The following is a 72,089-nucleotide window of genomic DNA, read 5'->3' as shown; positions in this document are numbered from 1 at the left end:
AGAGTATACGTCATCTGTAAATTCCATAATATTTTGCTGTGTTAGTAAAGTTAAGACCATAGTCTAGTTCACAATAGAAGAGTCACATAAACTGATGCCATAATGCATCCAGAAGCCGGCTTTTAATTGGATTCAAACAGAATTATGCATTTCTACGATAAATCACTTCAGCCTACACATGCAGCGCGAATGTTTGCAGAGAAAAAATAGCAAAATGGACTGTAGCAATGAAACCGATAGAGGTCGTTTGCGTTAAATCTCACAATGGAATCAATCAAGCCACGCACGTCTAAGATCACGAAGGTATATATCAATACTGATGTGGACAACATGGATAAGAAGAAGGAAACATAATATTGGGATTCATCACGGCAAATTGTTATTATTTGATCAATCTACATTATCATTATCCAGGGCCAGATTGGAGGCATCCGCCGATGGGGCCACCAAGCACTCATTTCTGTGAATTCGTCCCTGTCCTCGTTTCATACAATAACTAAATTACTCTTTCTATTCGTTGTCAGTACGTTTAGCGATAACCATGTCATGCTAGCACGATACGTCCAAATTTGTTGCTAAGGCCTCGAACGTTAGGGGATTAAACGCAGGGATTAAGTTTTACCGGGGTTTTATCTCTTATTTTTTCGCAGGAGTACTCATCGACCTCGATGAAAATATATACATTTTTTTCCTCTCACCGCTGCCTTCAATATTGGAACTTGACAGCTGAATATATTCCTCAATTCAGTTATTGAAAGGGGACTACTTGCAGGCGAATTTCGTCTTCAATTTACACCATCACGCGTTTAGACACCACTCATTTCGGACTCGTTATCACAACTGAGCTTTATTATTTCAATCGCAGTTGGAATGAAAACGAGAACTCTTCGTCTATTTATGTATTTTATTCAACTCACTCTACTAAATAATCTTATTGTCGACTTATCAGTACACAGCACTTTTATAATTTAATAAAGATCGAGCCAGTATGGTTTCCTCAGGGCCGTTGTACGCCGTGTGTGTTTCCGGTCATCGCTTTAGCCAGCTACCGGCACGGAAGGATTACTGGTATGATAAATCCATCATACCTCGATTAACTTTGGGTTCATTTCAGCTGAATGTCTTTTCACTTAATACGTAAGATGCAGTCTATGGCTTGTTAGTTCGAATGTTTTGTGCTAACGCTAAATTATAAATATTTTATTATAACATACTACCGGTTACGGTTGATTCTATTATACAAAAGATGCCGCTTGTACTAGCATGGGAAGCGATCAATGTCTAATAATCATAATTCGGCTTAGAGTCAAAAGGAGTACTTTTTTCTCACCAGGTAAAGGAAGAAAAAAAACTATGATTTTCTTATAGGTTCGATAGCAGCTGCAGGTGATGGACCAAAATCAAAATCTGCATTGACCTGGATGTGGGAGTTCTCCACTTCTGGTGCAAGGGTTGATGTCAGCTTGTCCTTGGTTTCCTGCTTATGCTCGTTGTAATGATGGTAGTGATGGTTGCCAGAATGAGCCAAACCATGGCCTACTTGCCAAAGAGCTACCCCAGTAAGTATGTTACCCATACTGAACGGGTTTGATCCTCGGTGATATCCATAGCTCGATCCATAGCTACCGACGGTATTATCCATGTACGGACTTTGCAGATTATTGTGATTTGCATTGTAGTCATAGTGTCTTCCTGATGAGGCTACCGATCCATAACTATTGTGCCTGTGACTGGAGTATCCCATCGCTTCGGCATAGCTAGGTGGATTGATTCTAGAGTAAGCAGGTGGAGCTCCACCAACTGGTACCGCATGATGTCCCAACGAGGAATACGCTGGTGGTGGACCAACGGGACCAGCACTATCCACATTCCAGCCGGCACCTTTCGCCGGTTGAGCATCGGGAACGGGAGGATTTCTAACCATTCCGCCGCTTACATTGTCGGACATGTGTGCCTGGTGATAATTCTTTCGCGAATATCTGGATAATCCACTATTGCCGGGGTTCTTGCTGCGCATCCGAATAGCAAACGCACGTTTACCGAATGCTGTATCGACACAGCAGATTAGCAATACGGAAAACAGTACCACTGACCACCCGATTTTCACTTTTCTCATCTCTGCGCAATATCAAATCTTTTGGATAAACAACTACCGACTTCTACCGATTTCAAAATTATACTGAAACGCAACGGATCATCAGCATGTGATATAGTGTAAACACGTAGACTTGATGCAGGCTCCCTGATTTACGCTTAACAGGATAATTGACCACTTGACGCAGATCAGATTTCAGCACGTATACATGAAATAGAAATCTCGATCTCTGCAACAGATTATTTAATTCAATTTAGTAAGTTATCTACACTCGACACTATTTCGGTGTAATTCACTGCTGCGCGTCGTGCTGTTTATCGTCAACAAATTTGAACGCAGCATTTGTACATTCACAGACAGAATGCGCAAAATTTTTGCATGTCATTAGCATCCTCGGGCTCGGTTAAAGTATTGAGGGCAGAAATCTATCAGGTTTTACGACAATACCAACGCCTGATTCAAATAACGGCAATGTTTCGATTATGTGGAAGCATTGACATCTGGGTATTTTACAGTGTAGTGAAAGAGGAAACATTTGTTCGATAGTGGTGGAAAATTCCTGCAGGTTATTTTTGTACAGTGAAGTCACCTACAACGTGGTCCGCTGATGGCATGGAATTTTGACTTGATCTGATAACGAGAACCATCACAGGAGACAGATGAGAAGTCAGCACATCTCCATTGTTCATAGAGAATCAGCCATCCCATCTCCATTGTTCATAGAGAAGAGAAAATGTTGATGCGTCACATACTTTCCGGTAGGACGACGACCCATTGTGAGCTCCTGGTAATGTTTACCACTATTTACTTACAATAAATATTGAGATTTGACCCAATTAACTTTATTCGACTACATTTAAACTTCCCTATTAATTTTATACCAACACGGCAGACTTAAATATAAAATCTGTCATTAGAAAATAAGTTTTATATTTATTTCTAATAGAATCACGTTTTTTTGGTTTCGTAACAGCCTTTCGGCCCAATCGAGGAAAATTTGAGTATTCGAGTACTACGGAAAATTCATTCGTTTTTATGATCTCGATAAAAGTAATATTTTATTTGTAATACTTCAAAAGGCCTAGGTGCACAATTATCGCCACCTCTCCCCTAGTTATCTCATATACGGAAACCATTAGTCAGGAGTGAGATCTGCTATCTCTGCTCGATAGATTGACCTTACGGGTAAGATGAAAATAGGTGCGTTCACTTCGAGTTTTCTCGTCGCTATCACATCAGTGTTGAACAGTTTTGAGTTATTTTTGCTGCAGTATTGCTTCTTAGAGTCGAAGCAAAGATTCAATGTATGAAATTCTATCATAATTCTTTGATTGAAAGTTGAGTAAGCGACAAAGTAATGTTGCGACTGTTCATTTTTATCTGACCCATAAGGAGTCTGATTTATTATGGATTAGGTACTGATAAACATCAGTCTACAATAAATTGTCTTGCTATATGATTGTACCGCGTAACTGACTCATTCGTTTTTAATTAAGTTTCAAATTAAAATTTTCTTATCAGGACGTTGTATTGAATACCTTACCTGCAGAAGGCTTTTCTATGTATCATAATTTGATTTCAGCCATCTAAACTGATTCGAATTCTACTACCCCTAGACCCTGGAATCAAAACAAAAGCACCTACCTGCAAAATTTATAAATTGGAAATGTGTTTGAGATTTGAAAAAAGTCACTTTTTTACGACTATACTTATATCGGGTAATTTTTCAAAAGGGCGTATAAGCATGTGACAGTTTCTCTTTAATCACTCTCTCTTTCGATTATTGTGATGTGATTAAAAAGATTTTCTTTGATATCACAATTCTGTTTGAAAGTCGAATGTTTCGGGTATAATTTCATACAAAGAGTTGAGTGATAAACGTGGAAACCGCTTGATAATTAATAGAAGAGAAAGTAAATAAAGAGAAACTGTCACTTGCTTATACGCCCTTTTGAAAAATTAACCGAGTTATGTGACGGTTTGAGAATATTAACACTCTATACCCAGTGGCTCCGAAGAAGGGAATTTAATTTTTTTTCGGAAAAGTAATAAATATAAACATAAAGTATGTGTTTGTATAAAAATTAAACGTCTGGCAGTACCAGAAAAATGTATTACATCACTTACATCACAAGTCACGATGATCTAGTACATGCAGATAAAAGTAGTTGTCACTCGCTGTCGCGTATATTTCCAATACGCAAAAAAAATAGGTACTACCAATCATTTACTAAACGTGTGACATTAGATAAAATTTAAATCATGTTCTAAAAATAAATAGAAATTGTTATTGATACGAGAATCGAAAACAATAATATTCCATAGTAACGGAAAGATAATCGACGTGCGACTTTCAATTGAAGTATTTATCACTGAGCCACTTACCGATTGGTTTACTTTAGCCTTCAATTTGGGAAGCCCACCAGAAATACGATTTCCACCAGTCATCGACTAATCTTGGGTTGGGTCGCGCCACACGAGGGTAAAGATTCAGGATTGTGCGCTTTTGACTGGGTGCCGCATTACGGTAGAGCATGTGTAAATATTTGTGGTCATCATTCCACCTGGGTGAGTAGACATTCAAAATCGGTCCCGTAATTTCATGTTGGCGATAGCGATACTGACTCATGACGAAACAACCGATTTTTATTGCATTAGATTGACCGTTATTGCGATATTCGAGTCAAGTACAAGGTCCAGCTGGTGTACGCCGGGTATGACGACATTGACGATAAACATCTGTTTTGGGGGCGCATCACTGATGACTGCGTCGTTGGTATCTTATCAGCCTTTTCGATTGTTTAAAATTAGAATGGCAGGGTTTTTCCGAAACCATTTTTAGAGCTCAAGAGATGTTCCGACGTTCGCTACAGTATTTCTCATCTCTTCAAACTTCATGAAAGTTTGGTAGGTAATGGAAGGATTAGGATATTTGAAGTAGGATTTATTTTACGAATAAATCTACATTTTACAAAAAATGTAGATATATTTATGGATGACCCTCGAAAGAGTTATGCTCACTGCTGTCAACCACGACGCCACCGTCAGCGAATTGATAAATATTTGCCTAAGTTAGGATGATCGAACCGAATTTAAAGTATAAAACTGGACTCGTAGTTCGACAGTCAAATCAGTTTATGAAAAGCTTGAATCTGGACAAGAAGTAAATCAGTCTTCAAACTGAACAATTTAAACATTCGTCATCATCGACCTAGGCTTACGGCACGGAATAATGAATTTTTTCATATTGATCATAGTACTGCTTCGGTCGCTGTACTACTGTCAGTGTTTCGTGATTCCGCCCACCAGTTTTCCTGGTGGAATACAGCAGTACCATCACTACAGTCGACCAGTGGTGTACCAGATCAACTATTACTACAACTACTACCGGGACGAGCAAAGTGCCACGCCGAAACAGGAAGAACATCCTGCAGTAGCCGAAGTGCAACCACCTCAGCCCTCGTCGGCAGAGAATCCGTCGGATCAGCAGTCCGATCAGCCAAGTTACGATACTCCGAGTCAATTCACACTAATCGACGCACCGTACGTTTGCCCGCCCGGGCAAGCACAGGACTCGAAGGGACGATGCAAAGTGAAATACTAAGCTGCCGTGCAGTGACTGTTGTGCGTGTAATCTCATACTTTAGGAAATATATTTCTTTATTTATTGAACCCACTAAAAAACTTGTTTCCAATGTGTTGTGGTACTGTATGGAGATACAATCTACGTTCATTCAATCATATACTGTGTTACAATGTAGTCTAGGTCTTTAAAGAGAAGTTACGACTCGATTCCGCTTGACTTTAAGTAATCTGAACTCAATTTATTACGATCTTCGAATCCATTTCCAGTGTTAAGTGTGATAGCAATCTCAATTTAAAAAAAACGTTCGAAGTAAATAATACTTCGGACATTTTAAAATCAAATTTACAGTAATTGCTTTTCTCGGTGAATATGATTCCACAAAATCGGTAAAGATTATTCAACTTCTCAATCAAGGAAACATTTTAAAATTACGAACAAAGAAATTAGCGATAGATTTGACTAAAAACACCAATGAAGGAAAGAGAGATGATAAAATTAATTCACTTCCGATACAGCTTCTAACGAGCAGACACGTCGTTTGCTGCCTTGACTTACCTACCTAAGGATACATCTCTCATCTGGTATCATGTTTTTGGGGATAATTCATTCGTATTATATAGACTTACTCACTCGGAATGTCAGCGATACGTGGAAGATGCGCATTGTTTCATCTGGGAGAGTTTATTTTTTTCTTAACCATAATTTTTCAATTAATGACACGTGAATCTTAGGATCAAATTTTCCATTTAATTTGAAGCTTTATATGATTTGTTTTACATTCCTTAAATTGGACGACGCCACGAGCATCCACTGAAAGATCTCTATTGAGAGTTGTTATTGCGTCTGCTGATACGATGTGAGACTTTCGATCTCCTGCAGCATCCTAAATGTCCCTGATTCAACCTTATTTCTCGACACATTCATGCAGCATGAAGTGCTTACAAAATCCGAACATTTTTACACGTAAATCCAATTTAATTCAAACCCTTGCCCAGTGGCGTACCGAGGAAATTTGTCGCCCGGGGCAAAATAAGTCTTAAAGTTTATTAGTTATACAGAACTAGTAAACAATCAGTTCTTCTTAAAATTCCAACATAAACTGTTGAAATTCGCTGGAAATAAACAGAACGGCCTACCTTAGTCAGCATCATTCATTCCTCTAGCTTGAGTGTAGTGAAATGGCTTAAGTCGCCTAACTTTTACACTAACACGATCACAAAATGAGCGAATATTGAATGACGATCACAAAATGAGCGAATAATGAAATGAGCGAATATTGAATAATGTCACTGTCAATCGGGTTGATCGAGCAGCCAACTCAGGCGAAAATTCTAGCACTGAATCGATCGAGCACTGAAAAATCATGCAGTCGAGTAAGAAATCATTGCTCATTCTGTCATTACGATAAACTGTGCTGGACATTAAGTACGATATGGTAAATTCGCAGCTCCGTCTGTTGTTGACATTCTTCCTCCGAAACTTCTTCGGAAAACCAACACGGGACTTACCGACAAAAAACTGCAGGCGGAAAATCTTCCTACGTGGAAAAGCCAGCGATCACAAAACAACTAAAATATTAGTTTTTTTTCTGAATTTGAATGGTTGAAGTTTGGTACAACTAAAGTGTCATTTTTTATTTATCGTGCTGGAAGTTTAGTAATGACACCCAGCAAAGACACGCACCACAAACGAGTGATGAAACGTTACAGTTGAGCAATGAAATGCACACTAATCGGAAAATGAAACGTTTCAATGAAGTGTCACTCGTGCAACTAGTGATGCAGTTGTGCAGTTATTTGAACTTAAGACGCCTATTGTAATGATTTTTTTACTGCTAGTCTTTTCGAAGGCAGCTAATCGTTCACCGCTTGAACAACGAAATTTTGCTTATAGTTTTATTACTTAACTCATATATGATATAGAATTGCAACATAAGATTAAAATTCCCAAGAGAAAATTCACAAGCGAAATGTTCACAGGGCATTAAGAAATTGTTCATTCACTTACAAAATGGCTCGCTGGAAGAGCTTTTTTGATTCCGTTTTCAAGATTGTTGCTGACGAGCCAATGCTACAGATGCACTTTCAATAAAATACAAAAACTGTCACTTTACTTTAGCAGCAGGCGTTAAGCGCTTTTATTTACATTGACATGAACTGACCGAAAATACATTACTCGCAGATGAAATTACAACATTTATACTGTAGGAATACATATTTAATACATTGAAAACTTGTTTTACAAATAACTCTGAATACTTTCACTTACATGAAACGGTCACTACGTAACCGACTTAATTGACGTTCATTCGCCATTGAAAATTTTCAATATGAAACGTTTCTGGTGAAAATGAAGAGGATTTTTAATCTGCGTTTTGCTGTCTTTTGTTCTCCGCCAAGTGACAGCATTTGAATACAGTAATTTCGGTTACCTGAATGGATATGACAAAATCAACAGATATGTTAGTTTAAGGTGACTATGGAAGCGAGCCACAAATGGCAACCAAGAAACCGCCTACCCTCCCACTCCACCTTCCGCTAATTTGCCTTACTCTTGATGTAAACAAACCATGAAACACATGTTTTCTTCGCGTAGGGGTAAATATGTTGCGTAGAATTGTTACTGCAATTTGGTGACATAATCACTCATCGTATTGATATATGTTTACGATAAACTATCAACTCTGAGGAATGATTTGTGCAAAACTTTTTCGGACCTTCATAAGAAAGTTTCTTCTTAGAATGTTATTATTTTTCACTCACCTCAAGATTTCAACTGCTGTTTATAGCTCTGTGACAGAAGTAAGCTTTATGAAACACTTTTGAGTTGTTCTTCACTGGTGAACTTATTATCTGCTCTAAACATTTTATTATAAAACCTTTGAATAACTCACAGTTCTGGTTTTGAAAATTTTCCGAAACTCCACGATAAAAAGTTTGCCGGCCTGCTTTAGTATTGGTAATACCACCCTTTTATATTGGCAGTGATGCCATACATAATCAGCGAATAAAACCTTGCAATGCACTAAAAATGGCAATATTTCTAATTAGTCGCTCATTGATATAGTTAAAATTACGGATCTAAACTACTTTCGTACGTCACCATTTCAATATTAAAAAAAAGATAACATTTGCTTAATTTCCATTTCAAATACAATACAAATACAAATATCCGCAACCCTGTTGTCTTATTTACCGTCGCTATGGAATGCAAAAAATAAACAAACAGTTCATGTATTGCAATCTTTTCGAAATGCCTCGTCCATATAAGAAGAAGGAAGCAGCGCTCATTCGCGAAAATCAATAGAAAAATACGTTGATAGAGTGTGTTTTGGGTAGCGAGTATGTGCGGGACTCATCAGTTCAAACAGTGGAAGAACTGCCAGAAGTGCCGGTTCAAAACAATACCACGGAATTTAGAAACTGTACTTAATCCAATAATTTGGCATCAATAGGTAAAGTTTTAAAATATTTTCGTCAATATACGAAAATATATCTTCAAATTTGCATGATAAATCTTTTCAGAGCAAATATCCGATTTATCATCAAGCCCTCTCGTCAAGTGCCACTTGACTGTTCTCTGGGCGAGGTTGCTTCCCTATCCGAAAACGATGATGTTGTCGACAAAATGGAAAATGTAGAATTTGTTGGTTTGTATTTTTGGGATATTTGAGCTTCAAATTCAAAAATTAAAATTAATACAAAAAGCCATTGCAACAGAGTTTGTTCTGATTTCGTGTGGTGTTACTGTACTTAATCCATCAATATAACAGCTTCCTTTTTACTTTGTAATGTAAGAAAAATGCGAAACGAAGGCAAATAGTAAACTATCTTCTTTGGCACAATCATTGTATTCTTTTGGTCGCATGATTGCAAATTGTTAACTCCAGAATGAGCATGAAGATGAGATAAGTCCACTCTGTTCTGCTAGGTGATTTGAATAGTTTCAATGTTTACATTTTGTTATTGCAACTGTATTCCTTTCAGCACACAAATATTATTATTTCATTCCTCTCTACTCACAAAACTATTACTATATGAAAAGTATTGTTTCATCAATACTTTTACATTTATTTTCCTTGGCTTCTGTCTACGGTCACCTTAAACAACAACATTTTAGTTGAAACAACCAGGGTGTGAAACAACAATTGCAGTATTGTAATTTTGTGATCTGCGGGTTCTCCGTGTCCACCTGTGGGACTAGCTTGAATTTTTCACGACAGCTCCCTTAATGTTTTGTTAAAGCTCTTCTAGCTCAAAAACCATCACGATAATCGAATTTTTAAATTCGATTTTGACGACCATTTGCACATTACACTCTAATCGTCACGCGAAACCAAATTCTCAAAAGACTAGCTTTGCTTCAACCCACATTACCAATACAGAATGAATTCCGAATCAAATTCAAGTGAGTGAAAAATTTTCATTCAGATTTCCATGTGGAATACAGTATGAATTTCTAATCAAGGCAGTGTAACGACCGATTCCGCATGAATTTCGCCGCCAATCGATTGATTCGAAAATCTGTCGGAATTGAGTGAGAAAAAAAACGAACTGAATTGTCAATTCGTTTTCTTCTTTTCCGATTTTGCATGGTTTTGTGCTATGACAACTAAGACGTATGAATCAAAGAGAATTCAGACTTAAGTGTTCGAAGGATCCGAGAGCAACTTAGACTATATCAATCGTAAGTGGGTACTAGAGTCTGATGATCAAGAAAACACTAACTCACATCATTCAGAATTTACTGATTTTGTTCATTTTATTCTAATCATCGTTATGTTTCCGACACTGTTTTTTAATATAATCACACACTAAAAAAACTTACGACAGTTGCCGCGACGATCAAGTTTTTGTCCAGCAGGACATACTTTTGGGGCAGTTATTATGTTGATTCCCTAAAAACAATCCCATTAGACTAGAGTCATTACTCTACTCAAATGTTAACTTACCGCGATTCCTGACACAATATCTGGATTGTCGTTCTCATTTTCGATTACTTCCGTTGACGGAATCGTTGTGGAATCTGATTCATCCTGGATAGTTGTAGTTTCTTGTACTTGATCTGTAGAATCCGATGCTGCAAGTTCTTCTTCCGAAAAACTGGAAGGAGTAATGGTACACAAAATTACCGCAGAAATCAAAACACACAAAATGCTTGGCTGCATGGTTGAGTAGTGTATAGACTGACAATGAAAATATGCTTTGCTTATCAATTCTGGAAAATACTGGTTTCAATTGGCTGTATGACGAATTCGGACTGATACTCAAAATATTGTGCGCGTTGATGAGATCTCATTAACATAATCAGACTTTTTGTTAAAGTATTTGAAGAGGTGATTTTTTATGTCAGTTTTTTTCGACATCCTACTATGCAGTGGCTTACCGAGGAAATTTGGCGCCCGGGGCAAAATTAAATTTGCCGCCCCCCTCATTGGTTTAGTTAGCAAAAAAAAGGCTGAACTGCATCTCCGGAAAAGATTACTCGGACGAGCAAATGAAAACCGTAATACAAATCGGTAGCTTGTGGTTTTAACTTGAAAGTTTTGCGAAGAGTAAGGCGTCAAAAATAAAATCAATCCGGTAAATCGTGAAAGAAAAAGTAGACAAAGAGGAACTGTCATTTGTTAATAGGCCCTTTCGTCGTGGGACTAACGAAATGTGGAACAAAAGGAAAATTTTAAAAAGTACCGTGGAACGAGTAAGCGCCTCCCTTAACTTTTCTAAGGCTGTGAACCATTTCGCGGTTAATTTTAACTTTTGGTTGAAATCTGACATTTGAGACAGTTGATGTATGTCGCTCATGAAATCGACATTTTTTTTAATTCCGTGTAATTCCGGAGCCGAAAGTCGTATCAAGATAAACTTAAGTAGCGTTCTATAGAATTGTATGGTCTTTCATTTTAATCTAGGTATGTTAAAATTAGCTCTGTCGTCTCTGAGAACTTGGTTCCGTAGCTACCGGAAGTAGGGATGAACTCACGTTGATTTCTCATATCTCGGGTAATTTTTCACAAGGGCGTATAAGCAAGTGACAGTTTCTCTTTAATCACTCTCTCTTTCGATTATTGTGATGCGATTAAAAAGATTTTCTTTGATATCACTATTCTGTTTGAAAGTCGAAAGTTTCGGGTATCATTTCATGCAAAGAGTTGAGTGATAAACGTGGAAACCGCTTGGTAATTAATAGAAGAGAAAGTAAACAAAGAGAAACTGTCACTTGCTTATACGCCCTTTTTGAAAAATTAACCGAGATATATTCATTAAAGGGAATGTGATGTTGCCATCTACTCGGTGGATTTTTTCATCTTGATACATCATGTGAGAGCCGCCAGTGACAGCAGCACGTGTTGGAAGACAGCCGCTGACCTTACAGACGTTACCTCTCTACGCTTAGTTTTCTGCTACGATACAATTTTTCGGGGATTTTATTCAAAGTGCGTAAAATAAGCGAGACAAGCATGTAATTTCATGGTGCAAGTGGCACAAACACGATAAGATAAAAAAAATATCCCGATTACCAAGTTATACCAAGAAAATATCAGAAGGCAAACCTCTAATTTCGTTAGGAGTTCCGATTGAAATATACGATTGGTTTTGGACATGGTTTCGTTATGCCATGCCAATCGGGATCACAACCAAGAATTGTTCCGCGCCGGATGTTTTCCAGAAATCTCAAGTGTTTAAGTTGTAATAGATATTATCACAGCACTCATCCGGCCCTTCAGATTATGAACGAATCTTATCAGTACTTCTGTCTTCTATATGGGTTCGGCCATTATTTATACCTCCATTACCAGCTAGTTGGTTGCTACTGTTCTGGAATTCGTATCGTACTAGACTACTACTACTCCTTAAGACGTGAAGAATAAGTGTGTGAACAATGACTTCTTCTAAAGTGGTTTTTGGTTTACTGGCTTTGGTGTTGATTGTTCAATGCCGTCCTAATTCGGACGAAGAATTGCCTTTAACAGCTGCAGAGTTTCATCAAGAAGACATCATTTCGTGGATGGAATTACTACGTATTGCAGAGGAAAGCGACGATAACGAATCTTCACAAGTTTCTGTAAGATTCACGCTAAACCTAAAGTCATTTTTCATTATGTTCTATTCGTACTATTGCTAACGTCGAAAATTTTTATCGTTAAGTTGCGCTTAAACTTTTCAAGAGAAGTTTAAATTTTTAACTACGAAATTTGACATAGTCTTACGTCTCATTAGACGCTATGCAACAGACAGATAAAATCATATTTGCACTACAAATTAAGCGAAATTCGAGAGTGAAACAGGCAAAAAATATTGTTTTACTCGTGAATATATCCCACGTTTTTTCTGATAACAATCAATAAATCATCTATCAATATTCACTTTGATGAAAAGTTCTGGATGATTCGGTGCACGCTCATAATGGTCGTCAAAGAAAATATGTTCATCCATTATTATAGTACATATTACTTGTTAATACTCGAAGTGTCAACGTTCACCAAAAATTCTTCTTTGATGTATATGTTGACAGATGGATATCGAGACGCGAATTTACATGATTTTTTCCGCAGTGCTTGGGAAAAACTATTGAAAACGATTTGAATATAAATTTTAATCGATATTTAACATAAACAGTAATGAACATAAGTAAGTGTCCCATACTCGACAAAAGATGTTCAAAATGGAAACCATTATCTATTGAACTTGAGAATAATGTGAATGTGAATAGTCTGCCTATATATCTATAGCTATTTCTATATCTCTTTTCAGGATAACGCGAAAGATGCTCCAGAGTTGACTGATGAAGATATCGAATCATGGATGGAATTGTTGCGTACTGTTGTGGAAAGTGCAGAAAACGAATCAGCTCAAGTTCCTGTAAGATTCACAAAAAACCTTTAATAGCTCTTCTTAAACTTACTTGAAACATTTCGAACTGGGAAATTTAACTTGCATGTATGAGCTGGGGGAGTTCTTTAGGGCGCATTAGACGCTTTTTTAAAAGACATTGAAATTTACATTCACTAGCACGACGATGGGATAAAATGTGTAATGTGTTATTCCGTAACAAATCTGAATCTGAAATCTGATAGCAAAACAGACACAAATTATTGTTTTGTTTGTATTTGTAATTTCGTTGGATGTTGGAATAACGATTAAAATAAACAGTTTTATCAGACGATAATGATCTCGGTAAATTTTAGATCTATATACATTCTTGATATTTAAAATCTGAGGAAAAATTTGCGATTGCAAATATACTCGGTTTCTTGCGAGTGAAAAATTGTTGGCATACAAAAATTCCTGCAATGGTTCGTGAAGCCTATGCTTCCTGTTGTGGCGGTGCATAATATTTCCAAATTACAGAAAAAAACGCTCAGAAACTTACTCATTTTATTTTGAAAATAATTAAATATTTACTCGTTCATAAAGGGTTTTTTTTAATACCAGATCTAATACATTGCCAATCGTCAATCTTTGATTTACTAATTTCGGCAAAACTGAAAAACACAATTATCTATGGATCTATAAATCTGGCATCAAATTTTAGATTACTGAGAAAAAGGGAAAATAATATTCTCATTGCAGTCGAAAACTGGAAATTACTTCCAGTGACTATAATTATTATCACGTTCATCGTAAATCGTAATTACACTTCAATGGCACCCACCAAACAGCAGATAAATTTCAAATGTATGACATATAGAATTCAATTCACTTGACACTTACAGTCGAATTGTCATACAAGTGCATAAGAACTGATGAAAAAGCATAGTTTTTAACAAATTTATACCCAACTCTAATGTAGAATGCATTTTTATATGAGGAGCATAGGAATTTAAAATTGAAAAGTGATCATTTAGATATTAGGTTCTTAATAATAGGCTGAATACAGTTTATTCAATACAAATTAGGTTATAAAATTTTATATTATCTAATTTTCGTTTTAGCCGGCTTACACGAACGGATTGAAAAAATTAATGGATTCTGTTCAGCAATCCTCAATTTCATTACATTTTATGAGTCATGGAAATAAAAATAAAATAATTTAAATAAAAATTTTTAAAAGCGCATCAGCAAATGATGTTTCAGTTTGTTTATTTTCTCCTTCGAGTTCAAATATCAACTGATAGTTCATATTTTCATGTTTTGTTTAATGCATGGTTAAAGAGGTGAAAATAAACAAAAAGAATTTATCACTTTGTTGATACGGTATTTCGAAAAGTCACCGATAACTTAATGAATATACTTACTGTGTAGACTTTCTAAGGTATGAGGTAGAAAACCTGATTCAATCACTCCCAATAAGATTCTTGCAGCCATTTTGTTCAAAACTTTTTTCATTATATGCTTGACACTTAGTATTGCCGCAATTGTCAGGAAATATAAGGATTATTAAGTAAATATATATACATCAATACATCGACACTTCAAACTGACATGTTATGACATTGATCTGTGTCATAAAGCTACACACTTTAGTCTTATGTTCAAGGCATTCGATACCAACATGTCTGCGTTTAAGATTTAAATGTGATAATATTTGATTGAGCCATATGACGGCACACTTTATTTGTATGCGTTAGAATTTGGAAGAACAAATGTAGCATACTTGAAATATTAGTGAGTTTAGAACCTAAAATGTATTTATGGAAACACATTTTAGAAAAGTGTCGAAGTGTATATTGTCTCCACATTGTCTCCAAGACCACAGACAACAGATATCCAAGGGAGTAGAAACATTTTCAAAAAAGCTGTGTAAAGCATACAAGTAAGAGTCCGTTAAAAATTACCGTTGCACACGACTTCGAACGCATGAATTACCATTTTATGAAAGCTCTATCGCAGGAGCCTATAAGGGATTACTGGGCTGCTCCAAGCGTCTTTATAGGAGAATTGCTACTTCACTGAAATTCAATTTTACCTATTTTTTGAGGAGAAATCACTCACTGTCGAGCTCTTTTATAAACTATCCAAAATTAGGTCGTTATCTACTCAAACTTTGACTTGATCGTAAAAAATGGGTAGCGAGCTTTGTTATGGCATAACACTTTGGGCAAACTTCCCGAATAAAAAATATTGTAGAAAAACAATACGATTTGTTGTTACAAAACCTTCCACAATTTTGCTTTGATCATTGAAAAACATTTTAATATATTGTTATACACTATTCAATTAATTGTGAACTTGATTTTTACAATAGAATGTATAGGTTGTTAAGTATCGTAACGATTCAAATCATAAAATTCTCTCATACATATTTTCTTGGAAAACAATCAAATGTACAGTTTGCATATTGTTTAAAACACCTCGTGTACAATGAATTCAATAGTTAATCGTAGAAACAATATATTAAATGGTTGGAAATCTTGTCACGATACAATGAAATGTATTGTAACCCATAGATCTAATTGTGAATCAATTGTTTATGCTGAAAAATCAATTGTTTATTTTTTACGGGTTACATTTACCTAAATTTTGAGGTCATCACTCGTTACCTAAAATTGGGGAGATGCACTTTTGTTGATTTTGGGTAGGTTTTGACCCAAAATTAGGTAGCAGCTGGTAAGAGTGTTGGTGATTGCTTTTTTAAAATAACCGTTAAATTTCTTACACAAATTGAGATCTCTACTTGGATGTCTGTTACCTGTGTCCAAGACGGACTGAGTAATGAATTATTAATTAGAATTTCTGATAGCTCGTTTGTAGCCACCAAAGGAAAGTCGTTTGTTTTCTTCAAGAAATGCCACAGAAACAGACTTTCACGATCATCCGCAAGGGTATAAAAAGCGCAGTAAAGCCACAGACTAACAGACATGACAGTATGAGTAAATTCTTATAAAAAATAATTTTTCGTGATGCACTAGCTCCACCTATATTGTACTGCGCGAACTATTTACTATCTGTACACCCCTTGTGTTATGTAAAAGTTTTTTTACTAGTTGGTTTCCCCTCGTTTGTCAACACCGATCAGCTGCTTGCAGGGATGCCTGATTTCATCAAAATATATGAAAATGAATCGTCACAATAAATTATTGGATTACGTTGATAATATATTTAACTTTTTCGCGATATTGGAAGGTAACCATTTATTTGACTCAACGTTGTTCATCTAGACTATTTTTTATTGTGTTGGTAGTTTTCACCCGAAATTAAGTGGCGGCAGACCAGAAGCAAGTAAATAATGTAACAAAACGGGTTCGATTTTGTCTTGCGTTGGAGGATGAGAAATAGGCACAATTATGTAAATAGTTTTGGCAATATGTATTAAATCTGTATCCTGCATGAAATTCGCATGGACGTATACAAATCAATACATTACAGGTAATTCTGTATGAATGGCCACTCTGTTGGTAAATGAAAAAAATAAACACAGTCTAGATGACAGACAGGATGTTTTTGATAGGGTAGCGTGGCGCCATCATGACACATGTGAGTACTGTCCCAAATAAAGGAATATTCGAAATGACCGTTAAAATGATTGAAGAATCTAATTTGAGTGTCCTGTCTGTTAGTCTGTGGTAAAGCTTTCTATACCCTTGTGGCAAGTCACTGACGCTAAGAGATTATGCCTAGAAATTTAAAGCTTTTTGATTTTTTTTGTCTGCAGTCTACATTTCTTTGACGAATAAATAAATAAAAAAATAATGATGTCTTTCACGTAAAAAACATCAAATATTATTCGGCTAAAGTACGATTTACACGTTATATCAGGTGACCTTACTGACAAGTAATGGAAATGAGATGTTTGTAACACTTATTAAAACAGTTTGTTACCCTCACGGAACGTTTTCATTTCCGAACCGTGTATTGGTGTCTATAATGAAAGCCTTAAACTAATCTAAACTAAAGGCGAAGTCTCGTTAACGTTGACGGAAGTTGACTAATCGTTTATATCGTACTTCAAACTGTTTGAGGGTAGGTGTTTCGTGATGAATACAAATACATTTCAAAATGGCGAATTAGGATTAGTAGTTGTAAATGAACTGTCAGAAAGTCTAGCTGAACTATGATATTCGCGAATTGTTATAACTTAGGGTTAAAATTTGAAATTTCGGTAGTTTTTATTTGGTTTGATTTAAGTAATTGAAGGTTTTACGGGTGGAAAGTTTTTCAGACTTATTTTGCAATGAAAATTGAAATGTGATAAGTGCTACACTTTAAAATTATATTCTGATATCTCGGTGAAGGGCATCGTTTTGCTGAAATTCGGCAGGACACTTTTCATTTAATGTCACTGTGGAAATTCGTCGTAAAACGAGAAAATATACAAATTGTGTGAGAGATGAGATCTCGATATTTCGCGAAAAGATAAGCGAGAGAGATTAATCGACCTGCAATTGAGTAAGTGAAACTAAAAATCTAAGAATCCTCCTTTCAAATATACTTTCAGATATCTGTTCATTTACAGATAGAGAAATTGAGATGTACTACAAACAAATTCTTCTTTATATGCCCTTTTACCGATCTAACAGTAAAATTTTTGTGAATTCATTTTTCAACAGTAAAATGTTGAAAAGTGTCCTTTTTCATATGGCTATTGAGGTATGATTGGAATTTAGGCACATATCTGAAATATGCTACCGGTATTGAACACACTTTATAGCCTGAAGACTTGATTTTTATGTATCAAAAACATATACTGAAAATTTACATGAAATGCCAATTTTCTTTCTGTGATAGTACAGGGTGATTTTTTAAGAGCTTGAGAACTTTTTTAAACAATAAAACGCATAAAATTTGCAAAATCTCATCGGTTTTTTATTTTAAACGTTAGATTGGTACATGACATTTACTTTTTGAAGATAATTTCATTTAAATGTTGACCGCGGCTGCGTCTTAGGTGGTCCATTCGGAAAGTCCAATTTTGGGCAACTTTTTCGAGCATTTCGGCCGGAATAGCCCGAATTTCTTCGGAAATGTTGTCTTCCAAAGCTGGAATAGTTACTGGCTTATTTCTGTAGACTTTAGACTTGACGTAGCCCCACAAAAAATAGTCTAAAGGCGTCAAATCGCATGATCTTGGTGGTCAACTTACCGGTCCATTTCTTGAGATGAATTGTTCTCCGAAGTTTTCCCTCAAAATGGCCATAGAATCGCGAGCTGTGTGGCATGTAGCGCCATCTTGTTGAAACCACATGTCAACCAAGTTCAGTTCTTCCATTTTTGGCAACAAAAAGTTTGTTAGCATCGAACGATAGCGATCGCCATTCACTGTAACGTTGCGTCCAACAGCATCTTTGAAAAAATACGGTCCAATGATTCCACCAGCGTACAAACCACACCAAACAGTGCATTTTTCGGGATGCATGGGCAGTTCTTGAACGGCTTCTGGTTGCTCTTCACTCCAAATGCGGCAATTTTGCTTATTTACGTAGCCATTCAACCAGAAATGAGCCTCATCGCTGAACAAAATTTGTCGATAAAAAAGCGGATTTTCTGCCAACTTTTCTAGGGCCCATTCACTGATTTGCAAGCGTTGCTCGTTAGTAAGTCTATTCATGATGAAATGTCAGAGCATACTGAGCAAATAATAATGCATGAAAATCATAACCTCAAAAAATCTGAGCAAATACTAATGCATGAAAATCCTAACCTCAAAAAAATCACCTTTTATAATTACCTTAACAATAAAAATCCAGCATAACCAACTCAACCAGTATCCAGAACAAATAAATTTTTAGCTACTTCTCACAAATTTCACGTGCTTCAAATTAACTACGTGGTCGTAATTGACAGTTGATTGTCATTGATGATCGAATTTACTGAAGTTTGGTAAATGGAAATCAATATGACTATTAATGCGGTTTAGCACATTATAATTTCTATAGTATTTATTGAAAATTCTCGAATAAGTGGTTATTTTCTGTGTCTACGGAAAGTTTTCATCAAAATTACTACCGAATATTGTTTACTTAGGTATTTAGTACATATATTTATATTCTATTTAGGACAACGTGATAGATGCACCAGTAGTTTGCCCACCAGGACAAAAACCAGATCACAAGGGTAAATGTCGTGATGTTTGGGGTAGAAAAACTCAAGAGGGTGCTCAAACCATGGAAGAGTAAATAATGCTTATCAATTCATTTACTAAAAGATTATAAAAATATTGTTAAATATAATCAACAAATGCATTACCGGACCTGTCGGTGAAATGACCTTTGAAGACGCTTTTACTCTTATCGATGTTAAATAATTGTGAAGTGGCCAGTGAATATTGTTATGCACAATAAAAAGAAGTTTAAACTGAGTAAAATGTCTAGTTTCTATCGGAGCTGTTTTCTGCCATTGAACCATGCAACTAGTTGCGAAAGTGATCACAGTCTTTGCAGTTTTAGTACTGTTAAGCAGCGAATTCCATCGGGCTTCCACTTTACCGGTAGATGACAACACAAATGAAATCCATCCGTCAAATCCCAGCGGTTCCAACATGAAAGCAAATGTAAAATCAATCATCGTTGCACCAATCGTTTGTCCACCCGGTAAGATGGTGAATCATCGTGGAGAATGCCGTAATGCTTGGTCTTTTTAATAAAGTGCCGGAAGTTTCAATAAAAGTTTATCTTCCTATAGATATTTTCAGTTAGTTTGATGACATAGATATATGCTGTGATGAAAAAAAAAAGATTATGATACAATGGAGTTTCGAAAGATGTTGTTCTGTGTTATGATATGCCTTACCTACATACACAACCCTTGTATTTAGTTTCTTTGCCTGGTGTATACCGACCTGTATTTCTAACTATGTCATTACTGTCAGAAGAGAATAATAAAAAGTCAATCATTGTTGTGAATTAGTAGAGAATAGACGTCGTTTTATTTCTCTCGTGATTCGGCCAATCCCTGCGTTTACGACAGTTGGCGACGAGCGGACTAGTAATCACGCGTGGCGGAGCTCCCGATATAACGAGAACTGTTGAAGAAGAAAGATCCGGACAAGCGGCGTTCGACATTGGGGCTCATTAATTATAATCGTTGGATGACACTACTTTTTTTTCGGTGAGGAAAAGTACTAACGTACACTACTACGTACGTATTGTCACTGCGCTTGTGTAATCGGTGCGGGACAAACATCAAATGTCCGCCAGTGAAGACGAAGGTAGTGCTGCTGGAGGCCCAGCTGGAGGTACAGTTGCTGCTGCTGCTACGCCATCCACGTTTGCAATCGAACCATTCGACAAAAATAAATCGAAATGGTCCCGCTGGGTGAAACGATTTGAACGAGCGCTGGAGATTTTTGGCATTGGACGACCAAAGAGGAAGAGTATGCTGCTTCACTTTATGGGGATTGAAATCTACAATGTACTTTGCGACCATTTGTCACCTGACGAACCTGAAGATAGAACGTATGCCGAAATAGTTACGTTGCTAGAACAGTATTTCGATCCGGAACCATTGGAGATGGTTGAGCTGTGGAAATTTCGCCAACGGATGCAGCGAGATGGTGAAACCGTGGCGGACTATGTAACGGCGTTGCAGCGGGATGCGAAATATTGTGGTTTTGGAGACTATTTACAAAATGGATTACGGAACCAGCTGGTGTTTGGTCTACACAACCAGCGAATTCGAACCCGGTTGATTGAAGAGAAGGGCCTGACATTTGAAAAAGCTAAACAGATTGCGCTTTCTATGGAGGCCTCTGGTGAAGGTGCAGAAGTTCTGAACCGACGGATGCAAGAAGTCCACTTGGTAGATAAGAGGAAACCAAGAAGAGACGCAGCTACTACTCCAGCTGCTAAGGTAACTAATCCCACTAACAAGTGTATGTGTTTCCGTTGCGGAAGTGAGGCACATTTGGCTGACAAGTGTGAGCACAAAAATAAAATTTGCGGCCTGTGTAAGAAAAAAGGGCACTTGAAACGGGTGTGCCTCAGCTCCAGTGCTAAATACCGACAACTCGATGATAATAAGAACAGGTCAAAGAAACATGCAACGAATCTTGTAGAAAATAATGAAGGGTCGGGAACAGAATGCTCAGACGAAGATGGTGTTTATGTACTTGATGTCTGTAAAGTGGGAAATAAGTTCGATAATTTGTCGAAGATTTATCTTAGGATTAAAGTAGAAAAATCTATAATTAAGTTTGAGGTGGACAGTGGTTCACCAGTATCGTTGATCAGCAGCACTGATAAGGACAAGTATTTGAGCAATTTATCATTACAACCGACGGATATCGAGTTGCGAAGTTATTGTGGGAACAAAATCGGGGTTCTCGGTGTTATCGAAACAAAAGTGCTGTACGGAGACAAAGATAATCATTTGCGTTTGTTCGTAGTTGAGGGTAAACGACATCCGTTGCTAGGGCGCGAATGGATGCGATCTTTAAGTTTGGACTGGAATGATATTCTGGGGGGTTCGGTGAACTCTGTTGACAAAATTACGTTACATCCTCCTCGTCCGACAGCGGTCAAAAGATTGATAGATGAATTTTCCTCTGTTTTCGACAACTCGATTGGCAAAATCGAGGGCATTCAAGCTGCGTTACACTTAAAAGCAAATTCAAAACCTGTGTTCCTTAAGGCTCGCACACTACCATTTTCGATCCGTGATGCTGTAGAAAAGGAAATTAAAACGTTGGTTGAAAGTGGCGTCCTACTGAAGGTTGATCGAAGTGAGTGGGCTACACCGGTCGTTCCGGTTATGAAATCTGGTGGAAAAATTCGTTTGTGCGGTGACTACAAGCTCACACTCAACAAAAGTTTGCTGATCGATGAACATCCCTTACCAACCATCAACGAAATGTTTGCTAACATGGCTGGAGGACAAAAATTTTCCAAATTGGACTTGTCTCAAGCTTATATGCAGATGTCTGTCAAACAAGAGGATCAATTTATGCTAACTTTGAACACACACCTGGGTCTCTTTCAACCAACGAGGTTGATGTATGGAGTGGCATCTGCTCCTGCTATCTTTCAGAGAGAGATATCTCAGATTCTGCAGGGAATACCGGGAGTTACAGTTTTCCTCGACGATGTGAAAGTTACCGGCCCCGATGATGAAACACATTTGCGTCGGCTGCGGGAAGTTTTGAGGAGATTACATGAACACAATATGCGTGTGAATGCATCGAAATGCGAATTTTTCTCGGATAGTATTGAGTACTGTGGATATGTTATCGATCGACAAGGAATTCACAAGATGCAGAAAAAGATTGATGCTATCCAGATGATGCCGCGTCCAGAGAATCGCGAACAAGTTCGTGCTTTCTTAGGTCTAGTGAACTACTACGGTAGATTCATGAGGAATCTGAGTACGAAACTATACCCAATCAACAACCTGTTGAAAGACAAAACCCCATTTGTGTGGACAACAGCTTGTGAAGAAGCTTTTTTATGGGTGAAAAGAGAGATGCAGTCCGAAAGTTTGCTTGTACACTATGACGTGAACCTACCGTTGTTGTTAGCTACAGATGCCTCACCATACGGTGTCGGGGCGGTACTGAGTCATCTTTATCCTGATGGTAGCGAGCGTCCCATCCAGTATGCCTCGCAGACGCTCAACGCTACTCAGCAAAGATACAGTCAGATCGACAAAGAAGCGTACGCAATTATCTTCGGAGTGCGTAAATTCTATCAATATCTTTTTGGACGAAAGTTTGTCTTGATTACCGACAATAAACCGGTAGTACAAATATTTTCACCAAGCAAAGGCCTGCCAACACTCTGTGCATTGCGTATGCAGCATTACGCCGTTTTCCTCGAGTCATTCGACTTCGAAATTCATTACTGTGCCTCAAAGGACCATGGAAACGCAGATGGAATGTCTCGTCTTCCGGTTCCTGATAGGAGCAATCGCAATGTGGTAGAGGAAGTTGATATTGTTGAAATCAATCAAATCGAAACACTTCCGGTAAACACAAAAGAGCTAGGAGAGTATACTATGGCGGATAAGAGTGTCAAAGAGTTGATCCAAGCCTTGAAGGCAGGTAGAGCTATACAGGGTTGCCACAGGTTTGGAATCGAACAAAACGAATTTGGAATGCAAGGTTCGTGTTTAATGCGGGGGATTCGAGTTTATGTGCCCCCATCTCTCCGAGGTCGTGTTCTCAACGAGTTACACTCTGGTCATTTTGGAATATCTCGAATGAAGTCACTGGCCAGATCTTACTGCTGGTGGGAAAACATTGACCGAGACATAGAGGAGATAGCTCGGAACTGTGTGGACTGTGCTCGTGCTAAAGCAAGTCCAGCTAAGGTGCAAATTCACTGCTGGGAACAACCTTCTGAACCATTCCAGAGGATTCATGCTGACTTTGCCGGACCGTTTATGGGACTGTATTTCCTTGTTATCGTAGATGCACATAGCAAGTGGCCGGAAATAAAAATCATTCCGGACTTGACAACCTCAACTACTATCGAAAAGATGAGGGAGTATTTCGCTACTTTTGGATTACCGTCGATTTTAGTTACGGATCGAGGAACACAATTCACGTCGGATCAGTTTCAGCACTTCCTGAAGAAAAATGGTATCGTGCACAAAATGGGAGCACCGTACCATCCCGCAACAAACGGACAGGCGGAGCGTTATGTTCAAACGTTCAAGGACAAAATCAAAGCACTAAAGTGTTCACGATCTGACGTTCAAAAGGAATTACAACAGATGCTGATGGCCTATCGGAGAACCCCGCACCCTGCTACAGGAAAAAGCCCATCCTTGATAGTTTTTGGACGACAAATCAAATCTAGGATTGATCTAATGATTCCCAGTGAACAAAAATTGAGCAATTTTTCTCGAGAGGGAGACAAACCGGTACGTTCGTTTTCGGTTAACGATAGAATTGCTGCACGAGATTATACATCTCTTTCGGAGAAGTGGAGATTCGGTGTTGTTGTAGAAAAAGTAGGAAAACTTCACTACATGGTCCAGTTAGATGACGGCAGAATGTGGAAACGCCATATTGACCAACTCAGACAAGGACCCATTCTTCAAGAGAGGCATCCAGAAATTCGAAACACTACTCATATTCAGCGGTCCCGTAACAGTTCAAGCCCATCACGTTATTATAAGTTTCCCGATCCAGTAAAAGTAGAACTTGAGGATACTGATGATGATGTTGCTCGGAATACAGAATCTCCTACCGAATCCGATCACATCGGACAAAATACACCCCTCAGTGCTGCAATAAATGATACAGGTACAGAACCGAGTCTTATAGATAAGCATGTAGTAGATCCTAAGCTATTAACTGAACCCGCAAGGGGCTCTGTTCGAAGATCTTTTAGAGATAGGAAACCCCCACGTCGATTGAACTTGTAATGTGGTTTAACTAATCTACTAACTCCAAATTTGTGTGACAAAACATGGGACTGAATTCTTTCTAAGGGGGGGAGAAATGTTATGATATGCCTTACCTACATACACAACCCTTGTATTTAGTTTCTTTGCCTGGTGTATACCGACCTGTATTTCTAACTATGTCATTACTGTCAGAAGAGAATAATAAAAAGTCAATCATTGTTGTGAATTAGTAGAGAATAGACGTCGTTTTATTTCTCTCGTGATTCGGCCAATCCCTGCGTTTACGACATTCTGAAATTCATGTCCCTAATATGAACATGAAAAAAGATGATAAATTGCAAAAGATTTTGTTTTTGGGAGCACAACTAGGTTTTACCACAGTTAACAAATATTATTGACTCGCACAAAAAACGTCATTTAGTTCTTTGTTCTAAATTGATAAATACGAAGGATCAAAATGTTGTATGACTCTACAATACTACCTAGCAATAAATCCAAAAAAGTGTTCCATCGTGCAATTATGATCCAATCAAACCCGTGTTTAGCGATTTGTTGGCCATTTACCCGTGTGAAATTTATTCAATACTGCTGTTAAAGCGACGCGAAAACTCGAAGCAAATGCACCTATTATCATCTCACCCTGAAAGACAATCTATCGATTTCGGTTTACAATTGAAAATCATATTTAGTCAGAAACATATCTTGCTGGGGTTTTCGGCTTTTCCTAATGCCCAACTTAGAGGTTCCAGAACTGGAATCACCCAACCAAGCTGGAGCAATCTGAAAATACGTGTTAGCTGTACAAATGCCAAAAATGGAAAGAGGTCGAGTCAGCTTGAGAATCGAGGTTGCATCAACCTCGTGTTATAGCAAGGGCTATATTGTTCTTACTGGTTCGGTTCCAACTGCCATAATAGATCAAATATGAAACTAATGGTAAAATAAAAAGCCGTTCAAGGGAGTGAAACTTCAATTTATGTAATTCCTCTTGAATTCTTGCAGCTGTTGTATTGACCATATTTATGATAGATGTCTTACAACAAGTGAAACGGTACAATAATGCCTACACTTTACAAGTTGTTCTTATCTTTAGTTTACCCTATTACAGTTTGAAATGGGGTTCCTACAAATAGATAAACTACTATTTGTAGTCTTTGCCGTAGGAAGTTCGTTTGAACACAGATAAGCAGAACAAATTCTGCTATAATTTCTATATCTGTGATTTTATGGCAGACCCTACATTATCAATGATACACTTCAACAGTTTTAGCAGTGTTCTTCTACTCTGATTTCGTTAAGGGAATTGAATCATGAAACTCGTCGTACTTTACTCAATCGTATTACTCTTCCTTGGACAAATTAGTTTTTGCTGGAATAAGCCCATAAATGATGCTCGGGTGGAGAACATTTACGCTCCCGTCGTTTGCCGACCTGGACAGAAAGCAGATCACCGAGGAAAATGTCGAGTATTTTGGTGAATAAATAACTCTAAACTGATTTCAATTGTAAAGTACTGAATAATTTCTTTGATCAATTTCCGAACATTTGCCAGTACTCATTTCGGCACCAGATCTCATTGAAACTATCTCATCGTGAACATTCGTTTTATTTTACCATTTCAGCCCTCAGTCAAATGAGTAAATTGACAAATTCTTCCATGCTGGACAGAATCGAAAATGAAGGAGAAATTCGTTTCTCATACATAACCTACACATTTAAAACAGATTCTTGAGCTAGGCCTAATGAAATACCGAATTAGATCGGCAACACGACATTTTACTGATTGTTTAGTTATCCATATGCTCATTTCCGTAATTCGTTAATGTAATATTCTGATATCTCGGTAAAGCGCGTTTTTCTGCCGAAGTTTGGAAAAATATCATGCTACTGACAAGCTAGGAGCACTGGAAATAATTGTCTTGAACCATGATGTTTTCTTTTGAGGTTTGTTGTGCTTTTTTTGTATACTGCATTAAAATGGACATCAATGAAACAGCCATTTCCCCAGCTTAAGCTTTTGTGATATATATTCCAAACAATAATAAAGAAAAATCCTTTCTGCGTTCGATTGCTGATTAATCGGCAATTCATTATTCGATCATAATCGGTTTTGCCGATCTAACAGCAATATTGCCGATTTAACAGCAGAATTGTATTGCCGAGATTCTCAGTAATTATTATTTTACCGGGATTATTACCGATCTCTCGGCTGTGCAAATCTCGGCATTTTTTTTGCTGAAATCCAGCAATAAAATTTAAGTGTGTAATGGCAGTCCACTTTGATATTTCAGATGTAGGGCAACGAATTGATTTGAACCTTAAATGTGTGTTGTGACTTTTCACGTTTTGAAACATAATTTGAAGAATATATGAATTCTTAATTATTTTGTTTTAGATTGCAGTAAAAAAGTAGGAACGTATATTTCAGTTTATTGAAAGATGCAGTGTGGTAAAATCCGCGTGATAATGTGTTGCAATGAAGGGCGAATCACTTTTGATATATTCAATATATTAAAGAAATTAAATTGCATGAGCTCACGATTCAAAATACGATTCAATACCACAAACAATTCACTTTTTAGAATTCCGACAAGAGTAGTAAGGAAGGTAGCGGTAGGGAATTTCTGCCCAGTGATTATTAACAGTTCTGTTTCTGGATTTATGCCATTCAATAATGGCAGAACCGTTTTAAATCGGTTCTACGTTTTAGCGCTTTTGGTTTATTTTTTTCATTTATTCATAATTGTCCCATATTCAAAAGGATTTTTGGTAGTATATACGAAGAGCATTAACATTGCTTTCTCACTACCAAACATGATATGTAATTCTTCATCCTTCAAAATACTCTTATTTCAATCTCATTAACCTTGTCTCTAGATTTGTTTTTATTTTTAAATCGAACAAAAAAGAAGAAGGAAGAACTAATAAACAAGACGCGGTTTGCAAGAGAATGGCGCAATTTCGCCTGAGCAATTTTGACAGCAGCCGGAATGCAGCCAGGCTTCTATCGGTTGCCAAAATTTTTCACAAGCGGTCAGATAACAGGTATCTACAGTTGAGAAAACATTTACGAAAACCTGTGTATATTTTACATTTGCTATGCGCTGTAAATAAGGGGCTCATTACTACTAACTACTCACCTGTTCGCCTCAATCCTACAAGAAGTTCTACTTAGCTTCGGAAGGGCAACAATGATCCCCACACAGACACCTCAAATGAGACAACTGTGCCCACCAGGACTTCGCCCTATCGATTTTGAGGTTTGGCAGCCAATGTGACCAGAACCGGAAATGCGTGGGTTATTGGACGATGTGCGAATGGTTTGTATCAATTTGACTTTGACAGCCGTAACTGAATCGATCCTGGCAGCCGCACATAGGCAATGGTTGCTAACGTAGCCAATGCGCCATGCGGATCTCATAAGTATTACGGCCGTTTGTCAGCTACAACGATTGGAATACTTCTCGCACGGATTCTTAAGTGTAAAACTTGCATTTTGTTCCCAAGTCGTCGCAAATGAGTTCAACCCAAAACAAACTTGCGAACCTACACAAAAAATTAGGATAATAGGACTGCACCAGCGAGCATAATAGTTTTCACCAGGGTAATTCTACACCTAGTTAATATGGAAGCCTAAACGACAATTCGTTCAGGCACTCCGAAGAAAAAACGCTACTAAAATCTAATAGAATAGTCTGTTAATGGTTTACCGCCAGTTACACAAATATATAGACCCATTGATAATGATAAAATAGTTTTCTCGAACAACACATTTAAAACTATTTTTTCCAATTGAACCCACTCTGAAATTGTTTGTCAAAAAATTGACAGGAAAGCACAAAAATCATTTGTTATTTTTATCAACATATTGATTGAAAATAACTAATCTACTCAGAAAAATTAAGTATCATGTTTTGTAGTTTCGAGCAGCAACTTTTGCTATATCAAACCAGACTTTCTTTTGTCGCTCTTTCAATAAAAACAATTCGTGGCGTAAACACAAATTTACCTATTTTTACAAGTTTTTTTTCTGCGTGTTTCAATTAGTATACTTGGTTCCCACGATGTAAAATACCTGGTGATCACGTTTTTCTATGTGTTAGTGCGGTTGTCATTTTATTTTGGAATAACCAGCTCGGTGACAAGGATAGGACGTTCCAGCAAGTGCTAGCGTAGCCAACATCTGGGGCATTTGGTGGGCAATCAGAGCGCTCAGAGTATGGTAAACAAACATTCGAGCATTTCAATTCGAGTAAAATCTTAATTTCCTTATCGTAGTGATTATATTCTGATCGATAATTTGCGAGGAAGTGCGGTAAAGGGTACTGAATAAACAAGTAGTTTGTAATATCCAGTTTTTTGTTAGCCATTCTTCTTCATTGTTTTGGTTTTTGTGGAATGATGCTGGCCACAGTTTCATGACGTCATAGCAGGGGACTGGGAATAACAGAGAGATGTGAAGAAGAAAAAACATAAATAAATGACGTTCCGGGAGTTGATTTTATGAAAATATTTAGAGTTGATTCTGTTTGCGAAAATATTGACAGTAAAATGCGGTGTTTTGTTTCGGGATGTTTCAATCGTCGAATTAGAGGAAATTATCTGTCTATTTAATAAAAACTGGTATTTTTTTGCAGACTGGAGTACAATAGTGTAAAGAACTGGCGCGTATGTTCTGCACATTTCGGGACCAAAGATTATCAGTCGAGCGAAATGCAGCTTGAATTTTGTGTTTTCAACATCGGGTCTTAGAAAAGCATGGTAAGTTCAATATTTTCAATCATCACACGTAATGAGTACACTGATTTTGATTTTTTTTTACACCTTCGATTCAAAGACAAATTTTCCGAAACGGATTTGGTAGAAGCAAATGGCATTGATCTAGCCAGACTTAGTGGTCACAGCACTTTCCTTCTGTAAAAAAAAAATAACAAGATCAGGAACACGTCGACCATCATTAAAAAATGATTTCGAGCGAACAAATGTGTAATTCGAGCGAACAAATGGATCGATTCGCTCGATCTTCATATGAACATCGGTAGTCTAAAATGATTTCATTTTGTCATCTTCGGTGTTTCATGATGGATTAATGTTTCCTTGCGGTGTTGATAAAACATCATTTTTGCCAAATACATATTTGGTGAAAACGCTGAAAAGATGACAATAAATTGCGTCAGAAAAAATATAATATGTTAAATAAAACCATACTTAAGAGTATGAAGCGCTACAGGCAGATATTGTTTGATCGATTAGGAACTGTAAAACCAAGATGTATTCATTATCGGTTAACCGATCGGTTAAGCGACAATCAACGTGTGGTCTTCACTGTGTATCAAATAAAACTATCGACAAGTGCAACATTTTATTCATCCAATTCGGAATCATTTAGAGCATCACCAGCGTATGAAATGCCACCACAGCACAATCACTCCATTATCTATGATAACTGTAATAGATTTCACAGTGCGATTCGCCAAATCCTTCCTCCAATGAAATGAACGGAATCGGAAAATGTGTACAATTTTCTATATTTCGACGTTACCTTGCAAGTCCTTGAAGAAAAAATGTCCAGATTTTCAATTAGTGCCAAAGGTTCGCCAGGCTGCCCGACAACTAAAAAAAACAAGTAAAATCCCGATCTGAACTGGTCGTTTGTTTATGTTTACATGCTTGAATCCCGGCGCTCGATACCTAATTTCGTGAGAAAATTACCAACAAACCAAAACTGTCTTGTCACGCCACCAGTGTATTTTACATCGTGCTTAGTTCCCACCTATCGAAGTTTCTGCATTCATTTTTTCTTGTTTGACGTTCCTCACTGTCAAGACGTCCTAGTGCGGGAGGAAAAATATGAATAATGTGTTCATTGTTGACTTTTGTTTATAAAATGTTCAAACGATTTGTTTTAATATAAGCAATTTTTAGGGAACTTTTAGATCCTTTCACAAGTTTGATCAAAATCAATGAAAATCATGGAAATTGAAATTTTAAATAAATTAAATTAGATAGAGGAATTATTCAAACGGCGGTAGAACACTATTTCTCATCATAATATCGCATTTTTGGTTCGGTTTGCGTATCTCTGCGGTCCTTTTAAGTGACATTTCGTAATGTACGCGACGAATAAAATCATTTGAAAAATATCTGCATAGCATTTTCTCCCATGCTAAAATTGGAACTGATCATTTTCATCGTTTAAAATAGAAACTGTTGCAAAAATAAAAGAGGTGGGAAATGATTTTTCTCACACTATAATCAACTTTTCATTTGAAAAAATTTTGTTGTAAACAAGATATATATGTTTTTTCAATTGGAAATTGTATTTCCCTTGTATTTTGACAGATGAACTTGTAATCATCCTCCTCGCACACGTACGCCAACAGCTGTGAAACGCAACGTGAGATTGCCCATTGCATATTGCGTTAGTGATATTTTCCAATCATGTAATGTAAGCAAACCACTGACGTTAAACATTAACTTCACTTATTCCGAATGCGTTGATTCACATTCAGAAACTTGGCGCTATTTATTATCGTCAATAAATATATTTGCACCTGCAGTAGTACGTCGTGTAGAAGTTTTAGGAAATTTGTATTTTCGAAAAATTGTAAACATCAGCGATTGCTACGAGCAATATATTTTCTTTTGTATATTTCTGTTATTATACGTTGATAAGTGTGTAGATTTTAACTATACGATTAACTGCAAAACATTCAATTGTAAGAATGCATGTTCAATCGTAAGACTAAAACTAGTTAGGCTGGACAAAATGTAAGTGTAAGTTATTTGAACAGAAATCTCTTCACTTCGAGTTGTTACGTTGCAGGGATGACCTTCAATCAACGCGTAGCAACAGCTGCATAGAGCAAAATAACAATAATGTCGATGGTAGCGAAGGAGCTGTTGCAATCTCTAATTCTCCAGATCTTGACGAGGTAGAGCCAATCAATGAGTTGGATTTTGTGTCGCTCTGGTCTGAGGAAGAGTTTGATCGTGATCCACACCGGGCACTTTTCTATGATGCCTATCGCTCTACACCAATAACACCCGAATTGGACGACTCAACGGAAAATGCTGAAAACGGGCCTGGTGAACGAAAGCCTCTATCCTTAATGGACGATTGGGAGTTGTGGGATTATATGGATGAGGAAACGTTGAAAGAGCGTTTGAAAAATCACCCGGAGTTGCTGGAACAAATCACTCGCAAACGGAAACGAAAAGCGATGTTCGACGACGACGATAAGGACGACGATGACCTGTGCTCGGTGATGGAAAGGCATGCAAAGGTTACGAAATTTAGTGAACACACCAAGGTGTACTAAACGAATCTGTAGTCTCCAGTATCTATGTTTAGTTTTAGCCTATATTTTTACTACTTTTCATCGTGGGCTGTCAGAACGTATATTGCAATGTATAAATATTTAATTTTTTTCCGAACTTCGAATTCGTAGGTATCACTTATTGTAAATAAATTATTCTTTTTGAATTATTTCAAAAATCGGAAGTTATATTATTTGGTGTTTACACTAGCTTTCACGATCGATAATTATATAGTCATAGTTAGCAAAATCGTTATCTGTAATATAAACTGGTAATACCTTTTTAGGGAACTTTCGAGAACATTTTGTTCAGATCATTCTGAAAACTGAAAATTCGCCAGGCGTACTAAGAGAGTGTAAAAATAAGGATCACTTGATATTGTAAAGATGTTAGGTAAAATACTACAAGCAGTTTTCAGAATTGTTGCAAAATAGATTTGTCTTAATTATATTTGCTATTACAACATAACTGTTTTAACTGAAGGACACAGGGCTGTATGTAGATGCTCTTCCAGTTTGATGGTGCATAAAAACAACTTTAAAAGTTTTAATAAATTGTACTTACCGCTCAGAATCAAAAAATGCTCTCATACTAAACAAAGTATCGATCGTATTCTGAGGTATAGGAATAGCAGTTTGTATAGCACTACTACCACTACTACAAAATTGCCTCCTATTACCGGTTAAAAAGCCGTTCTGTTCTCTCAACTGTACAAATGAAATAGTGCGCTATGGTTCAATTAATGAAAGTGTTGTTCGTGAAGGATCAAGCGGCTCATTTTGCATTAGTTGCAGTTTGCATTGATGAGTCGCAAATATGATTGAACATGAGTGTGTGCTTTTAACACAAAATTGTTGTTTTTGACTACGAATTCAAATGAATAATTTCATTTTTAAACGTAACCTATGTTCATCGGCACTGTTTGTACTTGTCGTTCCCAATCTTTTAATATCGCGAATCCCTTTGGAACCATAACAGTTCTATTCAGAATTCCACATCCACAAACTAATTTTGTGCACTGGAAATATATTTACATTATATTTCGAAAATTGTGAAAAAAACACACATTTTTGAAAAAACGACAACATGATTACCTAAAAACCATTATTATAATGAATTTGAGACAACACAATGGATACGCGAACCATAGAATTTAGTCTATACCTCTTCATGAAAATGATAAACATCTCTTACATCGATTTATTAATTTTAGTTGTTTGACGTAAAGCCGCCATAACTAAGTTCAGTTTTTGCAATGACTGAGAGGAAACATATATTGGAGAAGCCAAATGAATGAAAAACTAACAGAAAGATGAGTTTTTGGAAAAAGATACGCTCAGAGACAGGACTCGAACCTGCGTTCTTATGCATTCCGTGCATACGCGCTACCATTTCGCCACTCTGAATCTTGTTTTAGTCACTCTAAAACGCCAAACAGACACAATAGCGCGTACATCGAATATGGTCTACATCCTGGCCGTCACCCAACCAATACCTTATATCCAAACATCTTCTCTGTCCATCAAACACTAGTCTTCTCGCTTTATACCTATTTCTCCGATCAAGCATTGAGTAGGAGAGTGTATTTATAATCGCTTGTCACCTTCTTTAATGGTGCCAGTCGCTGGCTGGACGAATCAGAGTAAGAAAGCCATTTTGGACCACTCCTTTTTGTGCTATGCGTAAATGATATCATTTACGAATACAGTGAATTGTCGTCATTTCAAATTATTTTCAGAGTACAAAGAACTGGTCTAAAGATGTCGTATGTTCGAGTGCAGACTGGGAAGGATTTTTCGTGTTCATAGGATCATATCATTGACCATGCAATAGGCCGTGTACGACCGTATTGCCGAATGTTCGAGCCTCGACCTGGAAGGATTCGTAGGATCGTAGCACCAGTCATGCAATGGTTCTGTACCCTCTGAATCAGCTGCGAAGTCTGTTGAAACAGAAGGCCATATTCTACTACAGGAATGTAATACCAGACCCTGTCAGCTTGGTGCGAAATCAATCTTCAGTTCAGCAACGCCATCGCACGGCATCACATTCAACATATCATGCCAATTGTATGGCAGTGCTGCTATTTTCGCGCGCACTAATTTGACATTTTTCTCATCTACTTTTATATACAAGATTCGATGCTGACTCTCCTGAGGGCGCCCTACTCGCAAAAAAATGTTGCAATAATTTGTTCGGGAAATATGATAGCTGGATATGATGTCTTTGGTAATACCAAGGCTTTTAGACATCAGCGGAGAGCAAAATCAGGGATCTGGCAACGTGATATACATAACAAAAGTTCTAGCTCCGCTTGCGTTTGTATTCGTGTGCGAGTGACTTTTTCAATGGGCGAGTGTGTTTGCTTGTGAAGTATCACACTTGTAGCAACAAATTAAGTGTATCCATCTTTTTGGTTTAAATTCAGTAAGAAAACAGCATAGAGCGTTTTTGTGTTATTTCACGTTTCTTTCAGATATCATATAATCACTATTGTAAACATGCTGATTAGAGCCGTTTTTGACAGTTCAATTGGAATCATAACAATCACCCCGATTCTGCAATCCGGCGGATTTGTGATACGAACGATTCTTCACTTTCGTTCGAGTTCGAATTTTGCATTCTTTGTTCCGTTCGACTTGTATGATTCGATCGACTCTCGTTCGGGAACATTTGAAATTTCGAACACTGGCCATCAAAACTGTCAACGTTACTTACACATTCTTTTTCGTTTTATATTATTCATTTCTTAGTAAACGAAACCGTCACACTTGTATAAACAAATTAGAACGATTCTAAACCGAACAGAAGTGATACGTACGCAAGTCGATCGAGTAATGTTCGAAAATTGAACAACTCGAACGAATTATATTCGAGTTCATACCCAACTCGAACGGAATGCAGAATGGAAATTGCACATTCGATCGGAATATATCGAATCGATCGGCGTACTGAATAAGGGTGAAAATCTTGTACATCATTCTCGATCAACGGCTCTGTGTCATCGAACAGTTTACTTTTGTTACAACTGTTACTAGAGATTTTGACAATGTGTACTGTGTCAAGAAAGATGTGGGCTCCGTATCACTATGTTCACATCGATTGGATGGAAAGAGTCCAGAAGTTTATTTTCCGTTTCATACTTCGAAGACTAAAGTTTGCATTACAAAACTGAACTTTTTTCGGTTGGTGAACAGCTAAGACAGATTGTTGCTTGTGATAAATTTCCCATGGAAGGTAATTATTCAAGCTTACATTCGTCATGGCGGACAAAAACATGTGTGTAGGCATGTTGTTGAGTTCTTTTTTCGTTTTATTTATAATTTTCTCCTCAGTTTTCGCGACAAAATTGTTGGAGTAGACTTTACGCTTCCGGTTGACCAAGAAATTCTCGATTGGACACAGCCGGGAGACGTTGGGTGGATTCGCCGATTTGGGGTATTCAGCCACGCCATCTCATACAACGATCGCTTCGAGTAGTGGGTCGACGCCAGATACGCCCAGAACACCGCTTTTTCGCCCTTATGGTATTTTTTGATAGACTGTTAGCACTTGGAATTCCAAGCTTTCCGAGGTTCTTTAACGCAAAAGAAAGTAATCGTATATACCTTCACTTCCAACGCGAAAAGTATACATTGTAACCTCCTCCAAGACTGTCCCAGAAAGTATGGACGCAACCAAAAACCGCTGCCTGAAGGCGTAGGCGTTCGAGCAAAAGGAGGAGGTTTCAGTTCGGGATGTGGCCAAAAAAGTGGGCACATCGAAGTCAACTGTTCTTCGTGCTGAAGAAAGTTTGAATCTTCGAACCTATAAGAAGCAGAAACAACCAAAACGTAGTCCGAAACAAGAAGCATTGATCAGGCCGAGGGTTCGAAAGCTGTACAATACGATTCTTGCTGGAAATTTGAACTGCATAATCATGGACGACGAAACCTACGTGAAACTCGATTACAAATCCTTGCCGGGACCACAATATTATACGGTGCGAGAAGTGCAAGTGTTAAACCAGTCTGAAACATCGATTGAAGTCGAAAAATTTTTTAAGAAAGCTATGGTCTAGCAAGCAATTTGTAGCTGCGGTAAGATTTCGAAACCCTCCATCACCACTGCTTCAATGAACAGCGGAATATACATCAAGGAATGTTTACTAAAACGACTTCTACCCATGATTCGAAGCCACAAGAATCCTGTTGTCTCCTGGCCAGATCTTGCTTCTTGCCACTACTCGAAATCAACGGTAGAATGGAATACTACCAAAAATGTCACTTTCGTCCCAAAAGACATGAATCCACCAAATTGCCCACAACTACAACCAATTGAGGAATTTTGGGCATTGACGAAGGCACATCTTAGGAAACATGTCTCGGCAGCCGAAACCATTCAACAATTCGAAAAAGATTGAAAAAAGTGTCAAAACTTGTCGCCAAGAAGTCTGTACGGAATTTAATGAGGAACGTTCGCAAGAAGGTGCGCCAGCTAGTCTACAATGGCTAAGTAGCAAATATTGAGAATAATTTTCTGTTGTTGTAGTCTAATATTATCAGTATATCGAATAAAATTTGAATATCTAACACTTGTGAATTATTTACAGCGAAATCAATACTTTCTGGGACAGTCTTTAAAATCTCAATTGAGCAATTTGACGTCTCAGTTAGTCACACCGATGCAGAGTGCGCAAATCTATTCATATACGAAATTAGAATGTGTGCGAGCCGAAGTCAAAGTTTGTTGTGGGCAGAGATGCCAGATGTTTTCATAGAAAATCTGTATTACTCTCTATAAAAAATCTGTATTTATCTGTATTCACTAATAAAATAAAATTTCAACAATAAAATGATGTTAAAAGATGTTATTCCAACACATTATGGCTGTAGAATGGTAGATTCAATAAAACAAAGACTTTGATTCTCGTCACTGCAATCAAATACTAATAGATTGCTGATACGAAAAAGTTTCTATTTTGCTTTTTGGGAGATTCGTATTAAATTTAGGAAATCTGTATCAAATCTGTATTCTGTATGCGTATGTAAAAATCTGTAAAATACAGATAAATCTGTATTAATGGCATATCTGGTTGTGGGTTCAATTTTACACTGAGGTAAAACATTTTTGACTCATAATCATACACTGCGAAAAATGCATATAGAATTTCGTAAGCTATGAACTAATGAACCAAGTAGAAGACAGTTCCATTACTTGATATAGAGTTTTATGAACGATTTTATGTCTTTCTCAACTGTTCTCTTGGCATTGCAGTGTTTTTTATTGCATATATGTCTTCAATAATAATATTAAGTAATTGAACTCAATACTATATCAAGTGGTGGTTGCTTGGAGTAGTGTGTCAATCGCAAATTAACATACATGTCAGTTATGCTCAGGCACCAATCATACACTTTTTCCTCATAAATGACATTTGAGCATATTCGGTTCCATTCTAAGGGGCTGTCCATAAAAGACGTCACGCTTTTATTGACGATTTTTGACTCCCCATCCCCCCTTTGTCACAAATTGTCACAGAAGCAAAGATCCCCCACCCCCCCTATGACACATGTCACGAATTCAATATAAATAAAATTCATCTCAATACATTCTTAATATGTATGACAATCCATACAAATGCATGCTGTCATTAGATTAAAAAATATCCCTAAAACTATAAAATCATCGGAATTATTTTATTAATGCCAATTATATAAATTAACAAAAGTGTTTGGTTGGAATTGATGAAACATTTAAATCATGTGTTTTATTCCTCCTAAGGGTACACAGATATATTATTGTTTTAGGTAACGAATAATATTTCCTTAGTGTAGCATACAAGGCTGAGAAAATAAAGACCAAAACCTCATCAAAACGAGATCACTGCCGGAGAATATTTTCAAGATCAGTTGATCAGTGAATTCTAAATCACATCGATCAATATCGGTACTGATCTTCCGTCACACAATGGGTAGTGATTTTGAGCTAAAATGATTCTTGATGTATGTAAGTTCAATCATTGGATGATTCGATAAGCTTTGATGTTGGTGGAGGAAAATCACATATGATCAAGATAAGACATGACATGATCTACGTCTGAAATCGTTGATCTCTCGCCCTTTTTCAAATGGAGTACAATTGAGTAAACTGCATCAGAATCAGATAAGAGAAATTCTTATAATACACTATTATCAATGCTAGAATATAAAATTAATGGGCATCTTTTTCTTTTTTACTCATATTAGGCAAAATTTATTAATTTCGAAAATTTAATCGCTCCTCCGTGCACTTTTGCTGATCACAACAGAAATGATTTCCTGCGTCATTCATTTTCGAATTTACAAGAAGAAGTTTTTACATCAACAAATACACGTTTTCCTATAGAATGTAAACGTTTATTGTGATGATTTTTTCAGGAAATAGGGCAAAGCAGTAATATAATTAGGTATTTCAAAAATGCGCTCATTGAAAATATTGGACGTCACATTCCAAAAACCTCCCCCCCCCTTCCCCCTGTTCAAAAAGGTCACGTTTTATGAAACACCCCCCTCCCCCTTGCGGCGTGACGTCTTTTATGGACAGCCCCTAAAGCACAACACGGAGTTTATCATTCCGGTTTTTGCAGACACAACACCGTTTATGTTGAGCGACTCACCCTCGAAATACGCGATCCCACTAACAAAATATACAACCTGTTGCTACAAATGGTTATTACAACTTTTAGACTGATCTTGCGAATAGTAACAAAAAAACGAGTTATTGCGTTAAACTCAAATTTAGAGTAGGAGTTACTCAATATCATTGATGATAACTACTCAATTTTTGACGTTTCCATGTATCATTTGAAAATGAGTAACTAGTACTCAAACTCTGAGTAACTTATTCTAAGCGTGTAGCATTAACCTTTCAACTGCTGAGAATAGCCACACCAACACATTCGCACGTGGATTGGACTATATATAAAAATGAGCTGAAGAATCGAAAGGGTTCTCAGGGTTTGACATTTACATTACAAATCTCGGTTGATTTTTCAATTAGGCGTATAAGCAAGTGACAGTTTCTCTTTGTTTACTTTCTCTTCTAATAATTACCAAGCGGTTCCCACGTTTATCACTCAACTCTTTTCATGAAATGATACCCAAAGCTTTCCACTTTCAAACAGAATAGTGATATCAAAGAAAATCTTTTTAATCACATCACAATAATCGAAAAAGAGAGTGATTAAAGAGAAACTGTCACTTGTTTATACGCCCTATTGAAAAATCAACCGAGAAATGTGATGATGGGAACTCTCGGTTGATTTTCCAGAAGGCCGTAACAGCAAGTAACAGTTTCTCTTTGTTCACTCTCTCTTTCGATTATTGTGATGTGATCTAAAAAGATTTTCTTGGATTTCACAGTTCTGTTTGGAAGTCGAACGTTTCGAGCATCATTCTATGCAAAGAGTTAAGTGATAAACATGTAAACCGCTTGGTAATTAATAGAAGAGAAAGTAAACAAAGAGAAACTGTCACTTGCTGTTACGGCCTTCTGGAAAATCAACCGAGAACTCAGCAGAGCAACCGTTCATCATCATTGTTGCCAGTTTCATGGAGGACCAAAGATGTGCGTCAAAAAAAGATCTTGCCTATCATGTCTGGAAATTCGTTTGTGGCGTTACCAAATACAAATTATAATACGGAGTACTCCGACAAATTTTCAAGGACACATTTCGCATCGTGCGGTACATTGTCATGATACACTGTCAGAGTGACAATGTACTTTAACGAATTTCCTATAAAACTAGCAACACTGAAGGGTAAGAACAAGTTTACTATAGGGACCGTGCACGAGGGCGTGGTTTAGTGGCCGGCGACGACAGCGCACGAGGCGGCGAGTGGAAAAAATAATGCTACCATAGCAAAACTTGTAAACTGAGTTTGAAAATACTTTCTAGCGTATTTTCTCTGCGGATTTTTTTCCGAACTCTATGGAATTATTCGCGTGTGGTGCGAACGATTGTTCAACATCGACTGACTATTAAATTTTGAATCGAATTATTCATTCTGTATCTAAATACGGCCACGTCATTTTCTATCATTGCAGTTGGATTTGTGTCTAATATTTGTCATATTCACTCAAATTCAAACACTCAAACGATATTCTCAGCACATTAAATGATTTTTTAATCGACTTGACCGGAAACACTGAAAAATATCTTGCTAAAACATTCTAATTTCAGACCTTTAGTAAAAAATGCTTCTGTGTAATTTCTTTTTATACTTTCACTCAAAGAAAATACCCAAAGAAAAAGTTTAAATATTTTTTAAATGTAGTAAGTTTTTCTCGAAGTTATTCTTACTTTCGCTGAATTGCAATTATTACACCACTTGCTATTACTTTATTTTCAGAGCAAAATAGCAACCCAAATAACTTTCCATCCGTCAAACTTTGAAATGGGCCACAGTTTTAGATAAATTTAGCTAGTCGATAAAAAATAACTGTCCGACTGTCAAATTTTAACTAAAAGTTCGAATAATTCACAGGATGGTCTATACCGACGATACGACCTGCCACTCGTCTATTAAAACTGTATCACAAATTTAATTACCCTTCAGTAACTCGTAATGTCAAAATGAAGTCGTTCGAAAAATATATGTTACTGGCAACCAAGACTAAACTGTTGTTTTCGAATAACAGTTACCTTCACTGTGGCTACCGGTTTCGGTAATAGAAACAAATAAATTTCGTATAAATTTGTAGAATACAATTTGTGAGAAAAAACACGGTTTTTTCTGTATGTAAACCAATAAAATGAGAAGATTGTGTAAATATCGATCTGCTCATGATGTTTCATGAAATGTGGAATTCTTCTAATACATACATTCACCACGAGCCAGTATTTTGATCGAATCAGAAATCAGAGTGAATATATGTATTAAAAAAATACATTGCATGAAAAATAATTTACAGATCGTTATTGTATGTCTGATAATCATCTTCCGTTTATTAAAGAACCGTTCCAGAAAATTTATTGTTAAGGAGTTTGGGTCCATATCTCTATTACTGCACATATTTGTTGGTTTTATCAAAAACATTTATAATATTAACAGTAATAACAGTATTTTAATTCAATAACTTAATTTATATCATTAATCTTCATCCAATATTATTTAAATGTGATATCATGTTGTCAAGAGAAAAGCTCTCGTCTCATATGAAAAATCGGTATTAGACGAATATCCATTTCGAACTGATATGCGAAAATTCTTGAAGAGCAACAATCAGTATTTAATTTTGCCATCTTTTTAATTGATCCTTTAAAGCTTATTTTGCGAAAAAAAATAACGCAAACCAGATAATTTGGATTACTTTAAAATCCGAGATTCATCTGAAGTTGCCTAGAAAGTTTTAAAAAGAAATTATACGTTTGGATAATGTTGATGTTTGAAGCTTTTACCTTCGGATAATTGAAGTACCGGATTTTGGTTTTTTGGATGTAACGCACGTCCCCGAAAGGTCCGTTAATGGAATATCACTATAGTCACCGATGGGATCGAAACTGCTAATTTGTTGAGTTATCCGACTGGATGACGATCCCTATCGAATTTGAATCTTCCGCAATAGAGGAAGCAGTCGGTTGAATTTGAATGAAAATTGAAAAATTCTTCTCGTTACTTGTTTAAGTTGTTTATGTTTATTTGAACTTTTGAAGAGCCTTGGTAACAAGCTCGTAGCAACCAGAGCAGTGTTGCTCCAGAAGATTATTTTTATCATAACCAAGGGGTTGCTCAATTTATGGTAACTGAAGGTGAATTGTTAACAGACACTTTTAATACTGATTTTTCTTTGGAGTGTCTGGTCGTGTCGTCGGTCCATACTCTTAGAATGGAGGAAGAAAATAAATTGTAATCGTAAAAATGCTAGCAATCTCACGAGTAGCCAGTTTGATGTATATTGAAAATACGAGTCACGAAGCTAGCAACAAATAATCATTTTATTGAAACGCTGAACTGTTTTGCCTTTCTCGTATAGAAAGGTTATACAATCACTTGAAAATCGACTAGTAAAAATTGGCCAAGTGTCATATGCCATTCCACTCAGTTCGTCGAGCTGAGCAATCTATCTTTGTGTGTGTGTTTCTCGAAAATGACTTAATCGATGTAGACCAACTTAGATTCAAATGAAAGGTCTCATTGTTCTACACGTTCAGGATCCGACTTTCGGTTCCGGAATGATAGGACAAAGTGTGTTAAAAATTGTGTACCGTCACTTGAAGAGTCGAAACGAAAAAAAATAAAAAGCTGTCTAAATTGGTCTCGAAAGTATTCCCGATTTTCGAATAACGACGGCAGATAATAGTCATACACTCAAAAAAGGATCTCACTTACTTTTACACTTAGTCCGGTATTCCTAATCTTAGGTTCAAATGAAAGATCTTATGCTCCTACCGAAAATTGAGCATATTTTTCGGTTGCAATTAAAATCATTTTAGCTGATGGCCATACGAACCAACTTCGATTATACGTTCTCGGGTTCTAGTGCCCGAAATACCTACAATAGTGGAACTCCCTTCGTTTTCTCATCGATGTCAGAGAACTGTTTAATTCTGTAGGTTATACTAGTTAATGCACAAACAATCTCTTTGGTTTATTTTAAGAATCGGAGAGAAATATTTTTAATAGTATACCACAGTATTATATATGAGGATATGATTGATGTGAGAAAAGGATCATTTCACCACTATGTTGTATTAAAACAGATTTTTGACTATTTTATTCAGCGTGAACATATGGTAACAGTGTAAAGCTATGGTAGAGTTTTTTCGCCTATTCGCCACTAATGGCGCTACTTGTTACCGTGCACGGTCCCTATAGTTACTGTTTATTATAGTGAAAAATATATAAACATATTACTTACATATTTTGATCCTTAGGAAAACTATGGAGCGAAATTTCGGACGACCCTGTTCGTGTGTCACATCCCTCTACTAAGCAACTTCTCACCATTTCGAAAGCTTCTCGGTTTATTAGCAGGCGATATTTAGACTGATTGTTGCAGTCTAATACAGCAACGATAAACAAACAAGTTTGTTTTGCACCGTAGCAACTAGCATAAAGCGTTGCCAGAAACGATCTCCTTTCACATTTTCACACTATCGAACAAAAGGGAGATATTTGCTAGGCTTACTTGTTCATGCTGTGAACCAAACATTGGCGATTCGTTTATATGGGACTTAGGGGTATTATTATTTGTATTTGGTGTTACTATTATTGATACTGTCAATTTTGAACAAACACAAACAAAGAAATCTATGATGGTTCTGTTTTGAAATTTTTCTGGTAAATCCAGAAATTTGTTCCTTTTTACTTTGTCACTTATAACTCTTGAAATGGATGGTTTCAATACTCTGTAATTACGAAACCGGAAGTCGAATCTGGACAAATTTCATGGCAAACTATGGGACTACATGATAAGAGAAAGTTAAAAATCTCTTCCCTCTTAACAATTAGAATTTTTTGCTTCAATCCTTCATAGTCTCTCTGCCGGAAATTATTTGCTTTGCGAGCTCGGAAATTCTCATTAATTGAAATGTACTTCAGGCACCGGCGAATGTACTTCAGGTGCACCTAGAAACGAACACATAAAAATCATCAGTAAACATGTTCTTTTAACTGAGGACCCCTTCCGAAACGAGATCCTGGGTCCGGTTCTGACTTAAAGGAATATTGGCATCTTTACCATACCACTAAATTTTGCTCATACTAAGAACAAAAATCGTCGCCACTGATTCGTCACTGCTTCCTCATATTGAATATTGAGTTGTCTGAAACAAAAATGTGAATCGATAAACAAAACGTGTTGCGCCGAAATTAGCATCCAAGGCGTGATAATTACCAACTGACCTATTCGGAGATCGCATGATTCGCTGCTGTGCCAGACACATTCGTATGCGACTTTTTGTCTCAATGATGTGTATGTTACTTGTCTTGATTTTCCATGAAAATTAGGTGAGATTTTATTTCAAACATTCATTAATATTGCAAATAGTTCTGTTCGTTCATGTTAGTGTAGCACAAAGGAAAACAAATCTTAAAATTAAAATCAAATGGAATACAAAATCATCATCATAAAATTTTATTTTCATGAGAAAAATGTCATCGGTGTGTGAGAAGGCTTACCTCTCAGCGTGCCACATAGCATAATACAGAGAGCTTAGAATGTTTTAATGTTCGTGATCGTGATTTCAAGTAGAGAATTGTTCCGTTCGGGATTTCAAAATTCTTGGATCTTCCGACACTTTCCCTTATGATCCAAACGGTAACCTGGAGGACATACTTTGGGAGCGGATATCACGTTGAACACTTGTGGTGCCTGCGGAATATTCGGAAAGAATTTCGAATAAACGTAAACAACAATTATTAGTTTTGAGTTTACCTGAGTTGGATTGATGGCTTCTTCAACTATCTCCTGTTTAATATCTTCCGGTTGGTTCTGCGTTTGGTGTTCTAGATTTCGATCAGCATTAGCGGTCGTTGATTTATTCCAAGAGTTACCCATGATCGTAAACTTAGCGGCAAAATATTCTTACTCGTAACACAAAATACAGGTCTAATCAAATCAGCGTGAATGAGCGACAAGACACGACTGTTTTGCTGAAGCAGAAATCAAGCCGCTATCGGCTGCCAATTGGTATTCGCGGTGTTTGCTTATCATATCTGATTGGTGGGGACTGGTGTTGCAGCACCGAGATCGCTGAGATAAGATATCATGCGCAAGGAGTGCTTCATGTCTTCATATGCATACCTATACGTTTATTAGGTTTTTATTATCGAATTTCCGGTCCAATTGCAATTTAGCACCTGGTGCATTACTGGGTTAAGTGACAAGTAAAATACGTACAATGAAATGTTAAAGAAAATTGGCTGTTTACGCAACTAACCAAAAGTTTGGATAAAAGGGACTGATTTGGCTTAAGCAGCTCTCAAAGTTCATCAATAGCATTCTAAGGCTGTGAACCATTCCGCGGTTAATTTTAACTTTTGGTTGAAATCTGACACTTAAGTAGTTTTTTTGTGTCGAGTAGTTAAATTTGACTAAAACTGCGGCCCATTTCAAAACTTGACGGACTGAAAGTTATTTGGGTTTATTTCCACTGTAATTAATTAAACTAAAGAATTAATATTATAATTTTCATTGCAAGATTTTTTTCAGTGTCGGGAAATAACCATCGATCTGTCAAAAATAACCATGCTCTCGAGCAGGAGATGAATTTTGTTGTTGAAATAAATTTACTATTTATTACATGTCAACTAAAGTTTAATTGACGTTATCGCAATGTGTTGACTTAATCCTGCTGTATCTTTTTCTTTTACCGATTTCTTTCTATAGGCTCAATTTATCTATGATCTTATTTGTGTACTGATATAACTAAGTTTATTGTTCAAATGAACCGTAACAGTTTTATTCTCAATAGTCAAGAGCATTTTTCCCGCGAGAATAATCCAGGGAATTTTTTTTATCTCACATGGATAAAGTTTTTACAAGTTTTATAAGAAACGTTTATCTGCTTCTTTAATTTCCTAAGGGATTTTCAATAATTCAAGCGTATGTATCGATAATTGGGAATATTTTGAAAATTACATAATATTACATAACACATTTTCTTTGCAAAAATATTTTATGCAGGATCTCTATTTTGACTGATGGAGCACCGAATAGTTGGATGCTATCAAAATAAAAAGAATCAGGGCTTGATATTGGTATGTAAATAATTTGATCGTCCAGCGACGAAACGTCTAAAAGTCTTGAAAAAATGCAAAATTTAAAAAAATTGTGTACTAGTAAATTGAAAACAAATAAAAGTAGTATCAAAATTTACTTTGTTAAATTAGTGTGAACGAAATAATTTTATTCCTGAAATCAAACAAAAATGTATGGTTTCAACAATCAATAGCGTTAGTTGAAATAACTAATTTCAAGGAAATTTATTTCAACTAAAAGCTTTTATGAATTTTAAGCGTTACAAGCATTGACTTTAACTAGAGTTCGTTTCATTTAAAACTATTTTTTAAGTTGAATTCACTGTGAAATTGTTTGTCAAGAGATTGACAGAAACGCACAAGTAAAATATTTGTTAATTTTAGCAAACTATTGATTGAAACAAACTAATCCACCGAGAAATATAAATGTTGCGTCGCACTAGTTTTACTGGCGACACTGTTTACCAACACTGCCTTCTGCAGATAGTTGGTGCTACCGTTCATAGAATTATGTCAGTTTCTCAGGCCCTTCTTGCAACTCAGTTTTTCATTTTATCTTCTCGCTCTGTTCACAATCATCAGACCAGTCAGTCTCAAATAAACCTGCATTAGAATCGGACCGTTTTTGATCTATCATAAAGTCCGAAGTGTATCGAACAGCAGAAGTGAAATACACTAGCAATAGTCAGTGAATAAAGTGACTCAAACGTTAAAATAGTGTAGTTTTTTTATTGGCAAGAGTCCGCCAAGGTTCATCCAGTTGTGAGTTTTATCAGTGCAGCTGTTTGTTTGTGGCTGTTCGTCTTCTGCTCCTTTGGCTGCTTTGGTGACCGCTGTGGCTGTTTGCAGAACCCGTTAGTTGCATTGCTGTTCGCTACCGGTGTACTGCAGTGCGAATGCAAGTAAGGTCGACCGACAAATAGCTGCCGTCGCTTCGCTGAAATATCCTGGTGAGGATTTAATTAAACACAACGTAGGGTCCCGGCTAGCGCCAACAATAAACGATCATGTTTTGTAGTTTCAAGTAGCAATAAATGCAATATCAAACCAGATTTTCTTTTGTCACTATTCCAACAAAAATATTCGTTGGGTGAAACCCAAATTAGGTTATTTTTACCATTTTTTTCTCTGCGTGTATGCAACGAAAAAGTTCACATGAAACTTGTTCTGTACTTTCAAGTTGCCTAAAGTACTAAAGTAAAGTACTTTCAAGTTCTCAAAAGTTCCGCGTGTACTTTCAAGCAGCAAGAAAGTGGATGCTTTAGGTAATTGTGGAACTTCTGGTTGCTTGGGTAGATTACTTTGTAATGGTTGTGATGTCTCGGAAATTGTTCCTGTCTCAGATATAAAACGATTTGGTATCAATTCAATTATGTTCAATGCACTCGCTCGACCGACTGAGAAGTGTTTGACCATGACCGCAAAACAACCTATTTTTAAAAGCATTCCACCCAATTTGGGGGTTCCGTTCAATAACCTAATTTTAGGTGCAAAATACTTAAAGATGAGTTATAGTTACTCTACAGTTGAGTCGTGTTGATCAAACTTCAGGTTGATATGGTTAACTTAATTTTAGCTTATTGAACGAAACTTTCGCTGTTGGGTGGTTTTGCCTTTTGTATTTTGACAACAATGGAAGGAGCAAATGAAAGAAAATATTGAAAAGAACTCAAAATTATGTTAATGGGTAGTTTTTATTTTCCGTACAGACCGACCACCATTTGATAACTATCACTTTGCCTCGTTAGGGAGGAGGTCATCGGTTTCTCGGTACTCGCTGGATGTGAGTAATAGAGAACAATGCGCGTATGACTGAAGTGGTCAAGATAGGAGAACAAACAATGACTAAGTCATTGTACGGGATTTGTAAATACAGTGATGATTCAATATTGTTACTTGTTTCATGAGTGGTTTTCTCGTTATCATTGTCACATCACATCCCTTGACATATGTTAGCTGAAGAGATTATCATTCAATTACTTTGAATAAATGTTAATAATGAAAGAATGCTAACTTTTCAAATATAAGTATTAATGGAACAGATAAACGAAGTGAAACTATACGTTCAATGAAAATAGATTTAAACTCTATATTATCCTAAAAACGACTGGACAATGCGTAATTCAGGCCCCAGTGTGGCTCTTAGCCTCCTGTCCAGTAACTCCTATCCCTACCTCCCCGCGGTGCAGGCTGGGATACGAGCAACCATAGGAAAGATCGGGTAACCAACCCCGGTGGTCGTATGCTGACAGGGAAGGGGGTCCTCTTTAGAGGATGTCGGAGCGTCTGTGCTCCATGTTAGGAGCGGCTTCAAACAGCGTCTGTTCTGGTATCCAGCGGCTGAGTATGAAATGCTGCATCCCGTCCAGCTAAATCCAAGGTGGCAACCCCACCAACGGGATCGTCCTAGTGCTAGTTGGGACGTTAAACAGAGCAAGCACGATGATCCTCCGGCGAGACAGGGGGTTGGCATAGGTCTGATAAGCCGCCCGTAAAACATCTATTACGAATAATACAGGAGAGAATACGACCCGGAACAATCGGCATAGACCCACGCGACGAAATAATGACTACGATTGGAAACTTGGAACATGGAACTGCAAGTCGCTAGGTTTCGCAGGCTGCGACAGGATAATATACGATGAACGAAATCCTCGCAGCTTCGACGTCGTAGCGCTGCAGGAGCTTTGTTGGATAGGACAGAAGGTGTGGAAAAGCGGACATCGAGCGGCTACCTTCTACCAAAGCTGTGGCACATCGAACGAGCTGGGAACTGACTTTATAGTGCTGGGCAAGATGCGTCAGCGAGTGATTGGGTGGCTGCCGATCATAGCCAGGATGTGTAAGTTGAGAATTAAAGGTCGTTTTTTCAATTACAGCATCATCAACGTGCACTGCCCACATGAAGGGAGACCCGATGACGAGAAAGAAGCGTTCTACGTGCAGCTGGAACAAGCCTATGACGGCTGCCCACGCAGAGACGTAAAAATTGTCATCGGTGACATGAATGCCCAGGTAGGAAGGGAGGCAATGTACCGACCGGTAATCGGGCCGAACAGCCTGCATGCCGCATCGAATAACAACGGCCAACGGTGTGTCAACTTTGCGGCCTCCCGAGGAACGGTAGTCAGAAGCACCTTCTTTCCCCGCAAGGATATCCACAAAGCTACCTGGAGATCACCTGACTAACAGACTGAAAACCAAATCGACCACGTTTTGATCGACGGAAAGTTTTTCTCGGACATCAACAATGTTCGCACCTACCGCAGTGCGAACATAGATTCGGACCACTACTTGGTTGCTGTATGCATGCGCTCAAAACTTTCGACGGTGGCTACCCAACGTCGAAACCTAACGTCGCGGTTTAACATCGCGCGGCTCCGGGATGCTGGAGTAACCCAAGATTACGCGCAGCAGTTGGCAGTGGCACTACCAACGGAAGAGCAGCTTGGTGCATCTACTCTTGGAGATGGCTGGAGAGACATCCGTTCTGCCATAGGTAGCACTGCATCAGCAACGCTAGGTACGGCGGCTCCGAACGTAAGGAACGATTGGTTCGACGACGAATGTGAACAGTTAGTGGCCGAGAAGAATGCAGCTTGGGCGAGCAAGCTGCAACACCGGACGAGAGCAAACGAGGAGCGATACAGACAGGCGCGGAACAGACTAAACTCGGTATCCTGCCGGATATCGGTAGACTGCCGGTTTCAGACCTCCAAGTAGTGGAGGAGGTGGTAAGCCGGTTAAAAAATAATAAGGCCGCTGGCGTTGACCAACTACTAAGCGAGCTACTAAAACACAGTGGTAATGCACTAGTGAAAGCACTGCACTGGGTCGTTACCAAGATCTGGGAGGACGAGATTTTACCGGAGGAATGGATGGAAGGAATCGTGTGTCCCATCTACAAAAAGGGCGATAAGCTGGATTGCTGCAATTACCGCGCGATAACTCTGCTGAACGCCGCCTACAAGGTACTCTCCCAAATCTTATGCCGTCGACTTTCACCGATTGCAAACGAATTCGTGGGACAATATCAGGCAGGATTTATGGGCGAACGCGCTACCACGGACCAAGTGTTCGCCATCCGCCAGGTGTTGCTAGAGGGCCGCGAATACAATGTGCCCACACATCACTTATTCATCGATTTCAAATCAGCCTACGACACAATCGATCGAGAACAGCTATGGAAAATCATGCACGACTACGGATTCCCGGACAAACTTATACGATTGGTCAAGGCTATGATGGATCGAGTGATGTGCGTGGAGGGTGTGATAAGAAGAGGGAGGATAGACACGAGTGGCACGATTTTCAGAAAGTCCGTCCAGCTACTTGGTTTCGCTGATGATATTGATATTATAGCACGCAACTTTGAGAAGATGGAAGATACGTACATCGGACTAAAAGCTGAGGCCAAGCGGATCGGACTAGACATCAATGTGTCAAAGACAAAGTACATGAAAGGCAGGGGCTCGAGAGAAGATAACGTCAGCCACCCATTACGATTTCTGAATGGTGGTGATGAAATCGAAATGGTCGACGAGTTCGTGTACTTGGGTTCACTGGTGACTGCCGATAATGACACCAGCAGAGAAATTCAGAGACGCATATTGTCAGGAAATCGTGCTTACTTTGGACTGCGCAGGACACTTCGATCGAGCAAAATTCGCCGTCGTACGAAGTTAACTATCTACAAAACGCAGATTAGACCGGTTATCCTCTACGGGCATGAGTCCTGGACAATACTTGCGGAGGATCAACGCGCACTAGGTGTTTTTGAACGGAAGGTGTTGCGAACCATCTTCGGCGGAGTGCGTATGGAAGACGGTACGTGGAGAAGGTTAATGAACCATGAACTGCACCAGTTGCTGGGAGGACCAACCCTCGTCCAAACGGCCAAGGTTGGGCGGTTACGGTGGGCCGGGCATGTTGTTAGAATGTCGGAGAAAAACTCGGTTAAAATGATTCTCGATAATGATCCGACCGGTATAAGAAAAAGAGGCGCGCAGCGGGCAAGATGGATCGATCAAATTGAGGACGACCTGCGGACCCTTCGCAGCTACCGAGGCTGGCGGCGAACAGCCATGAACCGAGTTGAATGGAGACGCTTCCTGTATACAGCAGAGACCCGCGTGGTCTACGACTGAAAGAGTAAGAGTAAGGGTGATAATCTTATACCTATCAATGGCCCGGTGTCACTACACGGTGAAACCCGAGTGAAGTGACTGTGACCCTTATTATGGGTATCACTTCACGGTGGAAATCAAGTGAAGTGAATTCTTATTACGGAAGTCGCTTCAGAGACAAAAGTAATTATTTGAATGAACTTGATGTCATTATGAACATCACGCCACCAACATTTTGTTGAAAAAATTAGTTTTTTCTACTACAGTGGTCACTTCACTATGCGTGATACCGGTAATAGGTAAAATCAAGTGAAGTGACATGTAGGTGAAGTGAATGTGAAAGTGGAAGTGAAAACGGTAATAAGGGCTAATATCACTACAAACAGATTTTTTAAATTCACCTATGATCATGAAGTGCGATTATCAGCCAAGCAACAATTTTCACTGGCAGATGATGATATTCAGATGTCGGAATCGCTGCAATGATTTTGAATGATTATCAGTGTGAGTTTATGGAACATCACTATAGTGATATTAAACGGGATGCGATTTTGGCCCTTATTACCGTTCTCACTTCCACTTTCACAATCATTTCACTTAAATGTCACTTCACTTGATTTTTCCTATTACCAGTATCACGCACAGTGAAGTGATCACTGTAGTGGAAAAAACTCATTTTTACAAAGAAATGTTGATGGCGTGATGTTCATAATGACATCAAGTTCATCCAAATAATTAGTTTTGTCTTTGAAGCGACTTCCGTACTAAGGACCTAAATTCACTTCACTCGATTTTCACCGTTAAGTGATACCGATAATAAGGGTCACAACTACTTCACTGGGTTATAACCGTGTAGTGATACCGGTAATAAGGGCTTTTGTCCATGTTATCTTCGAGTGATCATAATCATCATTGATTTTGCGGATAGTGATAATCGATGCCTAAAATTGGGCATGATTTTTTTAGCTATGATATTAGATAATTTGATATTTTCGCAACACTGACAACAAAGTGGTAACACAAATTGCATGATGCAACTGTCGATGAATATTTGAAATAAATGATCAAATCATAGGCTATTGTCGTTAGTGGAGTTACGAGAACGATTAGTTATCGCTCCCTCTGAGAAGGATGAATCGACGATCGATGAATATGAAAACATCGATTAGCAACACTAAGCCGGACACCAGAATTCCAAAACGTGCAATATTCGGATTTATTGATAAGAAGACACTCGCACAATTGATGAGCAAAAGTCAGTTATTCACTCATTGATCTAGTCTAAATAGCAGCGTAATTGTTATCTATACATTCTTTCCCGTGTTTTGTATTGAATGTTTTTTGCTCGATACGAGCTGCGATTCGATAAATAGTGTTACGTATGTATCGGCGAGATCATACACAATACACACAGGAGTAATTTTTCGATATTCGTTCACTGATTAGTTGTTTAGTATTTCGCATTGTCATTGGATGAATTCGTCTGCTCAGCTCCCAAATTCGGCTGTGTCATCACTGTGGAAATAATTTTGGTGTCCTGCAAATAATGTTAAAATTAGTTTGGGAATGATTAAATTTTCTTTGTAGTAGTTTTACAGATTGTTTTGAAGAATTCTTTGATTCCATTGAGGTATTTTCCATATCATAGCTGTTTCTTCCAGAGCAGCAGCAACACAGGTTAAAAAACATTTTCGGGATTAAGCGGTATTTTTTTCAAACAACAATCATTTCACGTTGGCTTTTGACTAAGCAATGAATGGTACAAGCTTTTATTGTAAGAGTAAATAACGAATGTAGATGACTCAGTTCTAGTATTCATGCTTATCAGTTTGAATATATGTATGTGCCAATTAGGGAGGTAAAGCAAGCTTTGTATGAACACTTATCTATGTGATACAAGATAATGAATCTAACCTATAGCTTATATGGCACACATTAAATCAAAACAATACCATTCAAGTCGTCGTACAAATAACCGAACTTGTACTTCAGTTCATATGCTCAGATAATAAATTTATTCATCGCAATGGAATTTCCGTCACTACTTCAATAAACCTTCACCCTAACAATTTAGTACACGTGTGCAATAAAAAATGACAAACCTTCACCTGTTGGAAGCATTTGTTGGCGGTCGCCGTTGCTGTGCCAGTCTCTTGGTTTCCAGAGCAAGCTCCATCGATAGCGTGGCAGGATCATCAAGAAGATGCGCAATGAGAAACATTTCCATTAGTACGGCGGATTCTGAGGCAATATTATGCATCGAATTACGTCCAGGAAAAAGAACCGGTACTGCCAAATAAGGACTAATGATGATACGGATTTCATTGGGCGTGAGATAACCTCGTAACGTTAGGTGCTGCATCATCCGGAGATATTCACGAGCAAACTGGAACTTCGCACCAGATGATTCGTGCAGAATTAGATTCAGGGCATCCAGCGCAACCAACCGCCTGGGAATTCCTTCGTTTCTCGCTAAAATGTTCGCGTCATATCAGAAGATCTATCTCTGATTGGGATTTTAAATACAAGACATACCACAAAGTAAGTTCAAGGTTCTCTCCGGCAGGATTGAGATCTTATAGCATCTGATGAATCTGTGCATGGCCATGGCACATTCTCTAGAAGCGGAAGTTTCCAGAAGGTAGTTAAGTAACCGTTCGTCACCAGCTTCAATCTTGCGATAAATTCGTTCCAAATGATTCGTACTTCCGGAGGAAAGAAACAGACCGAAAATAGAAATATCTGAGACATGTGAGGTATGAGCAGCAAACAATTGATGAGTTATGTATACTTTTTGATAGATATTCAAGGCATTGCATAAGTGCCGAAACTTGTTTCTTGTTGACTGCTCGGTGACCTCGGGTTTCCAGGACTGATTTTCTAGATAAAGAAAGTAGAACATTTTCGCCGCATTAAAAATGATGAAAAACGATTTCAATTATCGTTTGAAAAAATACACACAGCAACAGAACAAATATTAGTGCATATTACTAGGAAATTCTAGGCATGTCGATTAGAGATGGACGGGTAAGCATTTTCTCAAACCTGAATCCGACGCGTCCCCGATCGAAAATAAAACGTTTTTACTCGTACGGGACCAAACTGGGCGATAAACCATTTTTAGTAAGTTACAGGCGCAATGAAGCGTTACATGCGTTACTTTTTTGTATGTTAAAAGAGTTACGAAGCGTTACTTGCGTAGCTTTTTAGTAAGTTACAGGCATCACAAATCGTTACATACGTTACATTTTCGTGGGTTGTAGGCGTTAAGAAGCATTACATGCACTAATTTTTAGTAGGTTATATGCGTTACAGAGCGCTACGAATCGTTAATATTAAACTATAGACATTAGGAAGCATTCCCTTTTGTAAATTACAGGCGTTACGAAGCGATTTTGCTTTTCTCATATAGAAAGACTATTCAATCACTGTGAAAACCGACTTTTGAACCGAGGCCCGGAGGGCCGAATGTATGAGCTCGATGAACTGAGCAAATGTCTGTGTGTGTATGTATGTATGTGTGTATGTGACAAATAATGTCACTCGATTTTATCAGAGATGGTTGAACTGATTTTCACAAACTCAGATTCGAATGAAAGGTCTTACGGTTCCATAGATCGTTATTGAATTTTATCCTGAACCGACTTCCGGAATTACAGGGTAATATGCACCAAAAAAATGAACAAAATTGTCACTCAATTTTCTCAGAGATGGCGTGACCGATTTTTACAAACTATGATTTAAACGAAAGGTCTTATGGTCCCATAGATCGCTGTTGAATTTAATTCCGATCTGACTTCTGCTCTGGAATTACAAGGCAATATGTGCAAATCTATGAAAAAATGCGTATTAAATTTACTCGGAAATTTCTAAACCGATTTTTACAAACAAAGATGTAAATGAAAGATTTTAAAATTGTTTAAAAAACCCCCGGAAAGTTGATCCAGATCCGACTTCCGGTTCCGATATTACAGTGCGATTAGGGAAAATTTTGCCATTTCATGAGGATTTTTTCACAACCGATGACGAAACTAGGTGCACATTTTTATAAAACTTTCTGCAAAATTCATCTAGTTGGCAGATATTGTTAGTTGGTGGATATATAAATCTACTTTGGGACTACTAGTGCCCGGTTTCTGCTTCCAAACGCAGTGAAATATAAAAGTCAATCGTATTTCCTTCTTTTTTGTATTCTGAAATTAATTTGATGTCAATAAATGCAACGATAGATCATTAAAATGGTGGACATGCAATTTTCCTTGATGCAAATTACACCTCACCCAAAATGTAATAAATTCTATAGCCCACAACGTGTCAATGTCAGCCCACAATAATGTGTCATAGATATACTTTAAAATTTACATTGACATGAAAGTAGTATTGAAAAAGAAATATATTAGCAATGTTTGATTGTTTAATTGATTAGTTATTTAATTTTTGGTGAGTTGTTCTTGCTATATTGTTAGACCATACAAAAGGTTTTAGGAAAGCTTCGAAAACTATATGAAAACAATTTTTTACTTGTAAAAAGATGAAATGATTATAGCTGTCATGAAGGACCACGCATGAAATTTCCGGGATCGAAACAAAAATTTGATGTTAAATGTCCACGTGTTGTAGGGGGTAGGGTCTAAATGATGAAAAATATCATAATTTTTGCGAATTTTTTTCAGAACTATCGTTTAACAAAATAAATTCTAATATTTTTTTATAATAAAAAGCTTCATTCGAACAACATTTTGTAACTTTTCCGTGGAAAAATATTGAGAAATAAGTCGGAGAAGAGGCATTTTTGAGGACGCTTCTTAAAAATCATGATTTGCGGTGTCCACTGTATCTCAGCGAAGACTAATCAGAAGTGAACAAATTAAAGCAGCATAGTTAGAGCAGAAGTTTTTCTAGACCCCAAAGTTTCTGTTTGATTTTTTTTAAATTGTTTTAATTTTTGGTGGTTGTTTAAATTCAAAAGTACGATTTTTCACGAAAAAATCGACCATTTTGTAGCTGTAAAACCTCCCCGTAGTAACAAACAACGAAAAGGAAAACGTTGGGGTCTGGTTTTTTATATGTAGAAAGTGTGTGCAAAGTTTGAAAAAAAAAATGGTGCAGTAGATTTTGAATGACGATGGACACGGACTTTCAAAACCTGCTTCGAGAAAAATGCGTTTAAAGTTTATTGACTATAAAATCGAGCGAAACAATTTATTACTCAAGGGAGCACGTAGGCTCTAACATTCTCAAAAAGCCATATTTTTTCTTTTGTATTTTGTTATAATGAGAGTATTTTTTGTCAAGTTTCTAAGTCAATCGGAGCAGAAATCTTGGGCCTGTGTGCGCAACTCTTATTTCTTCGTAGTATGAGATCGGCAAAGATAAAGGCCCATAACTTGCTGAGATTTGTTCCGATAGGCTTCAAAATTTCACAGAATATTCTTGAAATGTTTTACTATCAGAAAATAGAAAGAAAATAATAAATGATTTTTCAAAAGTGTTAGACCCTACCCGCCCCTTAATGGTGATTTTTCAAGATCGAAAATTTTCAAACTTTAACCGTCGGGGGGCACCCCTTGTCCATATCTGATTTAGGTCAAATTTTGCAGAATTTTTTTAGGTTCTTTAACTTAGTAACCCTACCGCTTTACGAAACTAGAGATGACCATGAAGCATGAAACACTATGACGAATAGTCCTTTGGGTTGTTCGAACTGTTAACGTATTGTCAAAATTATTGTTAGTTTCTGTTTAGGATTTAGGAAGTCAGTTCTCGTATACCCCGCCCTGGAAAGAATCTTAGTGCAATGATTCTGAACGGTAAAAATGTAATGCCAAGACTTTGCTTTGCTTTATACGGACAAGTCGATTCACCCCTGATAAGATTATTCCAGCACTCGATGATCGAGGTCGTTCGGCATCTTGAATGGGAAAAATCAGCAGAACTCCGACAAAAATCATGCCTGTCATACAAGGCGAACGGCGCATAAAAATCTACAGAAGGCTGATGAGCACAGAATCCTTTTCCACGGCACAAACAAACCGCACAAAATACAGGTCGGTTAAATACTAATTTCGATTATGTGAAGAAGCTTAGTTGAAATAGCCGTATCCATTCTATGCGAAATGCAAAGAGATTTAATGTATACGAAATTGTCGTCTCTGTAAGTGTAAGAGTACATTGTTCGTTATTTATTACAGTTACGATCGCCAACTATCTCAAATATATAGTTTTATCTATTCGAATCGATGCGACCTGACCACTGTTTGCACGGTTTTTCCCCGTATTTTGAATTCGCATTACTATACAGAATTCAAAGAGTAGTCCTACGTCAAAACATGCAATATCAGTGCAGTGAATAGTAATATAGATTTCTACGCACTTGCACATTTGATTGAATTTGGATCTCCCAATAGCCATTTTTCGGGAATGGTAATCCCTTTCAGGAAGGGAGGAAAATCTTCCCAATGGCGTTTTAGAAAATCTAATTTTTGCTCTTTAAGGGGTTCGCAGGTTTGCTGTCTGAGCACTTAATCTTTGGCAGCTCCAAGAAGAATAGTTTTCTCCGAGATGAAGTATGTGCCAGTTTTATTCAATTCAGTCACTGCAAATAAGCACTAAATCTAAATAAAGTTGCCTGGTTTATTCCACGAAGAAATAAACATAAAGCATCAAACACAGCGTCGGATGTTTGTACATCTTCTCCAGTCTCGAGGGTCTCAAGGTTTTAAGTAGTGAATCTAGAAACGTTTGTTATACATAACGGCTACTGAGTGACAGCTTCAACATTGCTCCAACGTTCCACGATTATCACGTGCACTTGAGAATCTATAAAATCAGCACATTTTCGTATGCCTCTTAGTTGTACGTCAAGGGAGATTAGTTAACAACAACCGTCTGCAGTGGTCAGGGTTCGAATGAGAAAGTGATGATCACAATGCGTGCCCTCGTAGCAACAGTTTTACTCATATCCGTCGTGTTGGTGTCAATTGTGCTGATTACGGCTAACACAAGGCATGTGGTGGACGCTGACCAAGCAGTTAATGGTTCCGCGATGGGCCCGGCTTTGGAAGAAGTGTTTGTGAATCAAATTCCGCTTGTAGAGCCTGTTGCCGACGAAGGTCCCGATAGTGAGGAGTTGAGCAGTAAAAAAGAAGCAACAACTGTTCCCAAGAAAGTGCCAGTTCCAATTGTGACGACTGAAGACGCAAGTGATCGACAAAAGGCACGTCTGTTGTCTGTGTTTCGGAATTCTATTTTAGGGGCCTCTAGAAGGGATGATTCGATTACAGCACAAACAAGCGAAAATTTTGATGAAACTTCTGCTCCGCCAATTGTCGCCACCGATGCAGCAGTAAATGAAGACGAACTTATAATTTTGGATGATTTGTATACCGATGGCAAAGAAATCGCCGTCACCAGTGAACAAGCGACTACCTGGGAAATACCTGTGCACAGTTCTATACTAGTTAGCGATATAATCAATAGTAAAACAAGTCAAAATAGTGCGGAAAATAAAATCAAAGCACAAAAATTATCCACCGAAAAAACTTTGAAATTACCAACAACAAAGCAAATTAAAAGTCTACCGAATGCATCTCAGACAATAACTTCAAAAACATTCCAAACTACTGAACAACTGCCATTGGGGTTTGAACCAGGAACCTACGTCAGTCTGGATACAAAAACGACCAATGATGTTGCGGAAGGTATTTACATTTCTGTTCCAGAATGAAACAAAAGCTTACGTTTTTTTTTCAATTTTAGAATTAGATCCAATCAATTGGAGCATCAGTAGTCCAACACTGGGACGGAAGCAGCGTGACGCCAGAAAACCATCCGAAACAATCGTTTTGAACACGGTTCCCATTGCTCCTCACACAGCAGATGCAGATAATGGGGAGGTGAGTTCTGAATGCAATTACTGTTTCCTGAAACTAATTAAAACTTATTACTTTAGAACGACCAGCTTCAAGGATGCCCACACAAATTCCCTCCACCATTCCTATCTATGATGGCGCAACCAGTCGATCGAACCCTCTATCCCAATTCAGGATTGCCATCAATCTACAACCCATACAATTGGAACACGCAAAATATGAATTTGATCAAGTTTCCGCAGTGTCTCGACTGCCAGCGAAAATCGGTTCCACTGTGTACCAGTTGCGGAAGATGCAGAGACTGCTGCCATCAGAGTGGCTGCACTTGCGGATGTTTGAAAACCTAACACGTAGGTCAGTTGGCGTTCTTGCGAGCGGGTAATGTACTCACACACACCACCTAGATTAGTTATGTTTTGTACTAAGGTAATATAAGAATAAAATTCACGTACCTTTTCTTACGATTGTTAAATTTGTTCGCTAGTTGATTCCACACGGATGACATTTACCATTGTTTTGAATTTTGACACTATGAATTTAACGTATCAGATCAGATTTCAACGGTGCACGGATGCTTGAGAATCGGGCCTACTACGATGAGAATGTAGAATTTGCATCTACACCGGTTGTATGCTTTGCAAATTATTCTCGGTCTTGACTCGCGACGTACTCTTTCATAGAAAAACAATTTCACTTGTGTAAAGTTTTCTAGTAGATGAACATTATATGGAATGAAAGCGGATACCATCATCGTGATTAAAAATCATAAAACAAAGCTTTTTTTTTTTTTTTTCGATTATAGAGGCTTTAACATTAATGTCATTCGCCTCTTCGGGCCAGAAAAACTTTCTGACCCTATGTGCGGGGTTGGGAATCGAAGCCCGCCTGGGCTGCGTGAAAGGCATCGACTTACCCATCACGCTATACCCGTCCCCACATAAAACAAAGCTTGTTGGAAACCCATTACATAAGGATTACGTTTCACAATACCATTATCAGGATGACATATATTAAAAGCATGGATGGACAGATGGACTCTAGTGGTACTTTATTGGAATTGTTGACTAGTACCATAAATAGAATACATCTAGATTCCCCAGTGTAACAGTAATATAGTTCATAGTTCAGCAACCCGGGACACCAAAAGCACCGCCTGGTGAGAAATGGGTGCGTAAATGCTCCTAAAATGTATATATATTTATATATATATATATATATATATATATATATATATATATATATATATATATATATATATATATATATATATATATATATATATATATATATATATATATATATATATATATATATATATATATATATATATATATATATATATATATATATATATATATATATATATATATATATATATATATAGTTACATGTGCATTTAACACAACCACAGTACCAGCTTTTTTAGTCCAGCTAGTGGTGTAATGATGCCTATCTCATATTACTTATATTTCCAAAAATATCACTAGAAGATTCTGTCAAGAAATTTTTTTTTTCTATCTAGAATGAAATACGAAACTTTTTTTGGGTATGAACTAACATAACCTTTTCAATTGGTAAACAGTTATGCCAAGTTGATAAGAATTTTTCTTTATTTCGCATCGTCGCACTAAATGATTTAATATACTTTAGTTCTAAAGCCGGAAGTCGACCAAAGCATCTCTGATAAAATTGTGTGAGGCTCGTTTTAGGGTTTTGGCCACTAATTTCGGCGTTTTGGAGCCGGGAACCTGGAACCAGTATAGGCGAAGTCGATTCGTTTAGTTTCACTAGTCAATTTTTCAAGTGATTGCATAAACTTTCTATATGAGAAAGGCAATAAGTGTACTTTTATAGAAAAGCATCCTTATCATGATTTTTTAATAACACTAACAAGTAGGTACAAATTGAACAAATTAACATTTTATTTCACCTGAAAAATATAGATTTAAATGTGGCAACCGTGCACGCTATACGAAATTGAACAAAGCACGCTGCGAACGCCTCACGTACCGACGCGTATCAGTTTTGCATCATCATTTTGAATGACGATTTAAATGTTTTGACACTCATCGGCCTATAATTTCAGAACCGGAGTTCGGATCTGGATGAAATTGTACAGTATACTTTGAGACAATGAGAGTTTTCATTTGAATCATGATCCGTGAAAATCGGTTGAACCGTTGTTGAGAAATCGAAGTGACTTCCGTTTTTGGAGCTTTTCTTCATTATTATCGATGCTTTCGGAAGCGGAAACCGGAGACTAGTAGTCCCAAAGTAGTTCTATATATTCACTAGCAAACAAGATCTGCCAACTAGATGAATTTTGCAGTAAGTTTTATAAAAATGTGCACCTAGTTTCGTAATCGGTTGTGAAAAAATCCTCATGAAATGGAAAATTTTCCCTAATCGCACTGTAATACCGGAACCTGAAGTCGGATCTGGACCAACTTTTCGGGGACTTTTTACAGAGTTTTTAGACCTTTTATTTGCTTCTTAATCATCGAGAAAATTGAATGTGCATTTTCTCATAAATTTGCACTTATTTCCTTGTAATTTCGGAACCGGAAGTCGGATCCAAATAAAATTCAGGAAAATTGTATGGGACCATAAGTCCTTTCATATGAATCTAAGTTTGTAAAAATTTTTGGTGCATATCACCCGTAATTCCGGAACCGGAGGTCGGATCCGGATAAAATAAATAGAAATCTTTGAAACCATTAGACCTTTCATTTAAATGTGAGTTTGTGCAAATTTGTTCAGCCATCTCTGAGAAAATCGAATGACAATTTTTCTCACATACTCATACATACATACATACACACAGACATTTTGTGATCTTGACGAACTGAGTCGAATGGTATATGACGCTTGGCCCTACTGGCCTCGGTTGTAAAGTCGGCGATTGCATCGCCTTTCTCGGAGTAGATGGGGTAAACGCACCCCCTATGGAAATGTAACTATATCTTAACTATAGAGAATAACACGGAAGAGTTTCATGCATGACTATCTTCCGTAATCATTATTTCTCAAAATTACGTACAAATACTCACTGAATGCATTGAAAACTACATGAAATATCTTATTTTCCAAAACCCTTAAAAATTGTCTATTGAAATATATGCGGGACATGGCGCCCTATCGTGGAAAACATGAAAAATATACATTTTAAATTACGCGAAGTGACGATTATCTGAACATAGAGACAGGACGATCTTAAACAAGGGGTAAACATCCATCAATACAACGGATTAAAGTTCATGACAACCACGGGGCAATATGCACCCTCATAAAGCTTCTTCTTCTTATTTAAAGAAAGCTTTAGACTTTTCGTTGACGAAATATTTGCCAGGTGGAAGATTGTTCACTATTATTTATTAAATTGATAACTTATGAATGATTTTTGTAAACGAATTCTTGAGCATTTTGCCTCACACAATTCCGGTCGTTTTACATCCAAAAATATGAGACGATAAATTTGATGATTTTTCTATAAAATTGCAAATACATCGTCTGTATTAGAACTAATTTTAGAAACCCGAATGATTGGCAGAGTAGTTCACTGGTTACATAATTAAAATCGTCTTCCTCACCCTAGAAAATTACTATCAAAAATTACTTATAACAGAGACATAATTTTTTTTTGTTCAATTTTTCCAGATATGATCGAATCATCGCTACCAAAATTTTATAGTATTCTGTTATTATGACGGACTTTCAGTTTCATTAGAATTTCAGTGAAAAAAAATGGTAGCTTTTGAGGAAAGCAAAAGGTGCATTATGTCTCGGGGGTGCGTTTTACCCCATTTTCCCCTATAGGAGAAAGGCAAAAAGTACAGCCGTACAATCACAATTTAGTTGAGAATATTCTGTGAAATTTTCAAAATGATTCATTGAGTTTAGCGGTCGTGTTGTTCATCGAATATCTCAGCTTTGAAGGCTTGTATCATAAATCTACCGTGGCAAAGTCTAGATAATTTAGTTTAGATGCGATTAGTACATAAAAGCATAAATGTTATCGCGATTAAAATAAAGTCTTGTATTTTTCTGTGAAACAAAGTCAGTTTCAATGCATCAGCCATTTTTTTCGCTTTGGTTTCCGGATAGCATTTTGAAAAAGAAGAGATAATTAAAATGGGCTCGACAATAGCCCAAACACACAGACATTCAATCTTTGTGAAAGTTGAATATTTTTTCATTGTTTATTGGAATCCATGTAATGTCCAACCCATACGATAGATTTATGTTATAAAACTTATCATCAAAATAACAAAATGTATGCTGGCAACCCGGTACAGTTTGCTCATATACGAGAGAGTAAAAGAGAAATACGATGCGCAAAGGGAATTGAGCGAGCCACGTGGTCAATTTAAAACTTATCACGCGACCCTCTGTCCTCAGACCTTAAGGCCTTGAAGTCTATAAATTGAATAGTTTAGTAACTGTTTTGTCACGGCTTTTAAAAAAAGTAAACTTTTCCATTTGTAGACTTCGTTGTCCATAAAAATAATTTATTGTGAGATTTACCATGGTAACTAATCTATACTGAAATCTTATCTGATATACAATGAACCTTATCATTGCGATGTCAAGGACAAGGATATGTGAAAAGAACATAACTCGCTTGCAGACGATCGCAGACGAGTAATTCAACCACGGTATGAAAGCTCTTTTGAAGTAGTTTAATATGTAAGTAGTATCATCTGCACCTTTCTGCGCCTTTTGATGATAGACAAGCTGGAATTTTGTAAAAAAAAAGAAAAATGGCTCTTGTTCATTAAACTGAAATGATAGTAGCATAGTATGTTTGAGAAAGTTGTATTATTTTTAATAACCATACAATATATCATTAATTACACTTAAGTTACGGGAATAAATTATTCAGCAAATTTGTTTGAAATGACTTTCCGCATAACTTTGTCGAAGTAACTTAGCCCTTATGTTAACCCTGAGCAAAAATAAAATGTATATCTCACTTTTAGGGGGATTAATCACATAAATAAAATTTGCCAAAAAAATGGCGACTATCATTCTGAGCAACTTTGCTGAAGATACTGTACCTCAAAAACCACGTTTCTATGAGTTATCTATTAAGAGCGTGACATTGCGCTTTTGAACCACTGTGCGACGGTACGAAAAACTCGGCGAGAAATATCGGTGGCATCCAAATGGATTTGCCGGATCCGGCATTCCAATATATGCACACGTAGGCAGCTCAGTCAATGCCGATGAGGAAAAAAAACGGCACGGGTCGTCCCGAATGGTTCCGTCCCGGAATAGTGCGAATAGACTTTTAAATGGCGATTCGAAATAAATGACAGGTCCAGTATAGCTAAATCAGTTCGAACCAACATTCAATACGAATTGGAATAGTTTTGAGCACAACTATTTTACGATTTTCTATGACGGTTTGAAATTTTGTAAACTTTTCGCCTCCTAATGCTAGAATCGGAAGTTGGACTTGGATATTTTCATGGGACTATCAGTCCTGTTAATGTGAGTTTGATTTTATGGAAATTTAATACGATTTTTACTTATGAAAATAAAAAAAACTCTTGAAAATGATATTTCTGCACTAAGCACTCTATCTCCGGAACCGGATGTTGGAAATCTGAATATTTTTATGGTGTCTGAAGATCTCTCAGTCAGACCCGTACCCAGGATTTCGCTTCGGGAGAGACTTTCTCTTCATGTGTTTTCATGTGCAGGGTAGTTTAATTGGTAAAACAATTTCCCCAGTGAGGAGTTAGCTACGGGTTCGAGTCCCGTCTCTGCGGTAACATTTTCGCGGTTTTCATTACATCATTATGTTCATATGTCAGTTTTCCAATCTGTTTCCCCGTTAGATACTGATAATATTAAAACTAGCTCAAGACGGCTCTACGTCTTAGGGGCTGTCCATAAAAGACGTCACGCCGCAAGGGGAGGGGGGTGTTTCATAAACGTGACCTTTTGTGACAGGGGGGGAGGAATGTGACGTCCAATATTTTCAATGAGCGCATTTTTGAAATACCTAATTATATTACTGCTTTGCCCTATTTCCTGAAAAAATCTCCACAATAAACGTTTACATTCTATAGGAAAACGTGTATTTGTTGATGTGAAAGCTTCTTCTTGTAAATTCGGAAATGAATGATGCAGAAAATCATTTCTGTTGTGATCAGCAAAAATGCACGGAGGTGCGAGTAAATTAGCGAAATTAATAAATTTTGCCTATTATGAGTAAAAAAGCAAAAGTTGCCTTCAAAAGGTTTAACTTAAAATATGCACTGACAATTTATTCAGTAATTTGATTTTCTAGCATTGATAATAGTAACATATATCATAAGAATTTTTCTAATCTGGTTCTGATGCAGTTTATTCAATTGTACTCCATTTGAAAAAGAGCGGGAGATCAACGATTTCAGACTTAGATCATGTCATGTCTTATCTTGATGATATGTGATTTTCCTCCACCAACATCAAAGCTTATCGAATCATCCAATGATTGAACTTACATAAATCAAGAATCATTTTAGCTCAAAATCACTACCCATTGTGTGACGGAAGATCAGTACCGATATTGATCGATGTGATTTAAAATTCACTGATCAACTGATCTTGAAAGGATTCTTCGGCAGTGATCTCGTTTTGAAGAGGTCTTTATTTTCTTTTTTTTCTCAGCCCTGTATGCTACACTAAGAAAATATTATTCTTTACCAAAAACAATAATATATCAGTGTACCCCAAGGAGGAATAAAACAGATGATTTAAATGTTTCATCAATTGCAACAAAATACTTTTGTTAATTTATATAATTGATATTAATAAAATAATTCCGATGATTTTGTAGTTTTAGGGATATTTTTTAATCTAATGACAGCATGTAATAAATCGATTTTTCCCTCATATTTGTATGGTTTGTCATACATATTGAGAATGTATTGAGATGAATTTTATTTATTTTGAATTCGTGACATGTGACATAGGGTGGGGGGTCTTTGCCTCTGTGACAATTTGTGACAAAGGGGGAATGGGGAGTCAAAAATCGTCAAAAAATCGTGACGTCTTTTATGGAGAGCCCCTTAATAAAAACTAAAACAAATCGATGATGATCTTTCTGATCCATTGAACCTCCCTTTCGGGCATTCGTGCCGTTTCAAAGCACGACCTCAGCCCATTTTCGGATAATTATTTTGTTCTCTGGCGTATAACAATAGATCCAGCCAAACATGTACTCAAAGTGAACTTACGTTCTAAATAAATATGTGCGAGATCCATTGGCATGATATCTTCCACATCTGCAGAATCTTGCCCATCTATGGTAAGTTCGTGCACTTTCTCTTTCCGATCATCCAGTACAATTTAGTGTCTTATGATTATTGTCGTTAATTTTGCCAAGGTTTTTCTGATTTCGGGAGGTTCCAGGGCCCCTCGGGCCCCCTCTCTGGGTACGCTCCTGCTCTCAGTAGAATCTAAGATGGTAAAAATAAGTTGAGCCATCTTCAAAAGTAGTTACTGACATTATTTTCACCTTCTGAATGTATACCAAACTGCCATTCCGGGGCCGAAAGTTGGATTTAAATGATGTTTAGGAACTTTGTATGGGACCATAAAACCTAAGACCTAAGATTTGAATCTAAATTTGAAGAAATCGGTTCAGCCATCTCCGAGAAAGGTGAGTGACAACATTTGTCACACACATACGCACAAATATTTGCTAAGTTCGTTGAGCTGAATCAAATGATATATGACATTCTGCTCTCCGGGGCTTGGTTCAAAAGTCGGTTTTCACAGTGTTCGCAGTTCAACATAACCTGCTAATGAACTGATACGTCAGACAAAAGGAAATAGTTATGTGTACTTAGCATAAACTTGTATCTATGCGGTACCAAAACTCCTAAATAAGCAAATTCGCTTCGACCTGGAGAAACAATATAACAACGAAATTAGTGAACTGAATGTGAAGAAAATTTGGCACCAATCACTTTCATATTATCCTTCTGATCAAAACCGGTGGAGATTTGTTCTAAAGCTCACTAATTACTCACGACTCATATTGAGAACCTTTCGAGTTCCGACCGATAGTTTAATCTACAGACGACACAACTAAAAAAATTATAACTTATTTTTCTCGCACATTTACTTTATTGGATGATTTTTAATGGTGGAAAATAAATTAATGAAAAATGTTAACATTTCACGAAAATATTCAACCTGGCTTTGCTAGTCCTCCAATTCGTCACCAAAATCTGAAATCGGTCCTTGGCCGGAGTCCGTCGGTAGCTGCGTGGCACTGGTAGGTTTGTCGGCTGGGGTAGACGCAGGCTCAGGTTCGTCACCAGATGCATCCTCGATGGCAGTTGTGGAAGGCGGAGGATTGGTGGACCGTTCGGCGAACCGGAAGTTCTGGTCTTGATCTGCCGCCACGGTAGGAAGTTGTGCTGAACGAATCGTAGTTGTTGGGAAAGCCGAAATGAACGGTCGCTTAGGAGTTTCCTGTATGTCCTCTATCACCGGTGCCGACAACGAAGGCTGTGATTGACGGTTGCTGGATACGTGACTGTGCTGGTAGGCTCCTGTGGGCTGGTGTGGTTTGTATGGTGTTACGGGAACTGCTGCGACCGATGGCAGGTAAGGTGTCGCGGGCACTGATGCGATTGGGGCTTGGTACGGGGGCGGAGGGTAGTCTAAACCGACGGAATGGTGCTGGTGTCCACAGGGAACTTTGGTGACCGTAGGACTACATCCGATGAGAAGATTTTGTTGGCAGCTTGATTTTGGCATCACGGGTTTGTAACTTGGAGATGACTGAGGTGGTGGATTGTACGATGGATGAGAGTAATGCTGTGGAGGTTTGTAGGGGGATGGAGGGTAAGACTGATAAGGTGATTCGTACTTTGGAATAGATCGATATTCCTTTTTCCTGTCTCTAATTTCTGCTTCATAAGTGTTCCTTTTAGTAATTTGTTCGCGACCATTGTTCCTTAGCGAAGTACTTCCAAAAACTGAATATTTTCCACGGCTTCTACCACTTGTATACTTGGACTTTCTAGGTTCATAGTTTCCTTCACCATCGTATCTTTTCTTCTGGGGCTTCGTGTAGCCGTACGCCGATTCATATTCACTAACTCTTCTAGGGCTTTCTCTGATCTCATCTTCATTAGTGTCATCTTCCTGTGTCACATCATTATAATCATCGGAAAAATATCCATCCTGTGGTTCACGATTCTGGATGGGCCTCCGAAATGCTTCAATTCGTCCTTCGCAAAGGACCAGGAAAAGTCCAACGATCACTACGGCAGTCTTCATGATTGCACTTCCACTCACTGAACAACTTGAAACTGATGATTATTCGTCAATGCAGTACACTTTTAAACTACCGTGAAACTATTGAAAAAGTCACAGTTTCTCTGTAACTCCCGCACAATTCCTTTTACAAAAGAACCTATGTGGGTCACATAAACTTTCTCACGAGAGTTCCGGATAACACCGAACGTGTTACAGATCGAATTCACTGAAAACCCATCGGTGGTTCCGACAGTTTTTTAAGTCTCCCAAACAAACAGCGGGTGCTGGCTGAAACTCCGAGCAATGATTCCTCGTATGGCGATAGCGACAATAACGGCAGCAACAATTCGCCTGTGCATCGACTTCTGCTTTGTTGACGAAAATATTGAACTCTGAAAGTGTAACAAAATAAAGCAGCCTTTGAATGGGAGCGTTTGCCATTTTCTGCAAATGTGGCAATTTTCACACGCTTTTGTAGTGCTGGTGTGTGCAGGTATGGCAAGATTTCAGGGTACACCGGTAATAAACCAAGGAAAGGGGAAAAAAGAACGGTTGTGTTACTTTTCAAATATGTGTGAGAAACAATGAATGTTGGAAGGTTTTATTTGAAAAATGGCATTCCATTTTACTAGTTCTTCAAATCCGAATTCTTAGGAGCGGTTCAGTTTTTTTTTTCACTGGCATATAACAATTAGGTTGATTATATTTATATTTTACCAGACTTATGGAGCAAAGCGTTGGTTATGAATCGTCTGACAATTTTAACTGGGAAATTAAATAAATTCATCTTTATCATCTCATAAGTTTATTCTAAAGTTTTATATTGCTTGTATAAGCCTGTCTAGTCTAATTTTTTCGATCTAATTTGAAAACTGATTCTAGATAATCTAGAAAAACCTGCATTTCAGTTTCATATCTTGTAGATCTGGTCGTACACGCTGTATTTTGTTCATAATACGACAAATTGAAATTTTGACATTTCGTTTAGGGAAAATTGAATGTGAAGTCGGTCGAATCAATAATGGTTTAATATATGCATGTACGTTTGATTCATCTACTGTTTGAACATCGACTGGCCGTGAAGCAAAAGAATTTAATGAATAAGCATACTATGCTAATAAAACTTGAACAAACGTGTTTAGCGTATGTTTTGATATGTTGTCGCCTTACAATGATGTAATAATGCCTTTCTCAAGTGACTTGTATTCTCAGCAATACTTTTGTGCACAGAATTTGTGGTATTCTTAAAAAAAAAACAGAATAGAAAAACAGAATAGAAACAGGGAAGGTTGTTCGCAAAGCCCAAATTTAGAAATATTCTCTAGCCAAAATTAGATTTTTTCTGTTTCTTGAAGTTTTTTTCTCGGTCCAAGTGACGGTTTAAAATTTCAAATACACTTCTTCCTGTTGTTCCAGATTTCTTATTATTTGGGCCATCTGTTTGTAAAAACCGATTAAGCCATCGCGGAGAAAAGTAAGTGTTCTGTGTTTTGCAGTTTTTGGCCACAATTGCCAGGGACCGGTTTATCCGAAGCCGGATCGTATGGTCAGCAACTGATATGACCAACAAAATGAAAATGTTGGGCCCAACTTAGAAGAATGTAGGCTTGAAATTTTAAACACTCATCATCCTTTAATTCCAGTACCGGAATCCAGATCGGAATCAAATTCAGAAATTCTGCAAATGACAGAAAGGGCTTTCATTTGAATCTTAGTTTGAAAAAAGTCGGTTGAGTCGTTGCGGAGAAAAGTTAGTTTGCTGCATTTTGAAGTTTGTAACCACTATTTCTGAAATCAGATTCCTGGAACCGGTATATCCGATGTGAATTTGTATGATCTTCAGCATACAAAACCTGTAAACTAGAGGAATGAGATTGCTATTTTTGAAATATTAGACTATTTACACATCTTCTTCTATGAAATCAAAATTTTAAATTTGCAGTTTTTTCACTCATCACCCTGTAATTCGAGAACCGGAAGTTTCATACTTTGTCGGTGCTTGGAAATTTGAAGACATTTTTGCCTTTCTCATATAGAAAGGCTATGCAATCACTGTGAAACTCGACTTTTAACCGAGGCCCGGAGGGCCGAATGTCATATACAATTCGACTCAGCTCGACGAACTGAGCAAATGTGCGTGCGTGTGTGTGTGTGCGTGTGTGTATGTGTGCGTGTGCGTGTGTGTGTATGTGTGTGTGTATGTAACAAAAATATGCACTCACTTTTCTCAGAGATGGCTGAACCGATTTTCACAAACAAAGATTCAAATGAAAGGTCTCATAGTCCCATAGCCTGCTATTGAATTTCATTCCGATTTCGGAGATATAGGATGATATGTAATAAAAATGAAAAAAAATATGCACTCACTTTTTTCAGAGATGCCTGAACCGATTTTCACAAACTAAGATTCAAATAAATGGTATTATGGTCCCATAGTTTGCTATTGAATTTAATTTGAATGTGACTTCCAGTTCCGGAGTTATATGGTAATATGTGAAAATTTGAGAAAAGTTTACACAGTTTATCTCTGGAATAACTCAACCGATTTTCGCAAACTAAGATTCAAATTACAATATCCTAAAAATTTGTAGAACATTTTATCTGGATCCGACTTTTGGTTCCGGAACTAAAGCGTTATACGTCGAAAATTACCAATTTTATTAGTATTTTTTCACGAACGATGGTTAAAACCAGGTACAAATCCCATCCTGTCTGATACATTCTTCTAGTTGGCAGAGCTTGTCAGTTTGTGGGCATGAAATCTTAATTCGGCACTACTGGTCCCCTCTTTTCCTGTTCCGATAGCACTTCGATTTCTCTGCGATGCTTGAACCGATTTTCACAAATCTTGATTTGAATTAAAGTTTATACTGTCTTTGAAGCTACTGTGAAATTTCATCCCGATCCGACTTCCGGTTCCGCAGTTACAGGGCGATTAGTGTCAAAGTATTCAAATCACCATATAGAGTGAGAATATGTACAACACCGAAAGAAGAAGAAAATACAAAACGAACAAGGCGTACTTTGTTCTATTTCGTACACGTCGTGTAGTGATGTGAATAATAATAATAATAATAATAATAATAATAATAATAATAATAATAATAATAATAATAATAATAATAATAATAATAATAATAATAATAATAATAATAATAATTAATAGTAATAATAATAATAATAATAATAATAATAATAATAATAATAATAATAATCCTACTACATGTTTTATGCTGCTGATTCATGCTGTTTAGCTTGACTTACATATGCAGAAGTGACAGAAACGCAGGCTCGTTTCGTTTGTTAGATTTCGTTTAATTGGTTTAATCGAAATAGAGCATGAGATAGTAAGTATAGGTTTAACTACGTTCAAAACTGTTCCAATTCGTGGGTCATATTTGTTGGTAGCAAGCGAACCAACTTCGGCTATTCCGTTTATTTGAATCCGGTTTCGGAAGAATTGGAAATAGTAATCAAAAACTGCAAAAAGGATCTCACTTACTTTTCTTGTAGATGGCCAAATCGATTTTCGCAAACTTCTAGGTTCAAAAGAAAAGTCTTACAGTTTCATACGGAATGTTCCGGAACTACAGGGTAAACAGGATTTATAGAGTTTGTGAGATTAGGTCCAAGCAAATTTCCCTATTTCTATTCAATAAACAGTTGTTTTTGCGAATTTCACGGTTATATTTATGATGTAATGAGTAATATGAGAAAGGCATCATTACACCATTAGGTGGATTAAAATAGGTTTTATTTGTCTAGCTACAGTACCCAATCGGATGGAAATAACAGAATTATAACAACCGGAGTAATCTATTTCAGAAATATTTTGTAACAAATTTTGAATAATTTTTGGCTGGTAAGCCATAGC

At 37.4% G+C, this 72,089-nt stretch overlaps 6 protein-coding genes and 1 long non-coding RNA gene across 9 annotated transcripts; 4 read left to right on the top strand and 3 right to left on the bottom strand.

Moving 5' to 3' along the window:
- The first annotated feature begins 12,477 nt into the window (after positions 1-12,477).
- Positions 12,478-19,919, top strand: LOC131427981 (uncharacterized). The gene is made up of 3 exons (XM_058591599.1): positions 12,478-12,746; positions 13,436-13,543; positions 19,618-19,919. Exons 1-3 carry the CDS (start codon positions 12,564-12,566, stop codon positions 19,735-19,737), a joined length of 411 nt encoding a protein of 136 aa, XP_058447582.1. The 5' UTR covers positions 12,478-12,563; the 3' UTR covers positions 19,738-19,919.
- Positions 19,920-20,746: 827 nt separating this feature from the next.
- Positions 20,747-24,925, top strand: LOC131429146 (uncharacterized protein K02A2.6-like). The gene has a single exon (XM_058593194.1). The coding sequence runs from the start codon at positions 20,747-20,749 to the stop codon at positions 24,923-24,925; it is 4,179 nt and encodes a 1,392-aa protein (XP_058449177.1).
- A 6,560-nt stretch (positions 24,926-31,485) lies between these two features.
- On the top strand, positions 31,486-32,411 carry LOC131432611 (uncharacterized). Its single transcript, XM_058598976.1, has 2 exons — positions 31,486-31,678; positions 31,734-32,411. Coding segments are annotated over exons 1-2 (498 nt in total). The 5' UTR covers positions 31,486-31,676; the 3' UTR covers positions 32,230-32,411.
- An 11,757-nt stretch (positions 32,412-44,168) lies between these two features.
- LOC131432610 (uncharacterized) lies at positions 44,169-44,848 on the bottom strand. Its single transcript, XR_009229910.1, has 3 exons — positions 44,627-44,848; positions 44,371-44,563; positions 44,169-44,280 (listed from the first exon to the last, which is right to left on the bottom strand). It is a non-coding gene; the product is annotated as an uncharacterized LOC131432610 (long non-coding RNA).
- Positions 44,849-52,270: 7,422 nt separating this feature from the next.
- Positions 52,271-59,531, bottom strand: LOC131432608 (uncharacterized). Of its 3 annotated transcripts, none has more exons than XR_009229909.1 (5): positions 59,401-59,531; positions 53,869-53,957; positions 53,613-53,782; positions 53,180-53,549; positions 52,271-52,614 (listed from the first exon to the last, which is right to left on the bottom strand). XR_009229909.1 is itself a non-coding variant. In XM_058598973.1 (5 exons), exons 1-4 carry the CDS (start codon positions 59,451-59,453, stop codon positions 53,182-53,184), a joined length of 717 nt encoding a protein of 238 aa, XP_058454956.1. In that variant the 5' UTR covers positions 59,454-59,531; the 3' UTR covers positions 52,271-52,614; positions 53,180-53,181. The 3 variants fall into 3 exon arrangements, 1 of the variants encoding a protein (XP_058454956.1); XM_058598973.1 differs by having other exon boundaries at positions 53,613-53,819; XR_009229908.1 differs by lacking the exons at positions 53,180-53,549; positions 53,613-53,782; positions 53,869-53,957; positions 59,401-59,531 and adding an exon at positions 52,674-52,816.
- Positions 57,997-59,401, top strand: LOC131432607 (uncharacterized). Its single transcript, XM_058598972.1, has 3 exons — positions 57,997-58,777; positions 58,836-58,972; positions 59,029-59,401. Exons 1-3 carry the CDS (start codon positions 57,997-57,999, stop codon positions 59,293-59,295), a joined length of 1,185 nt encoding a protein of 394 aa, XP_058454955.1. The 3' UTR covers positions 59,296-59,401.
- A 7,619-nt stretch (positions 59,532-67,150) lies between the features above and the next one.
- LOC131429145 (adhesive plaque matrix protein-like) lies at positions 67,151-68,236 on the bottom strand. The gene has a single exon (XM_058593193.1). It carries the CDS (start codon positions 68,234-68,236, stop codon positions 67,151-67,153), a length of 1,086 nt encoding a protein of 361 aa, XP_058449176.1.
- Positions 68,237-72,089: the final 3,853 nt, after the last annotated feature.

This window comes from Malaya genurostris, chromosome 2 (genome assembly GCF_030247185.1).
Source record: "Malaya genurostris strain Urasoe2022 chromosome 2, Malgen_1.1, whole genome shotgun sequence".
Taxonomy (NCBI): domain Eukaryota; kingdom Metazoa; phylum Arthropoda; class Insecta; order Diptera; family Culicidae; genus Malaya; species Malaya genurostris.
The sequence above is the reverse complement of the archived record's forward strand: the minus strand, read 5'-3'. Positions and strand labels throughout refer to the sequence as shown.

Bases quoted from the DNA above. Each gene is read 5' to 3' on its own strand.
- LOC131427981 (XM_058591599.1), top strand. From the start codon at position 12,564: ATGACTTCTTCTAAAGTGGTTTTTGGTTTACTGGCTTTGGTGTTGATT. The intron at 12,747-13,435 runs GTAAGATTCACG...ATCTCTTTTCAG, and splicing joins ACGAATCTTCACAAGTTTCT to GATAACGCGAAAGATGCTCC. The intron at 13,544-19,617 runs GTAAGATTCACA...TATTCTATTTAG, and splicing joins ACGAATCAGCTCAAGTTCCT to GACAACGTGATAGATGCACC.
- LOC131429146 (XM_058593194.1), top strand. From the start codon at position 20,747: ATGTCCGCCAGTGAAGACGAAGGTAGTGCTGCTGGAGGCCCAGCTGGA.
- LOC131432607 (XM_058598972.1), top strand. From the start codon at position 57,997: ATGATCACAATGCGTGCCCTCGTAGCAACAGTTTTACTCATATCCGTC. The intron at 58,778-58,835 runs GTATTTACATTT...TTTCAATTTTAG, and splicing joins GACCAATGATGTTGCGGAAG to AATTAGATCCAATCAATTGG. The intron at 58,973-59,028 runs GTGAGTTCTGAA...TTATTACTTTAG, and splicing joins CAGATGCAGATAATGGGGAG to AACGACCAGCTTCAAGGATG.
- LOC131432608 (XM_058598973.1), bottom strand. From the start codon at position 59,453: ATGTCATCCGTGTGGAATCAACTAGCGAACAAATTTAACAATCGTAAG. The intron at 53,820-53,868 runs GTATACATAACT...CACATGTCTCAG, and splicing joins CCTTGAATATCTATCAAAAA to ATATTTCTATTTTCGGTCTG. The intron at 53,550-53,612 runs GTATGTCTTGTA...CGAACATTTTAG, and splicing joins AACCTTGAACTTACTTTGTG to CGAGAAACGAAGGAATTCCC.
- LOC131429145 (XM_058593193.1), bottom strand. From the start codon at position 68,236: ATGAAGACTGCCGTAGTGATCGTTGGACTTTTCCTGGTCCTTTGCGAA.